The sequence below is a fragment of the Canis aureus genome, chromosome 6 (genome assembly GCF_053574225.1).
Source record: "Canis aureus isolate CA01 chromosome 6, VMU_Caureus_v.1.0, whole genome shotgun sequence".
NCBI classification, from domain to species: Eukaryota; Metazoa; Chordata; class Mammalia; order Carnivora; family Canidae; genus Canis; species Canis aureus.
In genome coordinates, this window is record NC_135616.1 from 66,423,682 (window position 1) to 66,495,770 (window position 72,089).

At 45.2% G+C, this 72,089-nt stretch overlaps 2 long non-coding RNA genes and 1 other non-coding gene across 5 annotated transcripts in view; 1 reads left to right on the forward strand and 2 right to left on the reverse strand.

Annotated features, from left to right (window-relative positions):
* Positions 1-2,052: 2,052 nt before the first annotated feature.
* LOC144315242 (uncharacterized) lies at positions 2,053-37,809 on the reverse strand. Of its 3 annotated transcripts, XR_013380989.1 has the most exons (5): positions 37,612-37,809; positions 36,671-36,765; positions 9,082-9,170; positions 4,692-4,927; positions 2,053-3,235 (listed from the first exon to the last, which is right to left on the reverse strand). It is a non-coding gene; the product is annotated as an uncharacterized LOC144315242 (long non-coding RNA). The 3 variants fall into 3 exon arrangements; XR_013380988.1 differs by lacking the exon at positions 36,671-36,765; XR_013380990.1 differs by lacking the exon at positions 9,082-9,170.
* A 29,161-nt stretch (positions 37,810-66,970) lies between these two features.
* LOC144316657 (U6 spliceosomal RNA) lies at positions 66,971-67,072 on the forward strand. Its single transcript, XR_013382581.1, has one exon. It is a non-coding gene; the product is annotated as a U6 spliceosomal RNA (small nuclear RNA).
* Positions 67,073-69,303: 2,231 nt separating this feature from the next.
* Positions 69,304-72,089, reverse strand: part of LOC144315243 (uncharacterized) — an 11,412-nt gene continuing 8,626 nt past the window's right edge. The window contains exon 2 of the long non-coding RNA XR_013380991.1: positions 69,304-69,814. This is a non-coding gene — a long non-coding RNA (uncharacterized LOC144315243). The remainder of the gene's footprint in view (positions 69,815-72,089) is intronic.

Genomic DNA, 72,089 nt, shown 5'->3' on the forward strand with positions numbered 1-72,089 from the left:
CCCTCTGCCTGTGTCTCTGCCTCCCTCTGTGTGTCTCTCATGAATAAATAAATAAAATCTTGACAAAATTAAAAAAATAAAGACCTCGAGATGGTTTGGGCAAACATTCAGGCCACGACCCACACTTCCTGAGATGTCACTCCATCCATGCCAGCAATCCAGCCCTCTGGTGTATTAAGTCCACACGTTGAAAACCCTCCACAAAGTCAGCTCTGTTCCTGTCCCATGGCTTCCCTTTTATTCCATACTTACAACCTTCAACAGAAACGAGGAATGAAAATGCCTCATGAGTCCCCAAAGTCCTTCTATTTCGTACTCAAATGTCGGAGTCTGGGGAGGCATACTCGAGGCTTTGTTTTTTACCCTGGACTGGATTATTTTTTTTTTTTTGGATTATTTTTCCTGTGTGAATCAGCAGAAGTGGGCAGTCATGAGAGACTTGAACAGCATACTAAACCCTGTCACATTCCAAATTAAAAGAGATGATGGAAATGTGAGTGATTTGTAAGTAGTAGAGTACTAGTAAGATACGAGATGGTAACAGTTATTTGAGATGAGCCACCCAGGAGGATAGTGGCCTATCTCCCTTTTATTCCTGTCTGATCAGATACAGCTCACTTTATACTTTAAGGGGAGGACTCATCAATCCTCATAACCGTACCCCCATGGAGCCCACCAGGATACCTCTTACCTTCCAGATAGTGCCAGCAGACGTTGTTCTGTTGTGAGAGCATCCATTCAGCCAGGTAGACTAAACTCTTATTGGATATACCTTGGTTTTCTCTAATTTGCCATTCTTAGGCCCTCAGGCTCCTGTTATATCACTGCCCCTCCCACCACTAGTTAAATGGCCAAGTCCTTGCCACACAAGGGCTTCTTGCCCAGTGACTGTTCCACAGGTTCCAAAATAACAAATGCAGTTAATATTTATTAAACATTGTACACATCTGATTTAATTTGATTCTTACACCTATGGTGTGATACCATTAACACATTATACTTTGGAAAATTGAGGCTGAGAGAGGTTAACTGCCTTTAATAAAGCCCCCAGCTAATAAGAGAGTTGAGATTTGAACCAATGACTGTATCAAGCAAAAGCTTATTTTCTTAATCAGTTTGTTAGCCCCCTCATAACTTCAAAGTAAGAACACAAGTGGCTTACAACTAACTAATAACTGAGCCCCCAACCTTTATTCTAGGAAGACCAGGCAAGGAGCCAAGCTGCCTTGTTCAAGCTACAAACCCCACTTAGGTTGCTCAGACAATATCGAAAGTGCTCAGACAAGCACTTTCAAGACCTGGAGATCTGGTCCAGATGCAAGGTTCTGATTCTAGGTACAGTGAGCCTGAGAGTTACTTTCTTTTAAATATGTTATTCATTTATTTGAGAGAGAGAGAGCACAAGCAGGGAGGATAAGGAGAAGAAGGCTCCTTAGTGAGCAGGAAGCCCAATGTGGGGCTTGATCCTAGAACCCTGAGATCATGACCTGAGCTGAAGGCAAATGCTTAGCCAACTGAGCCACCCAGATGCCCCCAAGTGTTACGAGCAGCTCCCAGGTGCTGCTGTGCTACCAGTCTAAGTACCACACTCTGAGTATGAGGTCTTACAAGTCTGGTGTTCTGATTCAACTAACCGTGAGATCAGAATATCTGCCAAAGCCAGCTGGGGAGGGGCTTTCTGGGCTGGAGGTACAGCAGGAGCAAAGACCTAGAATTTTCAGCATGGGTGGTATGTGAAGTCAAAGGATGTGAGGCAATCAGCAGGGCTGGGACCCTAGGCATATGGGAGAATGCAGTAGAACACAGGTCTTAGAAAACAAGTCTGGGAGGAAATTTTGCATTGAAAAGAGCCTCAACTATGATGCTAAGACATTAAAGAGTCAAATTTACACATCTTTTTAATCACACCTCTTTTATGCTGAAATTATCCATTTCTAGCTTCTTTTATATATTTTTATTGGAGTTCGATTTGCCAACATATAGTATAACATGCAGTGCTCATCCCGTCAAGTGCCCATCACCCAGTCACCCCAACCCCCCGCCCACCTCACCTTCCACTACTTGTTCATTTCCCTGAGTTAGGAGTCTCTCATGTTTTGTCACCCTCTCTAATTTTTCCCACTCATTTTCTCTCCTTTCACCTATAATCCCTTTCAGCATTTTTTATATTCCCCATGTGAGTGAAACCATATGATGATTGTCCTTCTCCAACTGACTTCCTTCATTCAGCATAATACCCCTCCAGTTCCATCCATGTCAAAGCAAATGGTGGGTATTCGTTGTTTCTAATGGCTGAGTAATATTCCATTGTATATATATCCATCCTCCTTATTAGAAATCAGATGTCAAGTCTTGGAATCATCTTTTTATCACCTAAATTACCTTTCACCTGGTCATGTTCAATAATGAGAATGAGAAATACTGGAGTTCTCTGAAACAGGAGCGGGAGGACGCTGTCTCGCGTATATCTTCCTTCCTAGAGATAGGAAGATGTGTTAGGAGGTTGTCCCAATAGTTCACGGGTGGAATAACAAGGCTGGAACAAAGATGATGACTGTGGGAAGGGATGGAAAGAGAGGCATTCTGGAAGCAATCAATCAGACTGTGTCCTCATTGCCACCTCTTTGCCTCATCCTGGCTCTTTTGCCTTGTGCTGTTCTTCAGAAGATGGACCCCTGTGGACTGCATTTTCCAGGCAACCTTTCTGTCTGCTTCCAGTTGAGCCCAGCCAATGAGAGGCACCCCAGTAGGAGACTGGAGAGGGACTATATGGAGGAGAGAAGTCAGAGTATTTCCTTCTATGCCCCCTGACCCTTTACTTCCTCCTTACTTTGCCAAGGTTTCTGCATGGCTGCATTCATCTATGACCACAGCTTCAGTAGGGCAGTGCCTTTTCCATGACACTTGCTGGGGTCCTGCCCCCTGTATGGTTGGGATGCTATCCTATAGGATGAAATGGCCAATGTACAGTGTTATGTCCCCAGAGTCAGATAACCCAGGTCCCGGAGCCAGGAGGCAAAGGTGACAATGACTCCTCTTACTACCTAATAACACACTGTAGGGATTTTTTTTTTTTACTTCCTTTTGGGTCCACACGCTGATCATGGCAATGCTTCCCTTGGCCCACCTGTATTCCCCCACAGGTGTAGCAGGCAGGTCCCAGCATGCTGTTAAGCTTCTTCTCTGTCAAAGGCTTTTCTTCAGCATTGAGGGAGCTTGTTCCGCCCCAGACAATCTAGAAGTCAAAGAAAAGTTACTCTCTAGATGAAAACTGTCTGCCAGTGAGGGACAGGAGTAAAGTCCCAACCTCCCTGTTGCCTGTTAGGATGATACTTAAGTGTATTCCACACAATTTCTCAGAGGGTCGCCAGCAGGACCAAATCCAGTTGCCCACAGTAATCTGCTCATTAATTCACCCTTTATTGGCTTTTCTCCCTTCCTTGTCTCCCTTCCCCATGCCCTCACTCCTATTTTCTGGGATCACTGGGCAAATAAACTACTTGCACCCAGGATTCTGTCCCAAGGTTGGTTTGGGAAGAACCCAAACTAAGAGAGTGCACTTGGATCAAGGCTTCCCTCAGGGAACACAGTCTTCAATTGGAAGCTGAGCTCACCCCCAGCCACCTGGGGCTAAACGGACAGTCAGAGGGCAGAGGTGCTGAATGCCCAGGAAGTACGTTCCCCTCCCAGACAACTGAGAGTGTCCATCAGCCAGTCTTGCTCCATGCCTGAGCCCCAGGGATGGCAGTAGTTAGTGATTAATCATTCGATGCAACTTATTTAGAGACATTAGTGGCTGTGCAAGGCATGTACCTATTCTTAGATCCACTCCCTGCCCCTTCTCTGCTTTGTTCCTTATTAGAGAAGACTCATTTCCCAGGCTCCTTTGCCCTCTACTGGGCTCAGCCCATGGGGGCACTCATGCAAGACTCGAGGGTATGAGGAAGGGAGAAAGCCCGGTATTTCTCCTTTTCTCTCTCTGCTATGAGTGGCATCTCCAGCTGTTCTTTGTCTCCCCCATTACTCTAGCTCCCCCTTGACTTGCCCTCCTTCCATGGTCCCAACTCCCTGGGGACACCCTCCTCCTTGTGTCCCGGGGGCAGCAGCTTCCTGCTGTGTAAGTCCCCAAGCTCCCCACACACACACCCTTTGTCTCTTTAGCTCTTCCATTGTCTGGATCATTAAATATGATCTGTTGAAAGACTAAACATGGTTTCTGTTTTCCTAACTGGGTCCTGATTGATAAAGTGACTTGTCCAAGATTACACAACTGGTAAGCGGTAGAGTAGAATCAAACCAGTTCTGCTGACCCTAAAGCCCTTCCCTCTGTCCCGACTGTGCCATTCTGCCACCCTAATTGCCTCAGAGGATTCCAAGCCTAGACATCTTACCGATGCTTCTGCTATTCACTGGAGCTGTGTACCTGTTCCTGGGAGGCAAGGTGTTCATACTTGGATTCAAGGGTTGTTGTGTTAGTGACCTGAGTAGCCTGGCTCAGAGCTCATTTAGGATCTAAAACACAGCAATTACCAGGCCTGGAAGGAAGGTCTCACTTTGTTTTTGTTCATTTTCTTATTTTGTTTATGTGCAAGAAAATCTCAAGTCAATTTAGAGGTGCTCCTGCCGCATCCGACCATATACAAATAAATACCCCTCGAACATCCTCTGGGTTTGAAAGAGAACTTACTTACCCAAGAGTTGGAGTAAGGAAAAGATACTGTCTCAGCCAGTGTATCTGCTGGAACGTGAGGCCTACTCCATGCCACTGTCTCCGGAAGATTACATAACAGCACCCAAGGACCCCATCATAATTGGCTTGGGTGAGTCCTTTCCCCAGCTCTCTTGCTGAGTGGAAATGATGAGAAATAGCATGTTCCCAGCTCCTCTCATGTAGCTCCGTGTGAACCTGGGCCTGATGTGCAACACACTGTGGAATAATGAGATTTCCTCCAACATGAAGAGGTTACATAACTGGAAATAGGCCCATTAACCATAACAAAACAATCAGGGAGGGTCAGAAAGACAGCTCTGTTCTGAGCTATCCATCCTGGTTCTGAGGAGTGTGGGGGTGGAAATTAATAGCCCACTAAAGTTGCACTTCTCAATTATGCAACTTGACTATCCCCTTAGCAGAGCCAGGAGGCTGGGGCACTCTGGAGGGTGAGGGGTGGGGGTTTTTCTTCCTCCATTTCTCAGGAGCTCACCTGCTCTCCTCAAACCAGGCTCAGGCCTCGTCTTTCTACTACCCTCTCTGACCTCCCAGAACAGTTATTATCAGCACTGCTGGCCCATTAAATACTTCTACCTGCCTCAGAAAGGGATGTAGGAAATGGTCAGAAAGGGTGATCATTCCTACATTTCAGAAAGAGAGAGAGAAAATGAGAGAACAAGAAAGCTCTATACGTCCTAACAACAGCACAGAAATAAATAATGAGCTTTAGTCACCAACCTGACAATGGAATGAGCTTTGGTACCAAAGCCCATATCCAAACCAGTCGTTACCAAAACTCTGTCAGAGCAGGTGGATGACAAAGGATTGCCTCACACACATATGCACACTCACTCTCCACAGACAAAAGTGAAATTAGACACAAGCAGAAAAGACAAATCAATACTATCAGTAAGATAGCTTGTTAGATATTAAAATCTCCCAAGGACATTTCGGGCACCCACAGGGCTGTCAATTAATCCTCCAACTCTTGGTTTCAGTTCAGGTCATGATCTCATGGATTGTGAGATTGAGCCCCCCAACGAGGGTTCCCTGCTTAGCAGGGAGTCTGGGATTCTCTCCCTCTGTCCCTCCCCTCACTTGCACTCATGGGCTCTCTCTCAAATAAATAAATATTTTAAAAAAATAAAAATAAAAAAACAAAATCCCCCAAGGACATTTTAAAAGCTCATTCCCAGTTCCTGTCCCCAGAAACTGGGCTTTAGTGGTCTGGGGTGGAGTTTGGAGATGACAGCTGGCCCACCAGGCAGCCCGGCTCTGGGCCTAGCTGAGGTAACCACTAATATCCTCTCAGGAAGGCTTGCCTGGGAACACTTTCTCCTTCGTTCATACAAAAGGTGGAAGCCCTTCAACTCCATTCACTCCCAGTGCAAGGCAGTTCCAAGAATGAGAAAGAATTTCCCAAGATGAGGAGACATCATTTGAGATTTCAAGGTTCACACGTTTTATGTATCAAGCACTTCTGTAACATACCTATATTCCAGGTGCTGTTCTAAACACTTTACAAATGTTAATTCATATCATTAATGCAACCCTTATCCCAATTCTCTGAGGCAGGCACTATTATTATAACCCATTTACAAAAGGGGGCAAGGCACAAAAGGGTCAATGATTTGCATAACATCATGCAATTAAGTGCTAGAGTCGGGATCTCAACCCAGACAGCCCGACTTCAGAAGCCACATACACACACACACACACACACACATGCACACACACACACACGTGTTTGTTTGCTGCACACAGGCCATTTGGAAACTTGTGTTCAACAAAACTGAACTCCTTGAGGCAAGAATGCAATGTTAGTCACCTGGCCCTCAGAGCAAGCCCTCAGTAAACATCACTGGATTGAGGGCCTGCTCTGTGCCAGGCTCTAGGCTAGATATTTTCACATCGAGTTCCACATTAGCCCTCACCAATCTTGTTTCAAACATGCTTCCTCATTCTCTTTCTTTCTCCCTTATGGAAAAGTGACAAGTCTCAGACTAGAAGATTTTCACAGGCACATCCCTGCCATGCTTTTCAGACTGCTTCTGCCTCCCATCTTGTGGGATCCTATGCCACATTTTCCTTGACAAGAGGAAAGAAAGGGTAATGGGAGGTCCTAACATAAGAGGGGAATGGAGATTCTGGCCTGAGTCAGATTGAAGATTTCTGAGGGATCTCAGGTGTGGGACCTGCCACACCTGACTGCAGTATCCTCAGCAAACCCAGGCACCCTGACTCACCTCTACTTCACCTCTTGCCTGTTGGTGACCGGTGTGCTTTTACCACAGGCAGATCCTTTTACAGGATTAGGCAAAGGAGCGTCTGAGCAATGACCCATGGGTGAATCTAAAGTTACTCTTCTGCCCTGTTCAGAATGCTACCAGAGCACCTTCTACCACCAAGATATAGTGTAGATTCCCCTGCCAGGCTTCCAGACATTCCCTGCCCATACAACAGCCTCAACACACTCTCAGCCCTCTGCATTCCAGTACCTGATTATGGCCTGCTGACCAGTCACCTTGTTTCTATTTATGCTCGCCCCAGTCTATTCTCAATGCAGCACCAGTGCAATATTGCTTAAATGTAAGTCAGACCATGCCTTTCTTCTGCTCAAGCCTTCTGGGGGAGGCAGAATTCTAAGACGGTCCCCAAGATTCCTCCCCCTGGTGTGGGTGGGCCTGGTTTAGTCAGGTGAGCAACCTTTAAAAGAAGGTCTAGAAGTCAGAGACAGAGGAGTCAAACAGCAGAGATGCCCTCAAAAGTAGCTATACTGTAATGAGGGCAACGTGGTAGGAAAGTGGTTGCAAGTGGCCTCTGGGAGCTAAGAATGGCTCAAAGCTAATAGGTGTCAAGAAAGTGGGGATCCAGGATGCCTGGGTGGCTCAGTGATTAAGCATCTGCCTTCAGCCCAGGGTGTGATCCCATGGTCCTGGGATCAAGTCCCACGTTGGGCTCCCTGCATGGAGCCTGCTTCTCCCTCTGTCTCTGCCTCTCTGTCTCTCATGAATAAATAAATAAATTTTTTATAAAAAAAGAAAGTGGGGATCTCAGTCCTACTACAACAAGGAACTGAATTCTGCCAACAGTCAGTGACCTTGGAAAGGAATCCCAAAGCTCAGATGAGACTGCAACTCCCACTGGTAACTTGACTCAACCTACTGAGACCCTGGGTGAAGGACTTGCTGAAAACATGCCAGAATCATGACCCTTGGAAATGATGAGATAATAAATGGATGCTGTTTTAACCCACTAAGTTTGTGGTGATTTGTTACACAGCAGAGAAAACTAATATACCCTCCATGCTCCCCCTCTCACTCAGACTAAAAGTTTGAACCCACTCTGAGCCAGCCACATAGACCAGGCATACACTCAGAGCTCTTGAACCTGCTGTTCCTTCTGCCTGCATGCTCTTCACCAAAGATCTGCATGGTTCCCTATCTCAGTTCCTGGAAGTTGGTCCTTGCACCCACTCCACCCTGCTGACCCTCTGCAGCATTCTTCTTTGCTTTACTCTTCCCCAAAGCTCCCTGCACTTGCTAATGTACCACAAGTTCACTCATTTATTGTCTCTTGCCACAAGAATGGAAGCTCCCCAAGGACAGTGATTGTTTTTATTTCTTCTGTTCACTGCAACATCCCAAGCACCAAGTAAATACCCGGTACTTCTTTGTTGAATGAATGAATGAGTCTCCTTGAGTCCCAAATGTTCTGTTGTGTGGAAATTATGTACTTTTCAAGGCCTAGAAGAAGTCCCATTTTCTTTATGAAGTCTTTCCTTCTCCAGCCTCATATACCTCCAACCTCATAAAATAGCAATTGTCTGTGTCACAGTGCTCATTTTGCAGCTAATTATACCCAGAAGTTTTTATGGGGCTTAATCATTGCTTCCCAGATTTAAGCCTCCTGTCTTCCCCCAGCCCCACCCTGCACTAAGCAGTGGACTTCTTGAAGGCCATTTATTTATTTAAAAATAAATGCCCTTCATTTATTTAATAAATAATGTATACAGCACCTAGAAAGTACCAGCCCTTGATCTCATGACCAGGGGTGCTAGGCACAGTCCATGATCCTGTGGAAGTTGCAATCTAGTGGTGAGGGTCAGGGTGGAAGTACACTGTTGTAGTATGTTCCTTAAAGCAAGGTACAGAACTGAGCAAAGTTGTTCATGAAATACCTATTGACTGGTTGATTGTTTGAAACTGGTTGAGCTCTTTGTATGTCTGAGTGGAAGGGGTAGGAGTTGAAATTGAAATGGGGGATGGATAATGTATTAGTCAGCATTCTCCAGAGAAGCAGAACCAATAGGAGAGAGAGAGAGAGAGAGAGAGAGCAAGAAATATTTATTATAAGGAATTGGCTCACACCATTGTGGAGGTGAGAAATCCCACGATCTGCTGTCTGGAGGCTGGAAGCCCAGGAAAGCCACAGGGCAGTTCACATCCAAACCTAAAGGCTGAGACAGAGGAGACAATGATGTAAGTTCCATTCTGAGTCCAAAGGCCCAAGAACCGGAAGCACTGCTGCCTGAGGGCAAGAGAAGATGGATGCTGGAGCAGAGAGCAAATTTACCCTTCCTCCACCTTTTTGTTCTACTCAGGTCCTCAAAAGATTCGAGGATACCCACCCACATGGGTGAGAGCAATCTGCTTTACTTGGTCTATGGATTCAAGAACTAATCTCTTCCAGAAACACCCTCCAGACATACCCAGCTCTCTGGGCCTCCCTTAGCCTAGTCAAGGTGACACATAAAACTGACCATCACGGATAGCATTAACAAGAAGTACATGCCCTCTACATGTTACATGAAATTCTAAGAAGTAGCTGTATCTAAGATAATGAAATGATAAAGCTCTCTCTGTTTTAACTCATTTTGAGATCCCCACACATGTCACCAGAATGCAGGGAGCACTTCAGGGAAGTACATTGTTGGAAAGTGCTGCTATATTTGCCACAGTTCTCATGGGCTTCTCTTCCTGAGGGAGACTTACAAAAGGAAGGCTAATGAGCCAAATTACACTTCAGAAGGAAAATTAATGGAACAAATTACAGCTCCACTGCTGCAGCTGCTTTCAGGACCTCAACCTCTATGCATTGTCTCCTTCCACCACTGTCTGTTGTGGATGTTGAGATGTTCCTTCATCTTCAGTTAGCACCTTTGCTGGTTTCATGCTACTGGCATAACTTGGACCCTCGGATCTGAGGATCTGGCCTTATAACCTTACTCTTAGGGTTGCTGTACTTGTCCATTTACCATCACAGTTAAGGAAGGGAATACTAAAGATGCCCAAGGCATCGCTGCTCCCTGTCTCCATTGTGTAATAGCAGCTCTACCTCCCCAAATGATCAGGGTCAATAATCCTTGTCAAGATGGTGACTTATTACCTGCTGATCCCTGGACATGAAAAGCCTGAAGTGCCAAGTGGCAGCTGAAGTTGTGATTCAAGGCATTTCTTGCTGAGTCCCCTGGTGGAAGTGCTCCCACTTGGAGAAGGAGACCTATAGCCTTGCAAAACCCAGAATTGTATGCACAGAAGGCACACATTTTTATGTGGACCATTGTGAGTGAGCATAAGCAGGGCCATTCCTGCATCCTTCTTGGTCCCTGGACCCGTGAATTCTTCTAATTTGAGATATAGCACCATAAAGGTCTTTGATTCTAGGTGTATGTTGTATCCTAGAGTACGATACCTCATATTCAAAAATATCACCTCTGAGGGACACCTGGGTGGCTCAGTGGTTGAACATCTGCTTTTGGCTCAGGGCGTGATCCTGGGACCCAGGATCGAGTCCCGCATCAGGTTCCTCTCAGGAAGCCTGCTTCTCCCTCTGCCTATGTCTCTGCCACTCTCTGGGTCTTTCTCATGAATATATAAAATCTTTAAAACAAAAACAAAAATACCACCTCTAAGCTGGAGCTTCAGCTGTTTCTTCAGTAGGCCACCCCAAAGCTCTACCATCCCATTGGCTTCTAGCTTGTTCAGGATGTGATATGACCAATATATTCCATGATGATGGATATACTCCTGTATCTCCCTTTCTGTAAAGTGAATATCCTGATCTGATGTAACTTTATGTGAGATTTGGGTACATCCTCAGATAGTGGCATTGGCAGGAAAAGCAAACGTATGCTTGGAATGAGTATCTATTCACGTCAGAACAAATTGCTGGTCTTTCCAGGGTAAAAGAGACTCAATGTAGTCAACTTGCTACTTGGAAGAATGGTACCAAGTTAAGAACAATCACTGGTTTCTCTTGCTGTAAAGTTGGACATTTGGTAGCAGTAGCAGTTAGATTAACCTTGGCAAATGGAAGCCCAGCTCAGTATCTGCCACCACAGCCACTTCTTCTTACTCTCATCATACCAGCAGTGTAGTGGCTCATGACAAGAGCTGAACTAATATCAACTGTCTGGGTCATTTTATCTACTTGTTTGGTGTCTCTCCCAATAGATGCACTCTAATGGGTGTTAACATATGACACAAAGATATTTATAGTTTTTACGTGTTCCCACATACCCATCAATATGCCTCTACCCCAGATATCCTTATTCCCAGGATTCCAGTCTTTATCCTTTTAGGTCACTGATCAGTTGGTCAGATTATTCATCACTACCTGTAAATCCATATATATCCTGGAGCTACCTCTCTTTCCACACAGAATGGATGGTCAAATGTAATACTTGGAGCTCCATCCGTTGGGAGGTTTTCCCTCACTTCTGTCTTTCCAGGCTATCCCTGAGGGAGGCTGTAGTACAGCTACTGCACATATTTGGCTTAAGTTCACACTAAACTCACACATCTATAATCAAACATTGAGCTTTTCCTTCTCTGTCAGCTAGTCATAAAGGATTCTCCCATAGGGCTATAAGTGTGAGCCAAGAGAGGGATCCTGTTGAAATTATGGTAGATAATGTGAGATCTGAACTACCTGTTTATGCAGCTTGCATGTGTCATCTAGTTCTAGTCATATTCTATCTGATGTATCATTTCCACCTTACAATGAACTATATCCATCGCAATTAGACATTTTGGGACTGGAAAAATGACCACAGGTTGGTCCATAAGACTCAGCAGAAGCACTGAGATCTGGACCTTGGCCAGAACTTGATTTACTAGGTGGTCTTTTTATGCCTACCTTAACCAGGGGACCTTGGTGATATTTCAGGTATCTGAGTATCAGTGTCAACTCAAACTCTATGTTTAACTATCCATAAAATATTTGGGTATTTTCCTTTCCTCAGGGTATACCTATGAGAGTAAATCATTATAGATCTTTTTGGAGAAAAGGAGTAGTAAAATCATTACTACAAATACTTGTGGAGGTGTTACAGGATCCTTCCTCCTGGGAACATGGCCTCTCCTTCAATCAATGGGTCCTGTGTCTGAAAACTAGCTCAGATCTAAGAACCAAGTAAGGAACTCTTATTTTTTGTGGGATAACTTTCCAGATCATTTATCCTTAGTTTCTTTGGCTGACACAGGTTGAGTAGTATCCTTGTTTGCTGCTCATATATTTTGCTCCTACAGATACAGTGCTCCATTAACCACCTCCACAACTCTTTGAGGGTCAGGTCTCCTTGGCTATCACTCTGAACTTGCTGCTCACTATAATAATTGTATCCACAATAATGACATTACAATTATTGCATCCATAAATAGCTTCTGAAGGTTACGGACTGCTTTTGACCTCTGCTGTGCTGGAGTCCTATTTCCTCTGCCATCAATGAGCCTAGTTCTGTAATGGTGTCTCCTACCACTAGCTCTGGCCCATAGAAGTGAATCATAGAATCAAACAGTGATGTTGTTTCCTCTCTGTCTCTGCATTCTTTAAATGGTATATCTTTATCTAATTGGTTTTCCAGCCTCGCTTGGTATATACATTCAGCATGTCTGCATACCTGAGTCTTTAAATTCCTTCTCTACCATTTATGATGACAATGCTGGCATTTTGACCTCATGAAGGTAGGCCATCAGTTTTGTATGCTTCTAAAAGCCATTACAGCAGAAGTTTATACCATCTGATTAAATTATATGTCCTATGAGCATTTCCAAATCAGTGTTTTTCCCTATTCAATCTTACATTCTGGCATTCATAATTAAGCACTCTCAGAATCTAGTCTAGTGTACTCCTCTGACTCCTTCCAGTACATGCTGGCTTGATTTGGGAGATAGTCCCTTTCCTCTCCCTTTTAAGTTAGCATGTCCCTGACTGGGTTGTTTTGTGACTTAACTCTAGTTATAGGCCCAATGGCTAGGAGGAAGCAGGGACAGATCCTGAGGGAGAAGGAACACATTCTGTCCTGCAGGGAAGAGGCCTTTGTATCGTCTTCAAGCAAGGATGGGAGTGCTAGCTTTTAACAGGGATGGTGGCCATATTCCACAGGCTCAGAGAGTTCAAAGAAATCTACGAAGTTGAGTTGGGGGATATTGACCCAGATATCCATATTTCAGGGTCCTATCCTTTCCAAGCCAGGGTCCTGACCTTGGCAAAGTGGATCTGCTACGTTTGGGAATTTAGCCTTCTTTGGAGATCAGACACTCTGACCATTAAGTACTGGGCCTTAGCCTCCACTTTCTCTGTGCTTCCTCTGTAGGATGAAAGCTTCTTTATATGAAACAAGGAGGCTTTCACATGGTTTGAATTGGATGTTAACTGTTCTTGGTCTCTTGTTTTCTTTTTCTAACACTTCACAGAGCTTACCAATAGCCATCTGTGGAAGCACAACAATGTCCACCCCCCTCGAAGATTTCTATGTCCTAATCCTCAGAACTCGCGAATATGTGACCTTACATGGCAAAAAGGACTTTACAAATGTGAATAAGATTAAGGACCTTGAGATGGCTCCCCTAAAGCCATCTAGGGTTATCCTGGATTACCTAGGTGAACCTAATCTGAGTCCTTAAAAGCAGAGAATCTTTTCAAGCTGCAGAAAACTAGAGATGGCAGAATGAGAAGGACTCCATGTACCATTACTGACTCTAGAGGTACACTGAAGAAACTATGAGGCAAGGAATATAGTCAATTACTAAGAGCTATAAAAAGCAAGGAAGCAAAACAAAACAAACAAACAAAGCAAGGAAGCAGATATTTCCCTAGAGCCTTCAGAAGGAAATGCAGTCCTACCAACTTATACATAGGTCAGTTGAGACCTGTGTCTCACTTCTGACCCATAGAATTATAAGATAATAAATTTGAATTGTATAAGCCACCAAGATTGGGATAATTTGTAACAGCAGCAGTAAAAAACTAACACACAATCCAATTGTGTTTATAACATTATTTCCCTCATATTTTTCAAACACCTGATGTATAGCACCAGCTAGTACATTTTCTTCTACTGGTACACCATCCAATTCACCGCTGATGAAAGTTAACCACTGGAATTGCACTAGGGACCCTCTGTGCCTACCTAAAACCAATGATGGGATCCTCATTGTCAAATAGGAGGTGAATGATACAGCTCCAAAATTCCCTCTTAGTACATGCTTTTATGGAATGCTCCTAAAGAAGCTATTGCAAGTTGGGTCATCAAGAAAGCAGACTGTGTAAGAAAGAGTTTACTGTTTAGGAACATTATTAGGGATTACTACTCCTACCAATGGAAGGGAAAGGGATGGGGCAGAGGGAAAAATAGCTTGACAGTCTCAGTCAACTCCACAGGGAGCTCTAAGGCTGAAAAGGTCCAACAAAGTTATCCCACAGTGGAGGAAAAAAAAGCCAAGCCCCAGCATTTTTAAATAATTGATCAATTTAATCAATGTAATAACTGATCAATTATTAGATATGGTCCACTCCTGAAAAGACAATCTGGAAAGGCTCTCTGCAGTTGGGACTATTCATGAAGGAAATGACAGCTGAAGAATACCTACTAACCACACTCCCAGAAGCTGATCCAACAAGGCCTTCTTTGAAGATGGAGGTCCATGTCCACCACAGGCCCCTCTCCCTTCTAAGCAGCCAGTCTTATGGATTTACAAGGCAAGAGATAATATGTTTTCTTTATCAGGAAACTGAGTCATGGTAAAGTCCTAGAGATACTGATATCTGGGGGTCTGTAAGGAAATTGGCAATAGGGAGGCCTACTAATCAACAAATCTCTGAGAAGTTCCAAAAAGATTTAGTACCTCTCTCCTATATATGAAAAGTTAGCCAAAAATTGCAAGACATTTGAATAAATCCTTAAACATGGCAGAGAAAATCCAAAACAAACAAGAATTTAAAAAGGTATTCAGAGTTAAAAGAGACGCTGAAAGAAGCAGAAGAAAACATTTTTTTAAAAGCTATAATTGTGTCCTCAGGGAGATAAAGATATTGCATTCATGAAACAAGATTATAACAGTGGGGGGGAGTAAGATTGACTTATTGATCTAGGAAAAAGAAAGAATTTTTGGAAATTAAAATACAATCAAGGAGTAAAAATTTCAGCAGAAATGCTAGAAGTTAATGTTGAGAAAATCTTCCAGAAAAAATCAGATCATTCCAAAAGGGCAAAAATCTGAATAATAGGAACTTCCAGAAAGAGAGAACAGGGAAAAAATTATCAAAACAAAACTTTCCCTGAACTGAAAGGCTTAAATTTCTAACTTAAAATAGCCCACTGCATGCTTATCTGAGGGTATGAAAAATAACCCAAATCAAGGCATATCATTTAAACATAAGAACATTGGAGACAAAGACAGTATTCTGAAATCTTTCAGAGGGAAAATTAGATCACATACTAAAAAAAGAAGTAAGAGTGGTACTGAACTTGTATGCAACAACTTGAGAATATAATAGAGCAATGCCTTAAAAATCTGGAAAGTAAAACTATCCAACTTAGAATGCTATACTCAACCAAACTATAAATCAAGAAGAAACACTAGATATAAAACAAGAATACAAATCAGGCATTCAAAACTTCTGCAATTTTATCCCTCATGCATTCTTTCTTATGAAGCTACTAGAAGATATGTCACACCAAAAAGAAAGAATAAATAAGAAAAAAAAAAAGACATGGGATCCAGAAAATAGGCTCCAACACAAGAAGGAAGCAAAGGGAATTCCCTAAAATGATGATAAATGTTAATAGCTACACAGTAGAACTAGCAAGAAAGCTGATTAGAGAAGATATTCAGCAATCTCTAGAAAACTTTCCAAAAGAAATAATTAGATGGAATGATAGATTTCACAATATGATTCACTGTACTGCAATAAGATTTAGAGGTTTGTAGGGTGAGAATTGATTAATGATAGGTAGTATATTAGGGTAAGCTGATCTATAAAAATAAACATGTCTCCAAAAACTCAGTGATTTAAAGAAAAGCTTATTTATTTTTGGTGTAACAGTCCTGGTCAGGCATTGAAGTTGGTTGAATAGTTCTTGCCATGCATTCATCAGTGGCCTGGTTAATGGATGCTCTGCCATCTTCAAGACATGCCTCCGAAGGACACCCTCATTGTCACCTTCCCAGTTAGCCAGAATAAGGGGTGAAAGGAGCATGGAGGAGACTGGAGGATGTTTTTATGAGCCAGGCCTGGAGACAGCCTGGCTCCATATCACTGCCACTCCTAGGACACTACTTAATAGGAAGATAGACTGGGAAAGGTAGCCAAACTGAGACCCAAAGAAGGGGGAGAATGGATTTTGGTGGAGAGCTAGCAGTTCCTACTTTCAGTACAGAGAGAGATAGGATCCACTTTGGGGGGTAGGGGACTGAAGCTTATATAATTGGAGGTAAGGAGACTTCTTTAATGAAAAGAATAGAAAACCACAAATACAAAATGTCTGGAGTCTCTATCAGGGCATTTGAAAGAGACCCATGCAAATAAGAAACCTTGAAGCTTGAACTCCACTAGCTTCATGGAAAATCTGCCCCTAGACATTATAGCAGCTACTAACACAGGCCCCAAAGAGACCCAGTGGGGCAGAAACTCAAATAAGATGACAGCCTATTTCTTTCTTATGGTAATGTAATCATCTTCAATCTCCAATTGTCCTTCATTCCTTGACATGTGACCTCTACCCAAGAGTCTTAATTGGCTGATCTTGCTCCTGCCATCACATCTGAATTTCTGCAAGTGAATGGAGGAAAGAGAAAGAGGAAGGTATACTCCTACCTTTAAGGGCATGACCCAGGTGTTGCCATATCTGCTCACTTCCTATTGGCAAAACTTAGCCACAGTGAATATACCCAGCTACAAGGGAGGCTAGGAACTGTAGTTGGATGGCTCAATGTACACCTACAAACTCTCTTACTCCAGAACAAGGGGAGAAAGGATGCTAGGGCACACGCTGGCTGTTTCTACCACAGGTACCTAGAAAACTAAAACTAAGCAGTTTATTATTCCAAGAGACATCTAAGTTATGTAATGAAGCAAATACAGTCATAATCACCATATGGCTTGGCTAGAAATAATTTTGCCTAGAAATCAGCACACTGATTTTTACTTAACCAAACATTGTAAGATAGCAATTGCGAGAAGATGGAGGGAGAGAATTGGATCTGTTGAAAGGGTCAGGGAAATGGATGGAAAAGCTAATCATTAATCTTAGTGGAAAGTCAATAGATATTGCCTCAAATTGAAAAATAAAGAAGGAGCAGTCTGCACATGTCATTTGGAAATATGGAGGCTAAACACCAGAATAAATAGCCATAAGAGTTGAAAGAAGTTGCCTCCAGGAATCTGAGACAGGAAGAGGTAGAATGGGGACTGATGATTTGCATTTTAATCCTTGCAGTGTCTTTAACTCTTAGATTCATATATATACATTACTTTGATAGAAATAAGAATTTCAGATATGGCATAGCTATAAAAGAGATGCTGCATAGTTAAATAATGTTTAAAGTTTTGCTAATTCAGATATTAGTAAGCCTAACTCTAACCAATTTTTTCAACTTTCTATCTCTATCTATGACTTGAACTCAGTGTTTCTAAAAATGTAATCAGCAAATCATCTAAATGAAAATAACTCAGGGAGTTTGTATTAAGTAGAGATTCCTAGACAATGCCCCTCAATAATTCAGCAATTCAGCACACTAAGGTTTGAGAACAACCTTCATGCTTCAAGCCTTGGCTCTAGCCAAGATTGTCTGTGTACTTGTTTCCACAAAATCCTTGGCATAGTCCTATCTTCAAACTATTCTATCCTTTCCAGGAATTCTACCCTCTTTACCCTAGCCCCCTCTCCTTTCCCAGATAAGCTCTTCCTGGTCTCTATCAAGTTCCTCTGATTATCATGTGACTGGTAGGTAGAAAACCACAAGGGATGCCAGCGCTGTCTGCTGACTCAACTCCAGTCCCATCTGTGCTCTATGCTGCTGCCCATCCTGCTTTATAATTGTCATTTTATTTAGTATGGGGCTGGTCCCCTCCTTAATAGTAGTTGGCCAGTTGGTTGATCAATTGAGTTATATATTCATGTGAGTTATATATTGAACTAGGGGATGTTATCCATAAAGCATAATGCTGACTTGACAGCTTAAAAGGAAAGCTTGCCTTTCCAGGTAGGCAATGTATTAGTTTCCTGTGGCTGCTGTATCAAAGCACCATTAACCTAAAACAACACACATTTATTCTCTCACCACTATAGAGGCCAGAAGTCAGAAATCAGCTTCATGGGGCCAAAATCAAGGCATTGGCAGGGCTGTGTCCCCTGTGGAGGCTCTAGAGAAAATCTGTTCCTGCTTCTTCTGGTTTCTGGTGGCTGCCAGCATCCCTTGGCTTGTGGTCATCAAGGCTATCATCTTCAAGTCTCTCTGCTCCATCTTCCCATCACTTTCTCCTCTGTGTCTGCATAATCTCCCTCTGCCCCCTTTATAAGGATATTTGTGATTTACGTAGGGCTCACTCAAAATATCCAGGATAATCTCCCCATTTTAAGATTCTTAACTTCATCATACCTGCAAAGAGACTTTTTTTAAATAAGATAATATTTGTAAGTTTCAGGAATTAGAATCTGATATCTTTGGGTGCCACGATCCAGCCTACTGCAGGCACTGTCTTAACCCACAGAACTGCCTCACCAACATATGCTTCCAAACAGCATTTGGTCAAAGTACCTACAGGTGGTTCTTATAGATCCATCTGGAAGCAGTGGATCCAACTCTGGCTACATATGAGAATCACCTGAGGACTTTTATAAACATGCCTTGCTCAGATTACATCAAATTAAAAGGATTCTGCACAGCAAGTTAACCATCAACAAAATAAAAAGACATCCTACTGAATGGGAGAAGATATTTACAAATCACATATCTAACAAGGGGTTAGTATCCAAAATATATAAAGAAGTCATACAACTCAGTAACAACAACAACAACAATGGCAAAAGCCAATTAAAAATGAGCCGAGAATCTGAACTGACATTTCTCCAAAGAAGACATACAGATGGCCAACAGGCATATGAAAAGATGCTTAACATCACTCTTCACCAGAAAAATGCAAATCAAAATCACAATGCAATAACACCTCTCATCTGTCTGAATGGCTAAAATTCAAAACACAAGAAATAACAAGTAGTAGCAAGGGTGTGAAGAAAAAGGAACCCTTGTGCACTGTTGGTGGGAATGAAAATTAGTACAGCCACTCTAGTAAACAGTATAGAGGCTCCTCAAAAAAATAAAAATAAAACTATCATATGATCCCACAATTCTACTACTGGGTATCTGTGTGAAGAAAATGAACACACTAATCAAAAAGGTATCTGTGGGGTGCCTGCGTTGCTTAGTCCATTAAGCATCTGACTCTTGATCCCAGCTCAGGTCTTAATCTCAGGGTCGTGAGTTCAAGTCCTGTATTGGGTACCATGCTGACTGTGGAGCCTACGTTAAAAAAAAAGATATATGCACCCCTATGTATATTGCAACATTATTTACCATAGCCAAGATATGGAATCAACCTAAGGTCCATCCATGGAGGAATGGATAAAGAAGATGTGATATATATACATATGGAATATTAGCCAAAAAAGGAATGAGATCTTGCCATTTAAAATAACATGGATGAAACTTGAGGGTATAATGCCAAGTGAAATAAGTCAGATAGAGAAAAACAAAAAGCACATGATTTCACTTATATGTGGAATCTACAAAACAAAATACACAAAACAAAATAAAATCCAGACTCGTGGATACAGAGAAGAAATTGGAGGTTGCCAGAGAGAAGGAGGTTTGGGAGAGTGCAAAATGGGTGGAGGGGATCAAGAAGCACAAACTTGCAGTTATGAAATAAATAAACCATGGGGATGTAATGTCCAGCATAGGGAATATAGTCAATAATATTCCATTAACTTTGTAAGGTGAAAGGTGATAACTAGACTTACTATGGTGACCATTTTGCAATGTATACAAATGACAAATCACTATGTTGTGCACCTGAAACTAATATAATATTGTATGTCAATCATGCTTCAATTAAAAAGAGGGAGGGACAGAAGAGATCCGCAAAGAAGAAAAGAGTACATATGAAAGTCCTGCAGAAGGAAGGAGCTTGGTGGCAAAAGCAGCTAACAAGAGGGGCTATGTGGCACAAGTGTAACTCAAGCCCAATAGCAAATCCCATGGCAGCCCTCCCCGGACTTTGCTTATAGGCCGTGGTGATGAGTAAGCATTTTATCCTAAGAGCAGTGGGAAGAGAACACAGGGATTTAAACAGCGGGTTCTCCTTACATTTGAAAAAGCTTACTATGAATTTCCATAGAACGTGGCTGGATGAAAAAAAAGACTGGAATCAGGATGACTACGTCAGAGGCTTCTGTAGTAGCTCCAGGGAGGGATGCTAGTAGTTTGGGCCAGAGAGGTGTTGCAGAAGATGGAGAGAAGTGGATGGATTCAAGATATATTTGGAGGTAGAATAGAGTCACACTTGGTGATAGATTCAATGGGGCAGTGGGCAACAGTGTCACTGATGGAGAAAAATGACAAGGATGACCAAAGGTTTCTGGTTCGGGATCTGAATAGTGACACAAGGACCAATGAAGAAAAGCACTGTTAGGGGGAAAGATACAGAATTTGGTTTTGGATATGTTAAGTTTGAGATATCTGTGAGTCATAGAAATGGAGAAGTAGGAGGTTATCTACACAAGCCTGGGACTGAGAAAGAGCTCCTGGTTGGAAATAGAAATTTGGGGCTCACTGAAATGGCATGCTAGAGCTGGCTTATACAAGCTTGGGAGAGCTGATTGTTCATTTTTCATGAATTATGTGAGCCTGTTGTTAAATACAGCCATTATTTAAAAATGAAATTGTATAAACATGATTTAAATAAATCATATTAAAGAATTACCTTCCTTAAGCCCTCACCCCCAAAGACTCTGATCCTATTGCCTGAGGTGGAGTCTGGGCATGGGTCCTTGAAAACTCCCAAGTGATTCTAATGTGCAACCAGGTTGGAGAACCACAACACAAAGTGTCTTGGGGCTCAGGAGGTGGCTCCAGGTCTCCTGTCAGCAGCCTGACCTCAGAGTCTCTGTCCTAATTAGTCAACAGACCCGGGAATCCCACTGGCCCTCTGAAGCCTGGATGTAGATTTAAGCTGACAGGAGAGAACCAAGCAGACAGGCTCAGTAGGGTTTGTTCTTTTCCAGTTTGGCTGCCTAGATCCCCCACCCCCCACTCCAGCCTGCTCCTTCTCCCAGAACTAGGCTGGTACCTTGATCCTCCCAGCCTAGTTCATGCTCTTCCAGTAAGAAGGGAATGAAAAGAAGACAAGGCCAGTGGAAGACCCCAGAGCAGAGGAATTATTGAAAAGCATGATTGTTAAACCCATCATGTTCTATCCAGGAAAAGAGAGTTTCATAGATCTCTGAGTATATACACCCTGGAACTGTCCCACTTCAGTCTCATTCCCCACATTCACTCACACACACACACACACACACACACACACACACACAAATGCACATGCAAACTCACACCGAGCTGCCTGTCAGTGGTTGGCACCCTGGCCTACCTCTGGGAGAACAGATGTACAAGAGGTGAAGTTAGCAACACAGGAAGACACCAGCCAATTGTTCTATACCATGCCCAGAATTCAAAGGAGTATTTCTCGGACTCCAATGATAGGGCAATGCCAAAGCCTAGAGTGTAGTCCAACTGCCTGAACGGTCCCAAGGCCATGTCACAGTTTTCTGGTAACAGGATCCATTTGGCCTGGCTACCATTTAAAGCTAGGAGACCATTACTGAAAGGTAGAGTGGTCACTCTGGGATTGGCGTCCTGTCTTAAGGCCATTTACTTAGTCTCAGACCCCCAAGGCCAAGAGTCTTCAGGGTTCAGAGTTTAAGAGCATGATTGTAGAGCATATCCTACCTTTGACTTTAGCCCACATGCTGGGATGCCATCAGCCCAGTGTGCCCATCTGAACTATACAAGGAGAAAGGCCTATATTGGGAAACCGGACTTTTACTCTCAACACACACATGTGTGGCCTGGAAGAAGTCCTCATTTCACATCTCTGAGACTCCAATTCTTTTCCTGCAAGATGAAGAATGGAATTCAGGATCCCTAGGTCCCTTCCTGAGCTAAGCTTTGGTCAATCAACTTTCTTACTTTTTTCTTTTTCTACGTAATATGCTGAGTTAGTTTGTCAGAGTTCTGGTACTTTACCAACTCTTGAAGTGTCCCTGCATCTGTTAGCTACCATCAGTGGATTGCTACTTACCAGCCACAAAGTCCTGGTGGCATAGAAAATTAAACAATGATATGGCTGTGTGGAGTGGCTAGGATAGGAGGCCTCCTCAGGCATCTGTAGATCTGCTGGCGGCTCTCCAGGCTGCTTGGCCAGGGCCCCTTAGCCGGGGCAGCTCTGCCCCAAAGGTCTCTCATCTGCCTCCTCTCATCAGCCAGAAGGCCAGCCCAGTCATGTTCTTGCCAGTGAGAGAGCAAGAGGGCGAGCAGGAATAAGGTCTCTTGAAGTCCAGGCTGGAAACTACAGTCACTTCTACTTTATTCTATTGGTGAGTATAGGTCACATGAATAGTCCCAGATTCAAGAAAGAAGGAAATAAAATCCACAGTCACATGGAAAAGGGCATGGATAAAGAGAGTGGGAAGACTGGGGGCCATTAATGTGATCTATCACAGCCTCTCTGGGACAAAAAAAAAAAAAAAAAAAAAAACCACCCAAGTCAGTCTAATAAACTTGAAGGAGGTTTTGTTAGAATCAGCTGCTTTCTACAAACATAGGGCTCCACATCTCCTTGATGGTATAGTCTGGGAGACAACACTTGACTACAGAGTTACCATCTTTCTCTGCTCCAAATCCCAGGGTCTAGCTTCCTGGGGAATGAGTCCAGGGTGAGAAGCAACTGGTCTTCATGGACCGATGGAGGAAGGGAGCAAAATCTGCAGGGCCTTGGGCCCTTTGAAGTGTCTCAGTACCTGATTTGATTAGAACTGAGGATGATGAATTTGATTTGGGGGTGGAGGAAGATCCAGAAAGGGGAGGTGGGCATCATCTCCAGGGGTGCTGCAAAGCTCACAGAACACCACCGTGGCTTGACCTCAGCGTCAGAAGACCCAGCTTCAAGCCTGGTTCAGCCAGGGCCTCAGGGAACTCATCTAAGCTCTCCAACCTCTGTTTCCACATCTAGGATGTGGAGCTGATAGTACGATCTTCAGAGACTCGGAATTAGGCCATTTCTATGAAACAGGCATGAAACAGGTATCTGCCAGTTTGTGACCCCCACCACTCTGTGGGCCCCAGCGCCTCTGCCCATATCTCTCTGGGGTGGGAGTGACATCTCCATCACCTCCCCAGACACTGCTGGTCCTGCTTCCCATACAGCATTCAGGCCTGGTGTGCTTTCTGTGTCAAGCCTCCACAGAAGCCCTCTGCACCATTTTAAACATTTGAGTGCTATTTTCCATCTCTCAGTTCTCAGGCTGTCCTTCCTGCAAGGCTGTGCCCCTGGCTGCTCCACTCTTGGTGGGTTTAAATTTGCCATCAACATCTCTTGGCTTGATTCTTCTGGTCTGTCCCAGCAGGTTGGCCACACACGCCCACACTAAAGGTCAGCTCTTGGATGGTATTATGGCTGAGCAGCTGGAAAAAGCCTCAGAAGCTGATTTCCCTTTCTCTAGCTACTAAATCATTCTTTTATCCACTGACTCCCAAGTGAGACCCTGGGCCCTAAAACGGGCTGTTCCTTGTCACTTCAGACAACAGCATCTTTTAAAATCTCATCTGGACTCATCTCCCTGAATAATCCCCACCTCCCTTGAGATGACAAACCAGCAAATCCATTCTGTTGGCCTTGCTGAGTGTCAAATGCTCACACTTGGAGGCCACAGGAAAAGAGAGGACTATGACCGGCAGTAGGGGGTCTCCCATATGGTATTTTTGCAGCCATACAAGCAGCCCCTGGTGCTCATAACTCCATACTGGCCTTCTCAGACCTTCCAGAAGGACCAGGGAGGGATGAATGCCTACAGTGAGTGTCTAGACTGGGGCCAGAGCAGTGAGAGAGGAGCCAACTGGCCTGACAGCCAGACCAGCTAACTGACCTGATCCAAAGATGGCTACCTGTCATCAGGGGTCTCTCAGACTCAGGCAAGCCTGTTATAACCAAACAAGGGGAAGGAGGGTGCCCTGAACCTTCTTTTACCCCAAGATCAACAAATTGAATACTTCTGTCCTCCATTTGATAAATATATATCTATTGAATCCCTGCCATGTGACAAGCAGAAATGGAACTGGGGAAAATGCAGCAGTGAATAAAATGGACACAGTCCCTACCCACATAGAACTCATTTGTGAAGAATACAAAACATAAACAGCTAAAGCAAGTAATAACTAAAATTGTTTCAGACTGTGAAAAATTCTGTCCAGGAAATAAGTACAGTGTGGTGATCAAGTCTGGCAGAGCAGAGACCTCTTTGTGATGGGTGATCAAAAAGGCCCTGTGGAGGAAGTGATAGATAAGCGGAGACATAAAGGATAAGGAGCAAGAGGAATAGCAGGCAGAGGGGCTGCATGTGTCAAGGCCCTGAGGCAGGAAGCACTTGGTACATCCTAGAAAGTATAAGAAGAGCCATGTAACTAAAGCAGAGCAGAAGAAGAGGAGGGCAGGAAAAGTTAGCAAAGCAGGCAGGCCCCGCTCACTCATGGTGGGAAGTCACAGAAGATGCCAGGTTTCTTTTAACCCATTGTAGGACCTCAAGCAATGTGGGTTGACATAGTTAATTTTTTTTGTATTTATTTAAACTCAATTAGCCATCATATAGTACATCATTAGCCTCAGATGTAGAGTTGAATGTTTTGACTAGATCACTCCAGTCATGTGAGGAAAATGCAAGTAAACTTTAAATCAGAGCAGAGGAGGTTTTGGGTAGGCAGACAAGAAGGCTTTCTGATAAACAGGACCAGCTGAAAAGGGGCTTGCTAGAAATCTCTATTTTTTTGCAAGAAATTTAAAATAAGATGGAACCATCTATCTAAAGTGGTTTATAATTGTCTTACCTTGGAACAATAGTCTAATTCTGGGTCCTGCATGAACTGTACCTCAGCTGAGTTTTTCAATTATATAAAGCAGAGAAAATATCTACCTGTTCTGCCTTTTTTAATTAAATAAAAGAGTAAATTTTTTAAACTTTGGAAATATTTTAGTTATTATTATCCAACTATATGCTGAGGGGTTTAGTGTGAAACATGCTCTGTAGGAATACAACGCTCTTTTTTCTGAAAGTAGCCCTCGCTTCAAGGAGCCTACACTCTAATTTGGGGAGATAGGACAAAATGACGTTAAATGTTAACAGTCTGGTACTCGAATTTCAATTCAAGACCAACAACAGGAGAAAACACCATAAGGTGACATATGGAAACTCACAAACTGGATTTTATTTTATTTTTTAAGATTTTATTTATTTATTCATGAGAGTCAGAGACAGAGAGGGAGAAACAGTATCCATGCAGGGAGCCCAATATGGGACTCGATCCCAGGTCCTGGGAATACGCCAAGCCAAAGGCAGATGCTCAACCACTGAGCCACCCAGGTGTCCCATGAGCTGGATTTTAAAGAAATATCCAGCACTGTTGGAAGTGGGGAGAAATCATGCCTGGCTGCACCTGGACAGAAGAGCTTCAGGAGCAGCTGGTTCAGGTGGGGGCCTTGGAGCCCCCCGCAGGACTGGAAAGACACTTCTGAGTGGGATTGGGCTAGACCCAAGCACCAACTGCAGAAAGTACAAGGGTGTTTGGAGGAATCCTGGACACACTCCTATCTAGTCACTGATTGTAACAAACATATCCCCAACACATGTGTATTAGCATACGTAGTGCCAGATCTGAGTTTTGTGACACCTGAAGCAATTTTTGTGCCCTTTGCAAGAAAAAGAACACAAAAATATCTAAGATAAAATCAGGTATTAAGGAGCACATTTACTTTGAATAATAAATAATAACAAGTTATTTGAGAACTTTTCTACCAATATCTCCTTAAGCAATTTACTAGAATGCTTATATAGAAATTACTCTCTCCGTTTAGAACATTCTTCAACTCCCAGGGCCTGGAGCCTCAGCCTTATAAATTCCATATAAATCTGCCCCTGAGCACAAGCAAACTAGTGATTGAGTTGGATTTAAGTTCCAGAGAACAGAAGAAGCTGGTAAGTTTGTGGTACAGCTCCTGGGGATGATCACCATGCCCTGCTGGCTAGTGAAACACAGAGAACTGTTACTGATACTACCAGGCATAGGAACCCTTCCAAAGCATCTGTGCATTTATATTGTGGGTGGACCCTTCACATGAGCCTTAGCCTAGCCCACAGTGCAACAAGGGGGCTCATGTGTACAAGCTGTGCTTTTGAGTAACAGCTTTGGTGACAAAGCTGGGGTGCTCAGCAAGCCCAAGAGGCCTAGCATATGAATTCACTGATTACTTTTAGTTATTGGTAAATCTGTGCTGGTTCAGACATGATGGGATCCAGGTTCTCTAACCAAGCATCTCGCTCTACCATGCCCAATGTATCATTTATGCTGTGTAAACTGGGATCCAAATTTGTAAGAGGATCCTTTTTGACTCCCCAACCATGGCTGAAACTCTATAATTTCCATAGGTGTGCCTCCTGACTCAGAGCAGAGCTGGGGCAGATGTGAAAGGATATTCCCCAGTTTGAGAGACTTATCAACCATAAGTTATCATTAAAACTACAGTATCATAGACTGCTCCAGAAAGAACCTCAGAGGTCATTCAGTAGAGTGGGTTGCAAATGTTTGGTTGCCTTTTCTCCAAAAGAACTCTTACCTTGAAGGACAAATGTGCAGAGTGAGAACTCCCTCTATATCACTCCCATTCCATGTTCTTCCAAGTTACATTAAATCTGGCACTACGTCTTTGCTTATCATAATAGCTAAGGAGTGGGACACCTGGGTGGCTCAGTGGTTGAGCGTCTGCCTTTGGGCTAGACCAGGATCCCAGGATCCTGGGATCAAGTCCCACATCAGGCTCCCCACACAGAGCCTGCTTCTCCCTCTGCCTATGTTTCTGCTTCTCTCTCTGTGTGTCTCATGAATAAATAAATAAAACATTTTTTAAAATAATAATAATAGTAATAATAGCCAAGGACTCCAGCATCAATAATAGCCAGTCATTGGAGCACCCTCTCCTCCAACCCAACCCTTGGGTCACTGGGAAGAAGTCTCTTCCCTCGTCCCCTTTTCTACCATTGCTCCTTGCAAAAAGACCATGCTCCCCAACGCTCTTCTATTCCTAGACCCTGCTGTTCAGAGTGACTGATTCACCAAGACATTCCTGACCATAGAGACCCACCCAAGGTTATTCTCAAGGCTATATAGAATTGGTATCTGAAAACACAGCAGCCAACCACCCACCACTACCATTATGTCAGCATGCAAGACACAGGCCTCTACGCCTCACTTGCCCTTGCCAGCCCCTCTCCCAAGAAGGACCACTCTGAGCCCCAGACTCTCTCCTCTGTCCTCCAGTACTACCCACCTTCAAACAAAACTTAGGTTGGGCACAGTGGTCCTTCCTGTGCATGACTTTTTTTTTTTTTTGTCCTGAATCTCAAACACTGTTAACCGACCCCTAGGGCAAGGAAGCCAGAATTCAAGAATATGGGAGAAAATAAAACTCAATATCCTTATTTGGAATCTCTCATGACAGCCAGAACAGAGCACTAATTAAAAGATTAGCTAATACATCAACTGATTATCCCATCACCCAAATGGAATAAATAAAAGCAGAGCTGTTCTGGCAAAGAGGTCCATTGTGCTAGGCCCCCATTACCCATCATCCTTCTGATCCCTGAGGGTCAGTGGTTTGATAACTGGGTGCTACATAGCCCACCCCTGCTCACACACTGTCTTACAGATGAGGACATTTGAGTGTTTTGCTCAGAGTCCACCAGTTAGTGAGACCCTGCCCCAAGCAAGAGGAAATCTTCAGTGCTGAGAGGCTCTGTCAGTTGACACCAGCTCCCATACAGCAGCAGAAGCCCCTTCCTCCTCAGCAGGTCCCTGACTCCTCCCCAGTGACTCTCAAAGGAGCAAGGAGAATGAAGCAGCAGGACTCAGAAGTTGTTCCTCAGAAGCTACCACAGAAAACAGGCTCTTTTACCCTATAAATGACTTTTTTGGAGTTTTGGGGGTTTTTTGTGTACTCAGGATCTGAGCCTTTCAATTCTGAGCCTGCTGAATAATTGGAGATCTGAGAGGGACATAATCTGTGCCCCAGCTCACCTGGGAGAGAACAGGTTGAAACGTGTGCAAGCCACTCCAGGAATCTGCCAAGCAGAACCTCTCTTCCAGGAGCTGTCAGAAATGCCACCAGGAACTGGAAGACATTTACTTCATATGAAACATTGTTCCCAGGGGAAGGGAAGGAAACCATGTCAAGAGACCAGTACAACCAAATGTTGGCAGGAGCTGTGTTGTCTGAAAACCACTGTTGGATGCTTGGAATTGCTAATATAAATTCCAGAAAGTCTGAAGCCATTTGGCTAACAGGTAAGAATTTAAAGTAAATAAATATTTAGCTTTTGAGAAAAAGCATGAGAAAGCGTCAGTGTGGCAAGAAGATTATCAGTTGGGACAGTCTATGAAATGTCACAGTTACAGATAAATCAAAATGAAATTCTAAGAAGAATCTTAATCCTAAAGGTTTGATGGAACAAAGACTTATTTCTCATTTACAAAAAAGCTGCCACACATTAGGAGGCTCTTCTCCATCTTGCAACTATGTCCTATGGATACATGCTTTCAACAGAAGGGAAGAGAGGCAGAAATGGCTCCCATTACTTCCACTTTCCATCCATTGGAAAGAACCAGGCACATGACCCCAGTATAATTACAAGGAGGCCAGCATATTTCAGGAGTTCATGAGTATTTGATGACCATTAGTTATCTCAGCCATGTTAAACACCCACTTCTCTGCCCAATTGTCTGATCTTTCTCATAGAGGATTGGAAACCCCCCTCCCCAAATATTCCATTCATTTTCCTTTTGGCCAGAGCTGTTGTCAAATGTGAACTGAAACACGTGTCCTGGCAGGTTTACGTCAGCCCGGGTTTCACTAAAGCCCAGGTCAAAGAGCTGTAACATGACTTCTGCTTTCTTAAATTTCCTCATGGTGACAGTATATTCAAAAAAGTCTAGGAAATTGTGACTCATGATAGTTTGTCCACCCAACGAATGGTTATGGGACACTCACTGTGTGCCAGGCATTGTGCTCCATGCTAAAGATATAACAATGACTCAAATAGTCATGGTTCCTGCCCTCAGAGAGCTTAGAGTCTAGTGGGGTACCATCGAATTACTTCACAAATAGTTAATTACAAGCAAAACTGAGTGCCATGCAAGAATAGAATAGGGAGCCACATAGAATATAAAAGGACCCAATCTCACCCATGTGGGGTCAATGAAGATTTCTCTGAAGAAGTGATATGTAAGCTGAGTTCAGAAGAAGGAATAGGGGAAAGTAGGCTAAGGGGTATGAGATGAAGGGGAAAGTGTTCCAAGGGGAAGGCACAGAACATCCAAAGGCCCTGGAGTGGGAAGGAACATGGAGTGTTTGAGAAGTTTCAAGGTGGCCAGTGAGGCTAAAGCTCAGAAGGCAGGAATGCTGCCACTGGGTGCCACAAACCAAGGGATGTAATTCATGTGGAAAATCATGTGTTTTATTTTTAAGTGAGACTTTTGTTAAATTTACTTGTGTACAAAATGGTAGAGTTTGGGATTGGCTCTTTATTCACAAGTGGGGGGAAATGTCTATGGGTCCTTCTTAGTATTGGTACTAGATGGTTCACGTTCTGCCTGCCACCCACCCCACCAAGTCCCACATGGCCTTTCCACCAAAGTTTAGATCCCAGACAAGCTCTCAGCAAGGCTTCCAAAGAAAAATGTGCAGAGAAAAGACACAAAGTACCGGGGAAAAAAAGACTAAGAAAGTTAAGAAAGGCCTCCTTCATACTGCCAACTGCCTCTGATGGTTCAAATCCCATAAACATCTTTTCAGGGGAAAAAATGGTAAAAAGAAAGAAATTAGGGGTAGGCAGTTCATCAGAGGAAGCCAAGCAGAAGAGCCATTCCAATGCTCAGGAGACAGTGAGGAGCTAAGTGTAAAACAAGAGGGGACTGGGCTAGCTGGAGAGGACCCCAAATTTGGGAGCAACACACCTCAGCCTAGGGTCTGCCACACTGGCTCACTCTCTGAGGGTCTCTCCAGCCCCTTCCAGACTTCAAGGCCTGCCAGGCTCTGGCAAACTGTCCCCTGCCTAGATTTCCAGCTTCCTCCCACCCTGCGGCCCCCTACTTTCCCAGCCCTGAACACCTCAGACCTCCCCCAGTTCCTCACAGCATCTCCAAGCCTCTTCCCTGGCCCAAAGCAGCCCACCTTCCCCTTTTCCTCCTCTTTCCTCTCAGCTTAGCCTTCTCCTCTCAGGAGACCTTCCCTGACTCCAGACAGAGGCAAGTCCCCCACTCTAGCACCCTAGCGTTCTGCTCTTCAGCTAGGACCCTTTACTGCTTCACTTCTTCCCTCTCAGACCACAAGCACTACACCCCCCCTCCAAAGCAGGGGACTTAGACCTGGTTCACCACATCTTCCCCAGTGCCCAGTACAGGGCCTGACACATAGTAAGGGTTCAATCACGATTTCCTCAATCCTAATACAAAGCTAGGATTTAGGTATTTCAAAGCCGGGAGTTCTTGTCTGATTTATTCAAGTGCTATTTCCCTAGGCCTAGAACAGATATTTGCTGAATGAATGAATAAATGAATGAATGAATGACCTTCTGAGCCAGAAAGGACAACTTAGACACCTTCATTTTACAGGTGGAGAAACAGAGGCCCAGGGAAACCAAAGATCTGCCCACAGTCTTACAGCTCAAACAGTGGGCTGGGTTCCCAGTGCCAATGAGCGAAGTCATCTATAAAAAACACTCCGCCTGTCCCCTTTTTATAGAGGAAAACACATGCAGGTATTGATCCTTTCCAGAAGCAGCTGTCCAAGGTATTTATGTACAGATGAATGTATTTATTTGTTTATTCCCTATGCTGCTCTAAAAAGAATCGGAGGCAGTTTGCCCACTGCAGCTCCTGACAATGCTTTATTTTCCAAACTCAAGAACAAAACATGAAGGAAAAACAACCTGTTCAGAAGGAGGGGCAATAACACCTCACCCAGAACCAGTTTCCTTGGACAGAGCAGAAAAGCTCCAGCAGAGAGGGCTGTCTCTGTAATCAAATTACCAAAATTAGTGACTAAGAGGAACAGAGCAGATGTGGAAGATTTCAATTTTGCTGAAGGGTTTGGCACAATGTCTCAAGGAACTGAATTTGCAAAATTCTTGCGTAAGAACAGTGTCACGTGAAATGAAAATCTGGCAGGACCACAGTGGTGACAGCCAGACCCACCAAGTGATGTTGTGGTCATTGACACAAATCTTCTCCTCCTACTGATCTGTAAGGGGCGGCAGATGGGGCCTTAGGGAAGCTGCAGCCACCATGACAATGAGACACAGTGTATTTATATATAGAAGTTAATTTTCTAGGGCCCTTTCAGCCACACCATCTTATCTGATCCTCACCATCAGACCATCAGTAGAGGCTCAGAGGTTGCCTGGGTGGCTGGGCCTGGGTTAGGCAACTGCCTTCAGCTCAGATCTTAGTTTTGGGGTCCTGAGATCAAGCTCAGTGGGGAGTCTCCTTCTCCATTTCCCTCTGCCCCTCCCCCCAAATCATGCTCTCTCTCTCTTTCAAATAAACAAACAAAATCTTAAAAAAAAAAAAAAAAGAAAGAAAGAAAGAGAAAGAAAAGAAGGAAAGAAGGAAAGGAAAGGAAAGGAAAGGAAAGGAAAGGAAAGGAAAGGAAAGGAAAGGAAAGGAAAGGAAAGGAAAGGAAAGGAGGGGTGCCTGGGGGGCTCAGTCAGTTGAGCATCTGCCCTTGACTCAGATCATGATCCCAGAGTCCTGGCATCAAGCCCCCCCCACCTTTGGGGTCAGGCTCCCTACTCAGCAGGGAGTCTGCTTCTCCCTCTTCCCCTCCCTCCTGCTTGTGATCTCTCTCTCTCTCTCTCTCTCTCTCTCTCTGCCAAATAAATAAAGAAAATCTTAAAAAAATAAAAAGGAGGTAATGACATCCCAAGTTCATGGAGCATATGAGCGCCTAAAGCCCAGCATTGAGGTAAAGGTAAAAAACTCGTGGTTGTATAAAAGTCAAGGGAGTGGCTCATCCTGGGAAGGACATTTAACCTTCAGGACACAGGGCCACCATTTTTTAATGCCCACATGGCACTGTCACCCTGCTAGGTCAATTAGTCTCCCTACTGAGCATGTTTTCAGTGACCATTTCTTACAAAGGTCAGAGTAGACTCAATTAATGGGGAAAGAGAGTACAGGGGCTCATCTGAATCTAACCACAGAGGTTTCCCTAAAAAGCCCGAGGATTTTCATGAGCAATGTCATCCCGGTCAGTGCTAAGGACCAGGTGAATAGGTGCAGTCAGATCTCAAATGGAACTCCTAATGTTCTCCCAAAGCTGGGCTCCCAGCCATTGTTCTTCACCACAACAGATGCCACCTCCCAATTTTATAAGCAGAAACTTTGATCATCCTTGATACTTCCCTTTCCCTCCCTGCCAGATCCAGTCTATTACCAGATCCATCTGACCCCCTCCCAGTACTATCCAGGCCACCTTCTTTACCTCATCCCACTCCTTCTAACACAGTCCATGAAATCAAGCTTTGCTTGAGAAGACTCCAATAGTTCCTTACTGCTCTTCTCCTTCTCCCTCTTGCTCCTCCCAGTCTATCCCCCACACTGCCACCAGAGTGCGTACTTGAAAATGAAAATTTGGACATGTCCCTCACCTGCTTATGATACTTCCATAGCTCTCATTGCACACAAGGCCCAGTGTGGTCTGGCCCCTATCTGCCTTCCTGGCCTCTTCATTTGCTACCTCACCCCTCCACTCTCCAACCTACAGATGGAGTGGCCTTCTCTCTGCTCCTGGTTGGGGCTACATTCCCCCACCTCAGGGTCTCCATGTGTCTGCTCCTGCCATTCCCTGTCCCCACCTACCGCCACCAACCAGACTCCTAGTTATCTTCAAAGCACAGCTCAGATCCCATGTTCCAAGGAAGCCATCCTTCCTTAGCTTTCATGGCTGATCAGGTCCTCCTGACAGACACTGTCATAGGACCACATGTTTCACTTCTACAGCACCTGTCACTGTTTAAATCAAATAATACTCCATGACGATGGCCCATATTTGTTCATTCACTACTTTATCGCTAACAACAGGAACATTACCTGGCACGTGATCAGAACTCAATAGATGTTTTTTGTGGAAAAAAAAGTAATGAATGCAGCATGAACACAGCAGATGGGGAAACTGAGTCTCACTGGGATGAAGGACCTTGACAAAGGACATGAAATCTTCCAGGATTAGGTGGACCATGACATCACCCCACCTCTGGAGATAGATCTAGAGGACACACCTTCCTGAAATTAACTAAAATGTTTCTATATAACAGGATTAAAGGTTGGGGGAAGGAAACTTCAAATACACACAACACCAGACTTAGCTGTGGGAAGAACTAGCAGGGAAAAGCCCAGGTCCCCACCTCTTCTCAATTATCCACCCATCAAGGCTAAGTAGACCACGGAGGGATCAGACTGGGGCACTCAGGAAAGTAAAACAGCAGCTTTGGCCTACCATGGCAAAGAGGGGGCAAGTTGGTGGCGAGGGTGGCACCCTGGTTATGGAGTTGGTGAGCTCCCTAAAGCATCCTCTGCTCAGCAAATATGTGCTAAGGGCCTACCGTCCTTCTGGCTGAATGTCTTCCGTAAAAAGCAGTCTTTGACCTCATGGAGCTCAGAGTCTAAAGCAGAAACAGGCCTGTTAACACTTCATTGCAATCTAGTTTTAAGTGCTAGAATAAAGTACAAGTCAGGGAAGGGGCTGTTTAGAGAAAGTACCACTGGGAGCTATATCTGAGCAGGCAAAAAAAAAGTGCATCCCGTTCTCAGCATGCTCCTGCCACAGCCTAGGGCAGCTTCTGTTGGCCTACAATGTCACACACATACAAAACACCTAGAAGAGTAATAAGAGTCCCCAAGGCAGCCCCTCTAGCAGCCCAACAAAGACCAGAAGATTGTGGTGCCTCCTCTTCATATACATAGAGGTGAAGGAGAGTGAAAAGGCTACCCAGAGGAAGAAAACTAAGGACAAAAGTCAGGAGGACAGCAAGTCAGAGGACATGAAGCCAGCTGGACCAAAGGTCGGTCCACAAGGCTATCCTGGGTGGGGCCATGTCCCCCAAAATTCACGTCTACCAACAACCTCAGAATGTGACCTTATTTGGAAATAGGATCTTGGCAGATGGCATGAAGTTCAGACGTGGTCATATGGTATTCAAGTGGGCCAGAATCCTGTGCCCTTATAAATAAATACATGGAGACACAGGTAGAAGGCCACATGACAATGGAGGAAGAGATTGGAGCAATGCATCTGTACGTCTAGGAGCGCCAAGGACAGCCAGCAATCACCCGAAGCAAGGAAGAGATGAGGAAGATTCTCTTAGAGCCTTCTGAGGGACCACTGCCCTGTTAGCACTTTGATTTTTAGACTTCCAGCCTCCGGAACTATAAAAGAATAAATTTCTATAGTTCTAAACTACTGAGTTTGTGGTCATTTGTTATAGCAGTTCCAAGAAGTTAATCGATGTGCTTAGAAGACCAAATACGTAAAGCAATGGAGTGAACAGGGCTGTTGTCAGAAGTGAGCCCCAAAGTGGACCCAGCTGCAGAGCATAGCCCACAGAAAAAAGGGCAGCAGTTACTCAGCTGCATTCAGTTGCTGCCAAGAGGAAATGATGTTGCCAAATATGCCAATTTTTCCAGATTTGGGGAAAATCCATACTTTTGTATGAAAACTCTGATTTTCAAATGTTAAGCCAAATGCCTTTTTAAATTTTGTTTTGTTCTTATTTCTTGCTTTTTTGAGTCAGTGTGGGCCAGATAAGGCGAGACCAATCTCCCCATTTTGCAGATGAGAAACTGAGACCCAAGAGACAACGTGATTTATGTCAACAACTCAAGCAAGAGCTAAGGCTGAAACCAACGCTGCCATCTACTACGCTGCACTCCTGCCCTCCACCATGCCACAGAGCCTTCTCCCCCTGGAGCAGCAGTGACGGCTCGCTCCACTCAGGATTCACAGCTCTCATAAGAGAGGCGACTCCTGGGCTGGAGGGCATAGCCACAGGCCAAAAGCTGCCTTCATCGTCCCAGCTGCCATGGGAGCCAACAGTCCCTGCCAGCCTTGGTTCCTAAGAAGGAGCTGCACGGGCTTACAGCGGGGAAGTCTCAGTCACAGAGAGAGAAGGAGAGGAGTCAGGGCCTGCAGAGGCATGGGATGTGGGGACAAGAGGGGCATGCTCAAGTGTCACATCTCAGGAGGTGATAGGAAGAGCCTTCCTTGGCAGCCTCAGTGATTCTTCAGCAACGGGCGTTTCCCACCAGGTGATGGAGCAGGCCAACCAGATGGGGAGAGTCTGCAGTGAGCATGAAGACATCCAAGCAAAACAGTCATTGCTGGAGAAAAAGAGTGGCAGCAAAACAATGCCAATAAGATGCCAGGGCAGGCAGGCCTAGAAGCACATCAGAAGCGTGGTGGCACCGACTCTCCCCAGAATGCCATGCCTGTTTGGACAGATTTTTGCTTTCTGATACGTGTTCCAAAAGCTCTTGGAAATGAGGAGAGAGGCCTATCCGGTCCTGTTTGGACAGTGCTGGGTATGGTACCAAATGTCGACAGCCCCTGCAAGCTGTTCCCTTGTGCCAACGAAGATGACAGGGCCAATGCCAGAGCTACACGCTCAGAGATCTCACACCATCATGCTCTGAGCAGCATCTTCTCTTGTGTGAAAGGGAAAGTTTCTTGGGAGAACAGGAGAGAAATAAAGACAGCGCTTTTTTTCATGGTGTTTTTGGTTTGGGTTTTTTTACCCCTTGACAAGGTGCAAAGGGACCTTTGGAAAAAGTTTTTCATTAAGACCAACAGTGAAGTTCACAGCGCTGCTTGGATCTAGCAAGCCCATTATGCCATGCAGTTCACCGGCCCCTGGCCTCCCACCCTCCCTGGTCGTCACCAGTGGTCTTTTGCCAGGCTTGAGGCAGATGTGGGCAGCGGGGAGGTCTGTGATTCCCACCAGGACCGCTGACTGGTGGAGACGCCCTCATGCCAGGGTGGCTTGGTGAGAGCCCCTAACACGCACACGTACGCACAGATGCACACACAAACACCCTGCCCACACAGCAGCAATTAAACACAAGAAACAAGGATAGGTCCGAAAGGACAGCAGCTCCCGTGTTAAAACATGAGCAATATGCAGAGGCACGCCTCTCTGCCAAGCCCTAATCCCCCTGGCATCTGTGCCCTGCTATTTGCATAAGTAAATGGCAGCTCATTAAGAACACATTAGTAGCTCTGTAACCATGTAAGGAAACCAACCTAGTGAACTCAAAGCCACTGGAGATTTCTCTAATTCAGTTTTGCAGCCTTGGATGCATGAAACAGAGTCTGTCATTCACCGTCTGTCTGTCCAGCTAGAAAACAAAGAATAGACCCTCATGGAAACACAGAAAAGACTTAATAAATATTTGTTGAAGAATGAATAATGGTAGGCCAGGTTTGCAAAGGGCAAATCTTACTAAAAATAGAGAAATGTTTGGACTGCCCTGGTTTGAGGAGACATTTCTCCAGTGTCTGGCTATCCACTGAAGGCTCCAGAACAATGGTTGCAAATCAAAGTCCTGCATCAGATCACCCCTTAGCTTATCATCAGAATCATATTGCCTGTGATGGCTGATTCAGGAAGTCACAGACCAGGCCCAGGAATTTAGACTTTTAAAATGCCTCCCAAGTGGGGACACCTCTTGATTTTGACTCAGGTCATGATCTCAGGGTCATGAGATCAAGCCCCACCTCAGGTTCCTCACTGGGCCTGGAGCCTGCTTAAGATTCTCTCTTTCCCTCTTCTCTGCCCTCCCCTGCTTGTAGTTCTCTCTCTCTCTCTCTCTCTCTCTCTCTCTCTCTCTAATAGATAGATAATAAAATGCCTCCCAGGGATTCTTATTTGCTCCCCTGTTTGAGAGCCATTGCCATGGAGCCCTCCTTATGGTTGGCCCAGTGCAAAACGGGCACCACCCAGGAGCCTACGAGAAACACAGTCTCAGGCCCCAGGAAGACCTGCTGAGTCAGAACCCGCATTTTAACAAGCACGCTGGTGATTGCCGCATAAAGTTTGAGGAGCATCATTCTAGAGGGTGCTAGGGTGGACTCTGTGTGAGCCAGGCCGCGGCCCTCTTGCAGACGTGCAGTCTCCTGTCTGAGCCTGGCCTGTCACCAGGTGTGTGATCCTTTCTTTGCTCACGGCCTCAAGTCTCACCCACCTGCAGGGTGTGGAGGTTGTACTGGATGGCCAGCCTCAGAGGTCCTCCATTCCCAGGGGTTCCAGGACGTCCAGATCCAGGAACCTGCTGGAGCCCGGTGCAGACGTCAGCCCTCCACGTCTCCCACCGCACGGAGACCCAGGGGGAGGGCTGCTTTCAGAAGCACAGGCAAAAGCCTGGGAACCAGAGGCCTGAGCTCATTTCTCCGCTTCAGTGCGCAGGGCCCCGGTGCCAGGAAAGCCGAGTCAGCAGATCCCAGGCCCGCAGTGACCTGGCCGGGCCTCTGAAGCCGCCCAGGGCGGGCTGGTTCAAGAGCATTTGGCACCTGTCTCCAGTGCCCCCCGGAGCTGCCGGTGCTTTTACTAGTCTAGGTGGGCAGCCCAGGAGGGCGCAACCTGCTGACCTGTGGTGCAGACAGGCCAGGCCCTGCGTCTGCCAGGAAAACAGCTACCCGCGGCCCTAACGCAGGCCTCCACACTGTCGCCAGTAAGGCCATTGCGGATTTTCTCAAGGGCTGGCCCTCTGAGCCCCAGGTGGTGCCACACCCCGGCTCAGGAGGACCCCCACACCGCTGGGGAGCGAGACACAAGGCAGAGGCCCCAGAAGCTGAGCAAGTGCCAATTGTGTGGGTATTTGTAGCCCGATCCCTCTGGAAAGGCAGCTCATGAGGTCCTATGCAGCGCTCTCTTTCACTCCTGTCCCGGGAAGAGCGGGTGTTGCCCGGGTAACCCGCGGGGTGGCCCTGCTGCTCTGGGGTCACCTGTATTACCCCCACAGGTACCTGGCACAGGGACCTGGGCACCCTCAACTTCCGGCCCTGGCCTCCTTTCTCTGAGCTGAGTCTCCCCAGAATGGGGCCCGGAAGGCTCAGGGATGCAGGAAGCGTGGGCAGTCCTGGCAGCTGCCTCCACGGGAGACCCTGAGACTTCAGGCTTTCGAAGATGTCTATGCACACACTTAACGCATTAAACGTGTGAAAACAACACGCAGTTAAATACGCACTGAAACAACACATAGTGCCTACTTCAGCTCGGGCTTTACATTTGCACGGAATCCCCACTTGCAGAAAACTGGTTTTTCAGCTTGTTGAGACCTTAATTATTCATGGGAGGTGATTCTGCAGGGGTAGGTGGTTGTTCTCCTCCTGCTCCTCCCACTTCTCCTCTTCCTCCTCCTCTCCTTCCTTTTCCACCCTCCTCCTCCCCTTCCTCCTCCTCCTCCTCCCTCCACTTTTCCAAGACCTTCTCCTTGAAAGGGGACCAGGGCAAGGGGCCAAGTGTTGCTCTGAGTCCCACAATTACTAGGCAAGTGGCACTTGCTCCTCTTTATATTGCTCCTTCACTTTCAATCAGGTGCCTGGTACAGTTGGGCCCTGAAGCTCCAGGTCATTCCCCTTGCACACCTACCTCACACCTCTGCAATAATGAACCTGAAGTGATGCCAATGGGCTGTTAGTGAGCCTGCAGCACAGACACGGAAGGCCAGGCAGCTGAGCCTGCCCCAAACCCCAAGCTGGGGAAATGGATCCCCTTGGGCCAAGCAGCCCCAGGGTAAAAGGTGGATCTAGCTGTTGGACCAGCTGAAGAAGAAATCCGCATCATCCCCACTCCATCAGCTGCATAACACTCTTGAGGCTAGTCCCTTGAGAGCCTGAGAACACAGAATATAGTAACAGAACACACCACAAAATCTTCAGTATAATCACACTGATTTTCTTTTATTCTTTCATGATGAAAAGAGCTCTGTGGGATTTTTTTCATGGTTATATTAACAATACCTGCTTATTGTTTGAAAGTAAATTTAAACATTTTGGGTGGGGGATGGATGGGGAGGAGTCAGGATCCCCTCCACCCAGATAGAACCCCTGCCTGCCTTCCATGGCCAGCTTTCACGCACTCCACACTTCTTGCATTCAGACCCGTGAAATTTCACATAAATGGGATTATATGACAGTATTGGAGGTTCCTTTTCCTCTCTGTGTTAAAGAGTATTTGGGAGTTGACTTCACTGTCTTTTCATCCAACCTCCCTCCCCAGGTACCCAGCATCAACATCCTGTCGTATGAGACAGGTTTGGATGTGAGCAAGTCCCCATGCTCATCCATGCTCGTATCTGCCTTGAAGGTGTCCTCCCCTGCTCCTGGGGACCACCTCACCACACTCCCAGAGCTAAGGCCCAAATTATTTCAGTCTCTGTTCAACAAGCCAGGGAAAGTGATCTTATAAAACCCTCAGTCATGTCTGTACTAGAAATGGTCCAACGGCTTTCCATCTCTCATCTAGATAATAACAGAAGCCTTGAAATAACCCACTCCTGCATGAGCCACTCTCTCTCTGTGTCATCTCCTACCAGCCTTCTTTCGTACCCTCTCTGCACTACTGGCTTCGCCTGCCCCTGAGTCTTTGCACCTGCCATGTCCCACTCAGCCTGACCCACTCTTTCTCTAGGTATTCATAAGTCTCCTTTTCTCACTTCCTTCTGATCTTCATTTTAATACCAACGTCTCAATGACACCTTTATTTGCCACTCCATTTAAACCTATACAATCTTCCCCCAACACTCCTTTTGCCTCCTTTGTTTTTCTCCAGACATCTTTCTCCAGCCAACATGCCATATATTTTACTTGTGATCCATGTCACCCCACCAGGAGGCAAACTCGGTTACAACAGAGTTAATGATTCCGTTTGTGCGTGGCTGTATCTTCAGCACCCAGACAGCACCTGCCAAAGGTAAGTGCTCAGTAAGTATTTGTTGAATGTGTGACTCAAGGGATCTTCAGGGTTAGACAGGGGCCTAGATAATCAACAAGCACTTGTTCAGTGATTATAAGTTCCTCCTCCAGCTACACGTTTAAGGGTAATTGGTTCCATGAGCCTTGCTGTTCACAAGAACAGGCAAATGACTTTTTATTTCTAGGGTACGCCCTCAGCTTCTCAGACTCCAGAAGCTACAGGTCACTCCTCTCTGGCTGAGTTAATAGTCCAGATGCTCCAATATGGGCTCAGAGTACCCCTGCCTCTGAGTCCTTGAAAGGGTTTCCAATGGGCTTCCCCATCAGTGTTCTTCCATCAAGCACCCCACCCCCATACCCTTGCATAACTGTGGCTTCTGTATCTTTCCGTAAAACCAGTCAGTCTTTCAGCTCAACCTTGGCTTGCTGCTGTTAGTGGTCCGATATCATGGGTATCCTGGAGCAGCTCACTATACCCTGTCCCTGACTACAGAGAGTAATCCAGAAATGTCAGCCTCCTTCCTAGGGCACAGAGGAAGTGACTACAGCAGACAATTTGAACCTGTTGGTGGTTGGTTTGTCTTATGTTTTGGTTTGTGTCTATTTGACTATTAATTATTATTATGTAATATGGACTATCCTGTAAAAGCTTATTACTTGGGTAACAGAGGCAACAAATGTATGAAAGTTCAACCTCTTTTGAATTGTAATCTGTTCTACAATTAACTTGTGGAGAGTGGTGGGACTGGGGGTATGGATGGGGAGATAGTTGATCAAGGACTCCTTTGCCCTTGTTTTGAGACCTTCTGACATCTGGCGAAAAAGTCTGTCTATGGAAAGAACACACATACAAAGAGACACACAGGGAGACACACATACACACACACAGCATTCACAACCCAGATGGCAGGAGCCTGAGTGCCAAGCTGTCTCTGGCAAAAGGCTGCCTGCCTCCACTCACCCACTATATCCAGGAGCAGAAGCACAGGAGACTACAAATTTCTAAGTGCTACCCTTGACCTTGCTTTTGGAACACCCTCTAGAAGTAGACATGTATTCTGACTGCCACCATGGCCCATCCAATTTATCCTCCCTGACTCTCTCCACTGCCTCCTTGGAGAAGGAAGACCAGCCTCCTCCCAAAGCCTTCTACCTTCTTCTTCCAGGGAAAAGCTGCTCAGACTTGTCAACAGGGGATCAGGAAGGGAAGAAGACTAAGCCACCCTACAGTGTGCAAATCCCTGCCAGCCGACAGGCAGATGGCTCCCTCCATCACAGGAAGGGGTGGGTGGCCAAGGTGGATGTGGGCCCTTTAGTCAGTTCAACATTTGGAGGATTATCTTCTCCCGAGGTGCAGCAGGATTAAATTTTTAAAACTAAAATATAACTGATTTAGAATAAATGTGAAGGTGGGAGCACTGGTGAAATCTGTAGTTCTACCAGTTGTAAAATTTTTTCAATGTAATTATGTCTCTTTCAACTACACAGAGTAATATGAACTCTGGGCTAGACTTTATACATAAAACAGCTCATTTAAAACAAGCAGTCTGCAAGGTAAATATTACGATGCTATTTTATATTGATGAGGTAAGTGATGTTCATAGAGGTTAGAAGCTAACAGTGGATAAGTGGTATCCCTGTAACTACTTACATTGCATTAATCTCGGATGGATGGACGGACGGACGGATGGATGGATGGATGGGCAGATGAATGAACAGATTAGGAACAAAGGAAAAAACAACTCAACCACATAACTTCCCATTTCACGAAACTAATGAAATGGTGGGCTATTTAAAGGAATGAATTAGAATGATTACTAATTAGCATTTCAGCCATTGAGCGAAGAGGGAAGCAGGAAAGGGGGGAACTGCTATTCTTAGAATCTGTGCTCTGGAGCCAGACTGCCCAGGTTCAAACCTCAGACCCACCATTTACTAGCTGGATAACCTTGAGCTAATTAGTTAACCTCTCTGTACCTCAGTTTCCTTATCTTTAAAATGGGGATATTATGACTTTTAGTGTTATGGTGAGAATTAAATGAGTTACACAAAATAGTATGTAAAACATTTAGAACTTTGCCTAGCACCTAGTAAGTGCTCCATGAATGTTGCTATTGTTACCCACATTTTGTAGGAAGAAACTGAAGCCCAGGGAGGGAGGTGATTCTTATTCTGCAATTATTCCAATAACACCACTTTCCACATTGATTGTTGGCAACCCTTTTATCCGATCATGGTGCTACAAGACCATCTGAGCCAGCTCTAGCCAAATAATCTTCAGTTGTGGTGAGGATCTAGATTTTAAGGAAGGTCTAGATTTTTCAGATATAGCTATCCACGTAACTTAGACAGGTACACATTCATAACATTTACTCTGTCTTAGGAGTTGAGAGAAACTCCATAGTCACTAAAAAATAAAAAGAAAAAAGGAAAAAAAAAGATGGACCTGCATTATTTTTTTTATTTTTATTTTTTTTAATTTTTATTTATTTATGATAGTCACAGAGAGAGAGAGAGAGGCGCAGAGACACAGGCAGAGGGAGAAGCAGGCTCCATGCACCGGGAGCCCAATGTGGGATTCGATCCTGGGTCTCCAGGATCGCGCCCTGGGCCAAAGGCAGGCGCCAAACCGCTGCGCCACCCAGGGATCCCCTGCATTATTTTTAAACTGCTATAAATATGTGTTGGGTTAATGAATGTTATCTATTATATCATTTAAGACTCCTCATTCAAAGGCCATGATAAATTCTTCCCAGAATTCAAGGAGTTTATTTCTTCTGAAGAACTTCCTAAAATACATCTGAAATCCTATACCAGAAAACTTTGGAGCCAGATGCTTTTCAGAATTTAGAATCTTAGGAATTTTGAGAGCTTCTAGAGTGCAGATACTTTATACTGTGTAATCCCCCCTGAAGGTCCAGTCTATCCAGGCTAGCACATCACAATTAAACATCCTCATAGTTCTACAGAGAACCTTATATGTGAATTGAACATTTACACTGAATGGGACATATAAAGACTATAAGCAGGTCAGCGTCAGCTCGGGTCACATTTCTTACAAATAAATAGAAAAGCTTTGGGCTTTCAGAGATTTTTGGACATCAGAACGGCAGACAGGGGATGCTAAATCCGTGTAGTGAGTTATGAGCTGGGTTTCCCCCTCGTCCGGGCTGCTACGAAGAGTTTGGTTTCTGTCTCACCAATGTTTGCTGAGCACTCACCACATGGGCACTGTTCTAAGCTGGTTTATGTGAATTGTGTTATTTGGTTCTCAGAACAACTGTAAAGGATAAGTAACCAGCCCAAGGTCAAGCACCATCTGAGACTGGCTAATGAAGTTTCCCAGCCAGCGAGGCATTTCCAATACAGCTGACCCCTGAACAACACAGAACGTTGAAGCACTGACCCCCTATACATATGAAATCTGCATATAACTTTTGACTCCCCCAAAACTACACTACTAATAACCTACTATTGATTGGAAGCCTCACCAATTACATAAACAATCAATTAACACAACACATATTTTGTATCTTATATGTGTTATATATTGTGTTCTTACAATAAAGTAAGGTAGAGAAAAGAAAATGTTATTAAGAAAATTATAAGGAACAAAATACACTTACAGTACTGCTCTGTATTTATTGGGGGAAAAAATCCATGTATGGATGGACCCACAGAGCTCCGACCTTGTTGTTCAAGGATCAACCTTTTTTTTTCTTTCTTCCCTTTTTATTTTTTGATTCCTCTTCTTTAATAGTAGCTTTTGCTATTATTTTCCCTGTGTTTTCCATTGAAATTGGTAGGTAGATGAGATGCCACAAAATGTTTTTAAATTATGGGCCTTCATCTCATCCTTTTCATGACACTGACTTTAAGTCCTTTGTGAGGCTTTCGGGATGTAGAAAAGTCAGCTTCCCACAACAACCACAAATCCTCACGCAGCAGGATCCACCAAGACAATTTCTAGTGAATAGAATTCTACTGAGATTAAAGCATGGACAAAGAAAATATTTATTCCAGAACCTCAGATGGTTGGAGGTTAAATTCAGAGTCTCTGCTCAGTTTTGCAAATAAAGGGTCTTTTTGGTTTTCTCCATCCATTCATCTCATTTGCCTCCATACTTGTCTAGGGAGCACCAACCATGTGAGACGCACAGTGCAGAAAGCCTGAGCTTGTTACTCTGGAGCTGAGGGCCATGATGTAGATGGAGAGGGAAAGGAGGGCATTCCACACCAAAGAAATCGCATAGTGTGTTTGGAGAAAGCAGAGTGGTCTGGCAAGAGCAGAGCTGTGCTCATAGGCAGGAGATGAAAATCAAGAGGCTGGAAAAATAGTCTGGGGCTGATCCTGAAGTGCTTCACATGCCCAACTGAAGGATGTGCACCTCACTTCATGGCTGAAAACCTACTGGAGTCCATGGGACAGAGGCGTTCAAGGATGCTCAAGACCTGTCTGTCTTGCTCACGACCATATCCCCAGTACCTGGAATAGTATTGGCACACACCTGGGACCTGATGTACTTTTACTGAAGGAAGGAATGAAAGAAAAAAATCTGTGAGTAGATTCACATTGGAGAACATACCTAAACGTAGAGAATGTAGAAGGAGGACATGGGGTCCTGTTAGGAATTCCTAGCAAGAGTCCAGGGGTGGCCTAATAAGGGAAATCTGTGGGTTGCTTGGGAGAAGACACCTTTTGGGCTTGGAGATGCAAGATACTCCAGGCCACCCAGCAGCTGTGTGGGGAGCCACTAGAGCTAGTCCATGGGGGCTAAAGTGAGAACATAGTTATGGCAGCCTCCTGCAGAGATCAATCTCCCTGTAGCTCTTTCCCCTCCTCCCCATGCTGTCCAGCTCTCACCTCAGGGACATACCTTGGAGTTGGAGAGGCAGCCACAAAGCAGGAAGAGAAGCAGGGATGGGAGGAGCTGCAGGCTCCCGGGTGGTAGTGGGTAGTACAAAGCTGAGGACTGCTGGCAGCAGTGAGGTGTCAGGGAACACAGGAGATTCAGGGAGCGCCCAACTCACATCAGTGCAAGTTCACAGGGAGACTTTCCAGTCGCATCAGAGCCAGGGCAGGCAGGACTGATGATAGATTCAATTCTTCCTGGGGAGAGGGCCAGAGTGGCTCCTCTTTTCATGTATAAGCATCATTTTTAGGCAACATCATTACCTTGGCATTCCATCCACCCTATTCCAGAAACTTTGAAAGGGCTGGGAGCAGCCAGGAGAGGCTCCTTGAAGCAGTTGCTCAAGGCTCTGATCTGACCCCCACCCCCTGCCAGCTTCCAAATCTAGGGGCCTGGGCAAGGGCCTCCAGGTGGCCCAGGGAAGACCCTCGGGGTGATCCTTCTGATAGCCCTCAGGTGGTCCACAGACTCTGGAAAGCTGAAATCTGACCCAACAATGCTGGCTACTCCAGAAAGATCCATGCAGGGGTAAGCAAGTCAACACTCCCCCACGCTCACAGGGAAAGCACAAGCTAAGGAGCAGATGGCTCATCCAGAGTCACAGAACGAGCCAAGAAGCCAAAGGTGGACCCCGGGGAAGGGCCCCCTCTAGGAGTGGTTGTTATTCATAGATCATCAGCACCCCCACTGCCTATGATCTGCTCTCACAGGGTTCTACCTGAGGGCTAGAAAGGGACACATTTATTGGTTTGCTGCACTAGGCCCTATACTGGACACTGCAGATACAAAGATGAATATGACATGGTCCTTGCTTTTCAGGAGTTCAGAGTTCATTGGAAAAATGGACATAAAACCAAACAATTAGAATGAGAAAGGCTATTCTAAGGATTCAATGAGCTAGGTAAAGACAACAGGCCATTGTTAGCCCATTTTCCAGAGGGGAGGCTGAAATTATCATGGTCTAATCACTTGCCTCGGTTCACACAACTAGTAAGAGACCCTGCACTGGCGTGCTGGAGCATCGCACCCAGGCTGCAAGAGCGGATTTTGTGCATTACCTTTCCAGCTCCTCATCCAGTGACATCACACTGGTAACCTAAATCCTCCATCAGATGGACCACAGAAATCCATAAACACTACGGATCAGATGATTGATTGGTTCAAACCCAAGTCTGAAACCCCAGACTTTTTCCAGTCTCCCCGAGAATCTTTCCTAGATTGAAGCATCCCCTTCTAAAAAGCCTGCCTCCCCAGGGTAATCACACCAGCCTGTCCTGGACAAGGCCAAATTAGACGGTGGACGTGATCTGCCTTCTAAGTCACAGAGGGCTGTACAACTAGCTTAATTCCCCAACTATCCTCTGGTCTGTGAGCTTGCTTGCATGGTAGCAGAGATACAGGGGTTCAGACATGCTAAGTGGGCCTGGGATGGGGGGGACACGGGGGGGGGGGGTCAGGAGGAAGGGGGAGCTGAGGAAGGAGAGGAGGATTCCATTCTCCAGAACACTAATCTCAGGTAATGTCACTAATGGGACTGATTCATCTCTGTCTCCCTCAGCGGCTTCATAAAAACCAGGACTGTGGCTGGTTTTGCGGACCATGCCGTGAGAAAAGAGAAACATTACATGGTCTCATTCATTTGGGGAATATAAAAAATAGTGAAAGGGAATAAAGGGGAAAGGAGAAAAAATGAGTGGGAAATATCAGGGAGGGAGACAGACCATGAGAGACTCCTAACTCTGGGAAACGAACTAGGGGGGGGTGGAAGGGGAGGAGGGCAGGGGGTGGGGGTGACTGGGTGACGGGCACAAAGCACTTGATGGGATGAGCACTGGGTGTTATTCTAGATGTTGGCAAATTGAACACCAATAAAAAAATAAATTTATGAAAGAAAGAAAGAAAGAAAGAAAGAAAGAAAGAAAGAAAGAAAGAAAGAAGAAAGAAAGAGAAAGAAAGAAAGAAAGAAAGAAAGAAAGAAAGAAAGAAAGAAAGAAAGAAAGAAAGAAAGAAAGAAAGAAAAAGAAAAGAGAAACCCTGGAGGGAAAGAGGCTTGGGCTTTCCCTTGCCTCCCCCCCTCCCCACCTTACCCTGCCCCACCTGCCAATATCCCAACGCATCCACTTCCGTCTCCTTATGTGGCTTGGGCCCCACAGCCTGAGCCCCCCTCCCTTCGGCCCGTGTCCCCAGCGCCCCCGGGAGCCCCACTCGGGGCGGGGGTCTGGGCAGGGCCTGGAGCCCGAGCTGCCGCCCCAGCCCGCACGCCGCGGCCGGCTGCGCCACCCAGTGGCCACTTGCGGAATCGGCGGTGGAACCCGCGCGCAGGGCCTGGAGGTCCAGGGCGGCCCTGCGGCTCCCCCTCTGCAGGGACAAGGGGAGAGAACGCCAAAGCAAGGGAAAGTGGGCGGGTAGAGAGAAAATCACCAAGAGGGCTGGTAGGCTCTAGGGCACAGGGACTAATTAATTCAGTCGGGAAAGCAGGGATGCCTTGGGAGGCCTGTCCTTTCTCCCTGTCCTCTCATCCTGTCCTCTCATCCCACTCCTGCCTTCTGCTCCCAGGGGGCTGGGGGCTGAGGCTCCTGTCCCCTGATAGCTCTGCCCGCCCCCCACCCCGTGCCCTGGGCTGATGAGGAGACAAAGACAGAGGACCTTCACGGCCCTGAGGCCAGGTGCAGTACCAGTGGTGTCTGGAGGGAGTCTGGATCCCCATTCCCCCTCCACCCTGACTCTACTCCCTCAGCCTCTGCCTGCATTTCCACACCTGAAAAAGGATGATAAAAATAAACACTTCGCAACTTCCCTCACACAAGGCTTGTGAGACTCGAAGGCCAGAATGCTGAGGAAAGCATTTAGAAGAACAAAACCACCACTATTCTAAGTTTGTGACCCATATGACTTTAGAAACCACGTGAGGACAGGCAGATACAAACATACTTGCTTAAGGAGTCAGACCCTCAAGTCCTGACTATTAAAAACTCCTCAGATGAGAGATTTTTTTTTTTATTTGGAGGAGGGAAAAGAAAACGGAACACGGAGTTGAAATCCAAAATTGCAAGGTTCCATATGGGAAATTTAAATGATCAAGGATGTCTTAAGGATATTACTATATAGAATGTAGAAGGCAGCTTGCTCTTTAGGAAACCAGTGGAATAGACTATGATCCCCCCGAAACACTCGGATGATGAAGGAGAAGCCAAAAAAGGTGTCCAGGATCCTACTTGGAACCACTTCAAAGGTAGAACCACAGAATCATGGGACCTGACCTTGGCCTGTGACATCCCTGGCAGCTGCAGCACCTGTTCTGATCCTGGGCACGCCTCCCCAAGTCTACCTGCAGAGGCACATTCCCTGCACAAGAACAAACCCAACTGCTGGTCTCGTTCTGATCATGGAGGTGGAGCCCAGGCCTCCTGACCATTGGCTTCATGTCATAAGAGCAAAGCTGCCCCCACCCTCCTTCAGAGTCCACCACTTGGAACCTCTAGGTAGGTTAAGAGTTGACATCAGAGTCAGGGAGATAAATCAAAAGCAGCCCTGGCCCCAAACCGCACCCCCAAAACAGAGCAGTGAGCCAACCACATTTACTCTGTCTCTATACTGTGGGCAGAGCTAGAAGACCTGCTTTAGGAGAGAGGATTGGAGCAGGCTGGCCTCTGCACAGACACAAGGTTGGCATTTTAGTTCCTCTGGCTAAGACACCTCTTAAAAGTTCCCTTTGCTATAGGGTCCCTATGTAAGTCCTAATGGTTCCCTTCTTCCCCGCTTACCTTCTTGGCCTCTCTCCCTAACCAGAGAGGATCACATTCACTGCTCTCACAGCCTGTGTATTTCTGCTTCCAGGAACTTTGTCCTGATTCATTCTGCTTTTCAAGCTTTTCTTCCCCTTAGCTCCCATGCCACCATGCAACATCTCTTTCTTCTTTGATGGTCTTCCAGGGAATCTTCCAGACTCTTTGGGTGCGAACCTTGATAGACATCACCTCTGAATCTTCCAAGCCCAGGTGGGTGATCAGCATTTACTGAATACAGCTATGTGTGTACTTGCATGCAGGCAGGGAGAGGGGTCCCTCTGATGTCAGTTCCCATCCTGTCCAGGTGACCCTGAAGTGGTGGCAGACCCAGACCATCACCCAGCTCATGCTGCCAGTGCTGATTTCTCATTAATTCAGCAAGTCCCCATTGCTTGCACCCTGTCTTCAGTGCTGGGCTGGGTATTGGGAGATTTCCTGGGTAAGATGAGATGCTCTCAGGACTCCCTCCCTGCATACTTCCCTGTCATTCTGTCTCCAGGGGAGAGAATGCTCATCTGACTGGTCAGACAGAAAGACAGTGATTGGGTATGGTTGCTCTTCCTAAAATGTGGGCTGGGGCCTGGCCAGCCTGGCCCTCTCCTCCATTCACACAGAAGATGTGGTTCAGTGGCCCAGGCTGGCTCTCCCTTGTCCTTCCATGTGGCTGGCCAAAGCACAGGAAGAGCAGAAATTTGGAGAAAAGAAAGCCCCCAGTCTCAGCCCAGTTCCCTATGTGGGGTATGGGGCCCAAGGCCAGCCACCATCAAACGTGACTCTTCTTCCTTCACTGTGCTTCCTCTAGGTCACCTTCTGAGACTCTGTGGGTAGTGCTTGCTGGGTTTCTAGGTCTGCCTGGGTCCTCTGGCCATAACACATGCATTAGCCCCTTCCTACTGCTAATACCTTTGATAACAATCCCCCATGTTCTGGGAGAAGCCGTTCAGCACAAAGTGCTGCCATACAAGGTAAGAGCCAGAATATCAGAGAGTTGGGAAAGTTTTCACAGAGAGAGCAGAGTCTAAGATTGGCCTTGAAAGATACATAGGATCCCATAGACATTTGAGGATATGGGGATAGGTATTTCAGGCAGAAGGAACTCAATGGTGTTTGGAAAAGAGTAAAGAGTCCAGTTTGGGGCTGGCTGGAAGAAGATTCTGGAAAGTTAGGCAGATCCTACAGCTTGGAATCCTGAAATGCTGAGTCAAGACACTTTCACCTAATTTAGTAAGGCAGCTGGGAGCCACTGGAAGCTACTGAGCTGAGAGGGCTGTGGTCTGAACTGAGCTCTGGAAAGAAGAATCCAACAGAAGTGTGCGGGATAGATCTGAGCCAGACAAGACAAGGGCAGGAGGACCAGTCAGGTGGCCCGTACAGTGACCCAGGCAAGCAGAACGTAAGGACGGGGCAGTGGAACCAGAACAGAAGCTCCAGGTAGCAGGGCGAGCACAGAGGACTGGAATATCAAGGAAGATAGGCAGACAGTGGAGGTTTGCCAGAAAGGTCTCCAGGAGAACAGAGGTGCCCTCCCCAAAAATGGGAGGTCAGGGAAGGTGGGGCTGCTTTGCCACCTGCCCTGGGTCCTCTCTACCTCACCTCCTACCACTGCCCCCAGGACCTGCCATCAGTCCGCGCTCCACACTGCTTCCATCAGGCCCAGGCTGTCCTCCTCCCAGTCCCCTCCCCTTGCTCACCAGGCTGCCTCTTGCCTCAGCTTCACAGCTCAAGCACTGCCTTCTCCTGGAAGCAGCCCCTGAGCCCCACCCCAGGGCTCTAGTCAAATGTCCTCCTCTTACTTACCCCCTCCCAAACACCGGTGCTGGGTGTACTACCATCACTGGCTCACTGCTCTGTGTCCCCCCCACCCCCTGCCCCCGAAGCCTTTTGAGAACAGGTGTTCAGTGTGTTCAACATGGAGGCAGCAATGCTCTCATTGAGCACCGATGTGTTCTAATGCCCAGGTTCTGAGAACACGCCGGGGGGCGAGTGCAGCCCCTGCTCTCACGGCATGCTTGGTCTAGTGGAGGAGGGAGGTGACCAGTTACACAGAGTCTGTCCACATGATGCGGGGCATCTCTTCTTTGACTCTCTCCCGCCCCTAGCCAGCCATGGCACAGAGAACATTCCATAAATGATGTTTGAGTGAAGGAAGGATATGCTGATTTTGAAGTGTAGCAGGACATCCCAAAAGCAGCCAGGAACAGAGGGCTGGAGCTCAGGAGAGATGACCTCACATGATGATGATACTTTTGGAACTTGGCCCACTTACCTATGAGTCAGATGGGTTGTGCTAGACCCGACATGCCAAGTATGTGGCGGTCCCAGAGTTTATAGGGAACATGAAAAAAGGGAGGGAGACTCTGCACTCCTGACCCGGCTTCAATTAACAGGCCCGAGGAAGCTGCTCCCTTTCTGAACACATCCCATTTAAGGACGTGGGACGTGGAGTCGCCTGTACCTGAGAGCCAGACATCAGTCAAAGAGAAAATGCTTGCACTGTGGAGTGTCCCTGTTCAAGGACGCACCAGACTCAGGCGGTGAGGGGGAGGCTGCCTCCGTGCAGTGCCCCAGACAGCAAATCCTATCTCCAGGCTCCAGACCAACCAATGATTACATTTTTCCTACTTTGATGCCAGATTTCAGCTCCATCTGAATGCCTGTGGCATTGAGCAAATCAAATGTAGTTCCCAAAGTGACATCAAGTATGGAAAGAGCCCATTCTTGGCATAGTTTCTGCTGGTCCTAAAAAATAATTATCCAAATTCCCCATCAAGAGCTCCCCTCCTGGCTCCCTGAGGGCTCCTTCCCCCTCCCTCACCCCCCTCTGACATGCACCTGATTCTTGTTTGCAGACAGTTTACTGCTATAGTTTCTGTCTGAAAACACTTGCAAGTAAACAAACCCTCCCCACTCAGATGGCATGGCTGGCCTTTGGAGGATCCTGGGCTCCTTGCCCCTCTGAGCCTTTTCCCCCACCCACCCCCCACCCCATCTCACCTCTGTAGCACCTATGACCTCCAGCTCATCCTCCAGTGACACATTCAGCATCTAGAATCCAGACCGAAAGCTCCATGAAGGCAGGGGCCATGTCGCTTTGCTCACTGTTACACCCCCAGCACCGAGTACATCTCCTGGCACACAGTAGGCCTTTTACAAATATTCATGACATAGATTCAACAAACTTTGAGCACCTCTCTTATATGAGATATAAAGATGTGTGGGCTGTGCTTCCTGCTTTCAGATCTGTCCTTCTTCTTCTTAGGACACAGTACAGAAAGGGCAGCCAGGGATCCTCCCACCAAGACCCTGTTCTGCAGACAAGCTGGTGCCTCCAGGGAAGAACTGGGCTCACGGGAGCACGTGTCCAGCCCCACTGACTCCCTCTGCCTGAGCACGGGTCCATCCAACACCCTCTCTAAACCTACGATGAATACAGGCTGGCCTCTCCTCCTCCCAGGTGTCCTCCCTGCCACCCCAGCACTCCGTGCCCTCCGGGATGTCCAGGACTACTCGGCACCATCTCAGACAAGATAAATGGCATGGCTTCCTTACAAACCGGGGATACTAAGCCACATAAATTACTTCTGCATTTGTTTTAGACAACGAAGTAGGAAAACAGAATTCCTCACCCTCTCTAAGAAGGGTGGAGCACATTCCAGAGAGATAGACATAGTGGCTAAGAGGCGGGCTCCATCCCAGCATACCGTCCCTCCAGTCCTGACTTGGCCACTTACCTCCTCATGACACTGGGGAAAGTTCTATTTCTCTGTTGGCCTCAGTTTTCTCATCTATAAAATGGGGATAACATTAACAGTTCCTACCTCATTGGAACGTATGAAGATTAAACAAGATAATCCATGTAAAGCACTTGGAAAAGTGAATATAGGACAAATATTAACTTTTATTATGATTATTTTATTTAGTTGCTATTATTAACTATTATTATAATTATCTTTAATTAGTTCAGAAAGGGCCCCACCAGAGGGTACTTATTCCAATTTATACACACACACGCACACACACGCACACACACATGCATGCTCACACACACTGGCTCCATCCTCAGTCTAGGGTGACCAATTAAACTTTACCCCTCTGTCAGCAGAAGGCTCCTCCCCACCTGATCATGAAACACTTCTGCCAGATATGACTCTCACCCCTCCTCCAACAAAAATGATATTTTTAAGGTTTGATTTTTTTTAATTTATTTTTTATTGGTGTTCAATTTACCAACATACAGAATAACACCCAGTGCCCGTCACCCATTCACTCCCACCCCCCGCCCTCCTCCCCTTCTACCACCCCTAGTTCGTTTCCCAGAGTTAGCAGTCTTTACGTTCTGTCTCCCTTTCTGATATTTCCCACACATTTCTTCTCCCTTCCCTTATATTCCCTTTCACTATTATTTATATTCCCCAAATGAATGAGAACATATAATGTTTGTCCTTCTCCGATTGACTTACTTCACTCAGCTAAGTTTTGATTTTTAAGTAACGTCTGCATCCAGTGTGAGGCCCGAACTAACAACCCCAAGATTAAGACTCATGATCTACTGAGACAGCCAGGTGCCCCCAACAAAAATTATCTTATCACATACCCTCATATACGCTCTGTACTAATCACCATAGCCTGGCTGCTGTAACAGCCTCCAAAGCCAAGGGCTCAACGCAACACAGGTTTGATTTTTCACTCATAATCTGACATGTCAAGGGGAGGGAATACTCTGCTTTCATGAAATCATTCCAAAAACCAGGCTCCCCCTAGTGGCTCCACTGTATTCCTGGCATTAGGGTCCCGCCTGCGTCCTCTGCATCCAGCCAGAAGGTGGGAAGAAAGCACGTAGAGGAGCTCACACAGGTTTCAGGACCACACTGGGCAGGGGTGTCTGTCCCCTTAGCCCCTCCCATTGGACCAAAACTCAGCCCCATGACACCACCTACTGTAGTGGAAGCTCAGGGATCATCCTTCCACATGTCCAAGAGGAAAATAAAATCAGTTCCATGAACACAGCATTTTTTCCACTACCTAGTCCCTCTGAAGCAGAGGCTTCCCTAGGAAGGAACTTCACTTTCCTTTTTAAAAAAATAGTTTTTAATTTTATTTATTTTTTTAATTCAGTTTCTAAAAGAATGCATCATTGACTTTCTTTTTTTAAAAGATTTTATTTATTCATTCATGAGACACACACAGAGAGAGGGAGAGAGAGAGGCAGAGACCTAGGCAGAGGGAGAAGCAGGCTCCCTGTGGGGAGCTCGATTCAGAACTCGATCCCAGGACTCTGGGATCATGACCTGAGCAGAAGGCAGAGGCTCAGCCACTGAGCCACCCAGGCATCCCTGAATCTTTTTATCTTAAGGGCCTCCTCTTAGAAAAGAGACCCAAAGCAGTGCTCCCTTCCAAGCCTATGGCAGGTGATATCCATCCCACCTGGGCAGAGGAGGAGGGAGAAAGAAAGTGGTTCGGGAATGGGACAGGGCTGGGCCCAGCTCTCAGCTTGGTCACTTACCCCGACTGCTCAGCCCTTCTGCAGCTGCTTCCGCTTTGGCAAAATTCAAGTGGTAACAGAGGGTGGTTACCAGCTGGAGGCAGCGCCCGTCAAGGGCGGTCACAGCCCTCCTCTTGCTCTCCATACCCCAACCTCCCTGTACCATAGAGGACTGAGGTCAGGATAGTCTGCGAAGGTAATTAAGTACATGCAAAATCTGGAAACCCGAATCCCTTCAGGGCCCAACCAACGTCAGCCAGATCCTTTTCATTCCTCGACCCCACCCCCAATCCCACACTTCTTGCTCTGCTGCAGATGGCCTGTGGAGGCTGAGAGCCAAACAGTAGGAGAATTGGCTGTTTCCTAAGCTCCTACAGACTCTGTCCCTAATTGCAAACCCATTTGGGACACATTCTGAAACAAGAGGCTTTTGCACTCACCACTAGTTCCTAAATAAACAAACAGAAATCAAGGCTTCCTTCCTCACTCTCCCACTCGCCCGCCTGCCAGGCTCCTTGCCCACCTTGCTTTAAAACAATTACTTGGGGAAACAAAAGGCAACGCCCACCTTGTTCACCCCTCCCCAATACCACAACAGTCACCTCCACGTGTGCCAGAAGCAGCCGGCTTTGTTCTCCTAGCAACACGAACTGCCCCAGCTGCACACATTTGGTGCTTGGGTTACCCCAGCCTGCCGCCAAGGGCGTGCAGGTTGCTAGGAGAATCTGAACTTGAGTTTCAATTTGCAACCTTTCCTCGCTGCCACTGCCCTTCCCTGGCTACAAACAGACACCCACCCCACAGCAAGACCTACAGTCCCGGGCCCCACACCCACCCCACAGCAAGACCTACAGCCCGGGCCCCACAAGGCAATCCCCAGCTCAGATAAGACTGGTGTGCCTCTTTTTTTCCCCTCTCTTTTCTTTCTTTCTCTCTTGATTTTCAAACTGACCCAACAACCACACAAATAAATAAGAATTACGAAGAACTATCCATCAGACCGTACCAACTGACCTACTATTGCCAGGCATCATTCTGGGGGATGCAGCCAAGAAGAAAATAAGGCAAGTCCTTGCACTGGCCTGCATCCTGAGGGAGGGGGATGATAGAGAGATACCACATCTCTCCAGACAAACACAACCAGTAGGATTTATGTGTGTGGATATGGATATGGATATAAAGAGATTTTTTTTTTTTAAACTTTTTTTTTAATTTTTATTTATTTATGATAGTCACACAGAGAGAGAGAGAGAGAGAGAGGCAGAGACACAGGCAGAGGGAGAAGCAGGCTCCATGCACCGGGAGCCCGACGTGGGATTCGATCCCGGGTCTCCAGGATCGTGCCCTGGGCCAAAGGCAGGCGCTAAACCGCTGCGCCACCCAGGGATCCCTAAAGAGATTTATTTCAAGGAACTGTTTCGTGTGATTGTGGGGACTGGCAAGTCTGAAATCTGGTGGGCAGGCTGGCAGGCTGGAAACTCAGGCCGGTGCTGGGGCTGCAGTCTCAAGGCAGAACTTCTCCTTCCATTGGGAAATTTCAGTTCTACTGTTGAGGCCTTTCAACTGATCCGATGAGTCCCACCCAAGCTATCACGTGTAATCTCCCTCCTTAAAGTTAACTGATTGTATGTTCCCACAGCTACAAAATATCTTCACAGCAGCACTAGGTGAGTGTTTGAACAGCCAGGTTCTACAGCCAAGCCACACTGACACACAAATTAATTATGACAGCTGTATGGGGCAGTGATAAGTGCATGGGGAAAGAGGAAAGCTGGGTGAGGGGGACAGCAGGAGATCTGCCTTGTGAAATACGGTATGTTGCTCAATAGGAACCTGAATGAAAAAGAAACATCCCTAGGCGATGTGCACAAAAAGCACAGATGCCTCACGGGGTTATGCATCTGCTTAATCATGACAGTGTTGCTTGGTGACCAAGACAGGAGATGCCACGTGTAGAACCCTGATCAGATTGCTTGATGGCCAAAGCAAGCCTTACAGTCTCCAGGTCCCATTCTGCAGACAGGACCCCTGTTGCAACAGCCTCCTGGGATCCGCCCTTCCTCCCTGCCTTTCCCTGTCCTGCCCCTCAGGTTCCCAAGGTGCCCTGACCCACAAGCCCTCCCGGCCACTGGCCTTCTGCCTCTTCTCCCCTGAGCTCATGGTCTGTGTGACCCTCTTCCTGCAGCTCTGCTCTCGACACTCCTGGCCTGAACCTGCCTCAGGGCCTTTACCTTTTTGGCTTCTGTAGCCTGAAGGGTCTCCTCTGGGCCATAGCTCCGCTCTCCCACTGGCATTCTGTTCAAGAAAGCCAACCACATGATAAAATAGCACCTCCCTGTCCCTGCCTGTACCTTAGCCTTTGTTTGCTTTGTCTTCACAGCACTTACCTTAAATGCATATTTTTTTGGTTAATCATCGGTCTCCTCTCGCTTGGATGCAGGGAGCAGGAACTCTGGGTTTCATGTGTATGTATGGTAAGATAACATGAAATTTACCCTTTAAAGTGTACAATTCAGTGACATTTAGAACTTTTACAAGATTGTGCAACCATCACCACCACCCAGTTTCAGAACATTGTATCATGTCAAAAGGAAACCCCAGACCCGCTAACCAGTCGCCGCCTGTTCCTCCCACCTCCAGCCCCTGGCAATCACTAATAGGATCTGCCTATTCTGGACATTTCATATAAATGGGATCATAAAGGGAAACAAAAGCAAAAATGAACTAGTGGGACTTCATCAAGATAAAAAGCTTCTGCACAGCAAAGGAAACAATTGACAAAACTAAAAGGCAACCTATGGAATGGGAGAAGATATTTGCAAATGACATATCTTATAAAGGGTTAGTATCCAAAATCTATAAAGAACTAATCAAACTCAACATGCAAAAAAACCAAATAATCCAGTCAAGAAATGGGCAGAAGACATGAATAGACACTTTTTCAAAGAAGATACACAGATGGGCAACAGACATATAAAAAGATGCTCAACATCACTCATCACCAGGGAAATACAAATCAAAACCAGGATGAGATACTGTCTCACACACGTCAGAATGGCTAAAATTAACAACCAAGGAAACAACAGATGTTGGTGAGGATGTGGAGAAAGGGGAACCTTCTCACACTGTTGGTGGGAATGCAAACTGGTGCGGCCATTCTGGAGTTTAATCAAAAAGTTAGAGAACTACCCTACAACCCAGTAATTGCACTACTAGGTATTGACCCAAAAGACAAAAAAAAAAAAAAAATACAGATTCAAAGAGGTACATGCACCCCAATGTTTTTTTTTTTAAGATTTTATTTATTTATTCATGAGAGACACACAGAGAGAGAGGTAGAGACACAGGCAGAGGGAGAAACAGGCTCCATGCAGGGAGCCCGATGTGGGACTCGATGCCGGGACTCAAGGATCTTGCACTGGGCCGAAGGCAGGCACTAAACTGCTGAGCCACCCCAATATTTATAGCAGCTTTATCAACAAATAGCTAAACTATGGAAAGAGCCCAAATGTCCATCGACTGATGAATAAAGAAGATATGGGGTGTGTGGGATGTGGACACACACACTCAAATGCCCATCAACTGATGAGTGGATAAAGAAAAGGTGGCATATATTTGCAATGAAATATTACTCAGCCATCAAAAAGAATGAAATCTTGCCATTTGCAATGACATGGATGGAGCAAGAGTGTATTATGCTAAGCACAATAAGTCAGAGAAAGACAAATACCATATGATTTCACTTATAATGTGGAATTTAGGAAAAAAAACAGATAAATAAATGGGAAAGGAAAAAAGGGAAGAAAACCATAAGACTCTTAACTATAGAGAACAAATTGAGGGTCAGTGGAGTGGGGGGATGGGCTAGCTGGGCGATAGGTATTAAAGAGTGCACTTGTTAGGATGAGCACTGGGTGTTGTATGTAGGTGATGAATCACCAAATTCTACTCTTGAAACCAATATTACACTATATATTACCTAAAACATTTTTAAAATAAAAAATAAAATCTTTTAAATTAACAGAAAAGGTAACTGTTGCATACATTTTGCTAGATTTAAGATTCATGTATCTTCTGCCTATTGCTGATACATAAACAAAATTTTCTTTAAATCCTGGGTGGGTTACTGACCCATAAAAGGTAAATATCTATATAGGTATATATGTGTATACATTGCACACAAATAAAAACTAGTTTTTCCTTTTTATATCTTTTTTTACCAGTCAGGATTTTTTTTTTTTAATGTACTTGAATTTATTATTCTTTCATTTTATGGCTTTGGGGCTTGTGATAGAATGCTCTCCCTCACTCTAATATTTTAAATAGCCACCACATTTTCTTCTTATAGCTAAATGAGATCTTTTAAATGTGGCATAATATAATCATGAAGACTTTTTTTGAAAGATTTTATTTTTATTCATGAGAGGCAGAGACATAGGCAGAGGGAGAAGCAGGCTTCCTGCAAGGAGCCTGATGTGGGATTTGATTCTAGGACCCCAGGATCATGACCTGAGCCAAAGGCAGATGCTCAACTACTGAGCCACGCAGGTGCCCTCCAATCATGAAGACATTTAAATAAAAATCATTATTATGTACATAAATAGCCTCATCCATTGCCAGAAACAAACAAAAAAATCTATAGCTTCGGGGATTCAAAATACATTCTAAAAGATTAGCATTTAAAAAAAATAAAAGATTAGCATTTTATGAGAAAATATATAATAAATTGACATATTCTATATTTTAAAATCACTAGAACAATTAGATAATATCTTTACATATATATATACCTATATATATCCATGTGTGTGTCTATATATATATATATATATATATATATACCTATGCATGTATATTCAAGAATATATGTATTCTTTTTTTAAACATAATTCCTGACACATTTTTTAGTTAATTTATAGGTTATCACTATGGAAAAAAGAATACGCTGGTGCATTTCACTGGCCTGGCCAGACACAAATCATCTTTAAATTTGAATTGCATAACAATTCCTCTCTAACAGATCAATGTCTTGTGATAGTGAGTTGGCATAAAACTTATTGTTCTTTAAGAAAAATGTAAAAAACAAATAAATGGGGATGCCTGGGTGGCTCAGCCGTTGAGCCCCTGCCTTTGGCCCAGGGCGTGATCCTGGAGTCCTGGGATCAAGTTCCACATCGGGCTTCCTGCATGGAGGCTGCTTCTCCCTCTGCCTGTGTCTCTGCCTCTCTCTCTCTCTCTCTGTATCTCTTGTGAATAAATAAATAAAATCTTTAAAAAAAAATAAATGGAATCATACAATATATGACTTTTTGTGTCTGATTTCTCTCACTTGGCATCGTTTTTGAGGTTCATGCATCTTGTAGCAGATAGCAGTACTGCATCCCTCTTATGGCTGAATAAAATTCCATCGTATGGATATGCCCCATTTTGTTTAGCCATTGATCAGTTGATGAATATTTGGGTTGTTTGGATCTTTTGCTATTTTAAGTAATGCTGCAATGAACATTCACATACAAGTGTTTGTTGGAAGGGGACTCCGTTTTGCTCACTTCATGTCCCTGGCCTGTGAGCAGCCCTGACCAGGGCAGGGCTCAATAATCCATAGCTAGAGACGTTTTTATCTTCAGACAAATAAAAGGCAACGTTTGGGCATCTGAGCTACAGGGCTGCCTCATCTGCCCTTTCTGCCCTAGTCCAGAACCAAGACCCTTGCATCTTCCTCCTCCCAAGCCCACACTCAGCCTCTGGGCCAACCCCCAACCAGAAGCAAGGCAGGAGTCCAGCTGGGCTCTTCCCCAGCTTCCCCGCTCCCCAGAAGTACACATATTCAGGCGGTGGAGAGAAATGGGCCCTTCTGAATTCTCATGCAGCCGCCAAGGATGTCCCCAACAGCAGATCATCATTATCTCCAGGTAAAGTCTGGTTAGTAGGACAATAACGTTTCTTTAGATAGGATACAAATCTTCAATTTCACAATTAGAAGAAAGACTTAAAAAGATAGCATCTCTGGCATCTGTTTCCTTAGACTGCTTGTAACAAAGCACCACAACCTGGGGGGCTTAAAGCAACAGAAATTCATTCTCTCACAGTTCTAGAAGCTAGAGGTCTGAAATCAAGATGTTGGCAGGGCCATGCTCCCACTTAGGGCTCTAAGGCATGATTTTCCCTTGCTCTTCTTAGCTATGGATGGTGGAGAATGGTGGGAGGTTCCAGCAATCCTTGGTGTTCCTTGGCTCACAGCTGTGTCACTCCAGTGTCTGCCTCTGTCATCACATGGCATTTGTCCCCGGTATCTCCACACCATCTTCTTAGAAGGACACCAGTCGTATTGAATTAAGAGCCCTCCTGGCACTGGGTGTTATGTGCAACTGATGAATTACTGAACTCTACACCTGAAACTAATGATGTACTATCTGTTGGTTAATTGAATTTAAATATTTTTTAAAAGAGCCCTTCCAGTGTGACCACTCCAGTCCACTCCAGTGTGACCTTATGTGAACTAAATTACATCTGCAATAACTTTATTTCCAAATACAGTCACATTCCAAGGTATTGGAAATCAGGCCTTCAACATATCTTCTGGGTGCCACAATTCAACTCAGAGCCCTCAAGAAAGTAATAGGATACACATCCTTGATTTCACCAAAGTGTAAATGATTGATAAAGTATGGGGCAGGCAGGGGACTGCCATACAAAAAAAGAGGGGAAAGGACCATGCATACACCACACATAGACAGGTGGTACCACTAATGAGAAGTGGGGTAAGAGGGTCAAGGATGAAGCCACGAAGACTGGTTTGCCTTTCTCCTGATTTAGCTGACAGCCACCACTTCAGAGGGTGCAGCTGCAGAACAGATGAAGGCGGTAGCTCCGGTCTCCTAGAGGGATCCTTTTAACACTCAGATCCATTCATTCCTCTGCTTGAAACCCCTCAAGGGCTCCCTTGGCAGGTGGCCTAACGTCCATGAGGCCCCACACCATCCACCCTCTACCTCCACACACACTTCCCTCCTATCACTGTCACCACCACTCACTCCATGCCAACCACATTGGGCTCCTTGCTGTCCTGGAAAGTGTCCAACAAGTGTCCTGCCCTCAAGCTTTTGTCCTGCTATTCAGTCTGCCTTGAATGTTCTACTTCCTTCAGAGATCAATGCGGCTCAAACTGCATATTATCAGGCCTTTCCAGACCACACTAGCCCCACCCCAGCCAGCACTTCCTTTGCCCTCACCTTGCTCATTTTCTTCCATGGCACTTAACAACCTCTGATACACAGGTACTTGCCTTCTGTCGTTCTTTCTCCAATAGACTCTGAACACCATGAGGGCTGGACTTTGGGTGGTGTTTTTCTTTTTTTAAAAGATTTTATTTATTTATTCATGAGAGACACACACAGAGAGAGAGAGAGAGAGAGAGAGAGAGGCAGAGGCACAGGCAGAGGGAGAAGCAGGCTCCAGGCAGGGAGCCTGACGTGGGACTCGATCCCGGAACCCCAGGATCACGCCCTTGGACCAAAGGCAGGCGCTAAACCGCTGAGCCACCCAGGCGTCCCTTGTGTGGTGTTTTCACTGCTATATCCCAGGCCCCCAGATCAGCCTCTGGCGATGTATTAGGTGTTCAATAAATTTTTGTCAGATGAAGGAAACTTCTTCTGCCCCCACTGTGTGCTTGGAGAGCCTTGTCGCTACCTAGGGGAACTTTGTGATCATAGGGGCCCACCTGGATAATCTAGGCTGATCTCCCTATCTCAAGATTCTTAATCACATCTGCAAAAAGTCTTCCTTTGCCATGTGTGGTAACATTCATAGGTTCTGAGGATTAAGATGTGGACATATTTAGGGACCATTATTCAGCCTACCACATGCAGGAAGGGCAGGCCTGAACCTCATCCCTTGTCATGACATCCGTCGGCTGCCGTATCTGCAGTGGAGGCTGCCTGCCACCCTCCCGAGGTGGGGCCCTGGCTCCCCAAGCCCTTCCATCAGCCTCTCATCAACCCCAGCTTCAGGGACTCCTGACCAGATGGCATCCCCTCCCCATAGGTTTTCTCACAGCCCTGGAGCAGCTGCAAGACCTGGCTCATACTTGCTGCTTCCTACTAAGGCTGAACCAGGCTGGGGAGCCTTGGAGCCACCATCCCTGTTGCCAGGACGGCAGCACCTTCTTCAGCTTGTCTTGGGGTGGAGGTGGAGGCAAGAAGGGGATGTAGGGGTAGAGGTGGAAGTCCCTACGTCTCTTTTGGGCTTTTCCTTCTATTCTCTCACTTCCTGCTTCTTCTGTCACCCAGGACACACTCTGACTTTTCTTCCTCTTATTCTCTATCCTCCCCCACCTCAGCTAGTGACACCCAGTGGCATTGAGCACTTTCCACACTCAGCACATTGAGGACGGAGGGTTCACTGGGCCTTTGCTATTTCTCTCCCTCACGCACATACACACGTGCCCACACAGAGGAATCACACGCTGAGTCATATTCTGAACAACATCTACCGGCAAAAGAGGCCAAGGGAATGGACCCTGCCCCAGCCCTATGTGATGACAAGAACTATAGAGCCAGAAGGACCAACCTTAAGCCATCATCATCCCTGACTGGCTGGGAGACCTGACCCATTAACATTCAACGTTCTCATCTAGAAAGTAGAGACAATTTTAAAAAAAAAGAAAAAAGTAGAAACAATATCCCTACTGGAATGGCTAACCCTAATTGTGGTCCCTAAAATCTGGGCATAACTTTACAAAATATCCCTCACACAGAAGAATCATTGTCACAACCAAACAAGAAAGTTACAGAGATCATGGGCACAAGAATCCCTTAACTTTTAACACAGGTGACAATTTTGTGGCTATCCAAGAGTCATGATTGGTTTAGACTGAGGGATGCCATTAGCAAAGACTAGTGAACTTAAAAGGATTTCTAGTTTGGTCAATTGGTTGAATCATTTAGTCATCAAGGATGACTTGTGCAAGGGAAGAGACATTTAAATGTAAACCAGGATATTAATGTAAATGTAAAAACAGGGTCCCTTCCCCTGGGCTGTCTAATAAGGCAGGTAAACTTGTAAATAAGTCATTACAATGTAGTGTGACATGTACTAACAGGACTCTGCATACCAGGGGCTGGGGCAGAACACGGGGAGCAGCCAGCTATGCCGGTCAGGAGGGCTGCCCACATCCCAGGCCAAGTTTGGAAGGTGAGCAGACAATAGCAGGTGAACAAAAGGATGAAGGGAAACGAAAATAGAGGGGCAGTATACAATGCAGAGGAAGCCTACCTGAAGAAGCAAGAAAAATATCAAATAAACCACTTCATCTACACCTAACGGAGTTAGGAAAAGAAAAAAACAAACAAAACCCAAAATCAGGAGAAGGAAGAAAATAATAAAGATTAGAGCAGAAATAAATGATATGGAAACCAAGAAAACAATAGAACAGATAAATGAAATCAGGAGCTGGTTCTTTGAAAAGATCAACAAAATCAATGAACCTCTTGTAAGACTCATTAAAAAAAAAGAGAGGACCCAAATAAATTAAATTACTAATGAAAGAGGAGAGATAACAAGCATCACCACAGAAATACAAATAATTGTAACAGAATATTACGAAAACCTATATGCCAATAGATTGAACAACTTAGAAGAAATGGGTAAATTCCTAGAAACAAATAGCCCATCAAAACTAAAGCAGGAAGACAGAAAATTTGAACAGACTTATCACTAGCAATGAAATTGAATCAGCAACCAAAAAACTCCTAACAAACACAAGTCCAGGACCAGATAGCTTCACAGGCAAATTCCATCAAACATCTAAAGAAGAGTTAATGCTCATTCTTCTCAAACTATTTCAAAAAATACAATAGGAAGTAAAACTTCCAAATTCATTCTGAGGTGAGTACCACCCTGATACCAAAAACAGGTAAAGACATCACCAGAGAGAGAGAGAGAAAGAGAGAGAGAGAGAAAGAGAGAGAGAGAGAGAGAGAGAACTACAGGCCAATATCTCTCATGAGTATGAATGGGTGACGGGCACTGAGAGGGGCACTTGACGGGATGAGCACTGGGTGTTATTCTGTATGTTGGCAAATTGAACACCAATAAAAATAAATTTATTATAAAAAAAAAGAGTATAGACACAGAAATCCACAACAAAATATTAGCAAACCGGGGCAGCCCAGGTGGCTCAGCAGTTTAGCGCCTCCTTCAGCTTCCGTGATCCTGGAGACTGGGGATCGAGTCCCACATCAGTTTCCCTACATGGAGCCTGCTTCTCCCTCTGCCTGTGTCTGTTCCCCCCCTCTTTCTCTCTCTCTCTCTCCTTCTGTCTCTCATGAATAAATAAAATCTTTAAAAAAAATATTAGCAAACTGAATTAACAATATACTTTAAAAGTTATACACCACAACCAAGTGGGATTTATTCCCAGATTGCAAGAGTGTTTTAATATTCACAAAACAATTAACATGATATGTCACATTAGTAAGAGAAATGAAAAAAACATGCGATTATATCAATAGATGAAGAAGCATTTGACAAAGGACAACATCCATTCTTGATTATTTTTTTTAAGATTTTATTATTTATTTACTCATGAGAAACAGAGAAAGAGAGAGGCAGAGACCCAGGCAGAGGGAGAAGCAGGCTCCATGCAGGGAGCCTGACATGGGACTCAATCCCAGGTCTCCAGGATCATGACCTGGGCCGAAGGCGGTGCTAAATTGCTGAGCCACCCCGCTGCCCTCCATTCTTGACTTAAAAAAAAAAAAAAAAAAAAAACTGCAAAGTAAGTCAAGTGGGAACATGCCTCAATGTAATAAAGGCCATATATGAAAACCCCATAGGCAATATGATACTCAGAGGGGAAAAACAGAACTTTTCCACTAAGGTCAGGAACAAGACAAGGATGTCCACTCTCACTACTTTTATTCAACACAGTACTAGAAGTCCTAGCCATAGCAATCAAACATAAAAAAATAAAAGGCGTCCAAACTGGTAAGGAAGTAGTAAAACTCTCATTATTAGCAGATGACATGATACTTTACATAGAAAACCCTAAAGACTCCACAAAAAAACTATTAGCACTAATAAAGGAGTTCAGTAGAGTCACAGGATACAAAATGAATGTACAGAATCTGTTGCATTCCTATATACTAATAATGAAGCAGCAGAAAGTGAAATTAAGAAAACAATCCATTTATAATTGCACCAAAACCAATGAAATATCTAGGAATAATCTTACCAAAGGGATGAAAGACCTGTACTCTGAAAACTATAAAAAAATGATGAGAGAAATTGAAGATGGCACAAAGAAATGGAAAGATATTCCATGCTCATGGATCAGATCAGACCTGAAATCATAAAAATCCTTGAAGAGAGGAAAGGCAGCAATCTCTCTGACATCAGCTGTAGCAACATTTTTCTAGCTATGTCTCCTGAGTCAGGGGAAATAAAAGCAAAAATAAACTATTAGGACTACATCAAGGTAAAAAGCTTCTGCACAGCAAAGGAAACAACAAAACTAAAAGGCAGCCTACTGAATTGGAGGATATTTGCAAATGACATATCTGATAAAGGGTTAGTATCCAAAGCATACAAAGAACTGGACAAAACTCAACACCCAAAAAACAAACAATCCAATTTAAAAACAGGCAGAAGACACGAACAGTCATTCCTCCAAAGAAGATATACAGCTGGCCACCAGACACTTGAAAAGATGCTCGACATCATTCATCATCAGGAAAATGCAAATCAAAACTACAATGTGTTAACCTTTCACACCTGTCAAAATGGTTAAAATAAAAAACAAGTGTTGGTGAGGATGTGGAGAAAAAAGAACCTTCATGCACTAGTGTAGCCATTGTACAAAACAGTATGGAGGTTCCTTAAAAAATTAAAAATAGAGCTACCCTATAATCTAGGAATTGAACTACTGGATATTTACCTAAAAAAAAAAAAAAAAAGAGCAAAAACACTAATTCAAAAGGATACATGCATCCCTATGTTTATTGCAGCATTATTTACAATAGCCAAACTATGGAATCAACCCCAGGGTCCATCGATAAACAAATGGATAAGGAAGATGTGGTGTACACACACACACACACACACACACACACACACACACACACACAGTGGAATATTACTCAGCCATCAAAAAGAATGAAATCTTGCCATTTGCAACAACATGGATGGAGCTAAAGGGTATAATGCTGAGTAAAATAAGTCAGGAAAAGATGAATACCATATGATTTCACTCATATGTGGAATTTAAGAAACAAAATAAGCAAAGGAAAAAAGGAGAGAGAAAGAGAGACAAATCAAGAAACAAGACTTTTCTCTCTAGAGAACAAACTGATGATTACCAGATGGGAGGTGGGTGGGAGGATGGGGGAAACAGGGGTAGGCATTAAAGAGTCCATTTATCATGATGAAAAGAAATAAAACGAAATCAGTGCTTGGGCAGCACATATCCTGAAATTGGAACAATACAGAGAAGATTAGCATGGCCCTTGTTCAAGGGTGACATACAATTCACGAAGCGTTCCATATTTTGCTCAGTTTTCCCAGTGAACTGCTACCCTTCGTGGATTAACTCAGGGGAAACAATAGGAGTCAAAACCCAATGTGTGGCACTGAGTAATGAAATTGTGATATTTCATTAGAAAAATATTTATTGGATAAAATAAAGAATCTCATGAGATGGATGGGCTCCTGGTGTCAGAGGTCAGGGAATCCATAGCATCCTGAACAAGCCTTGACCAGAAGCAGCTCCAGCTTTAACCACAGTGTTACACCCTGGAAGAGCCCCAGACCTCTCCCCACTCTTCCCTCCTTGGATCCCCCACCACAACCGGCAGGAGCAACAGAGGGGGCCCTTAGAGCTCTCCTACCTTGTCATGCCACACGCTGCTAAGTTCAGCATTGTCCTTTGAAGAAAGAACTTCACTGAATGGTCCAGTGGGTGCATGCTGGCTCCAACCAGGTGAGGAAGTGTCTTAGGTTTCTGACCTCCTGATGCAGTTGTGCCTTCAGAAGCCACGTAAAGGGGGCGCCTTGGTGGCTCAGTCTGTTTAGTGCTGACTTTGACTCAGGTCATGATCTCAGGGTGCTGGAATCAAGCCCCATGTGGGGCTCCCCGCTCAGCAGGGAGTCTGATGGTCTCTCTGCCTCTCCCCCTACTCGTGCTCTCTCTCTCTCTCTCACTCTCTCAAATAAATTTTAAAAATCTTAAAAAAAAAAAAAAAAAAGCTACCTAAAGACAAGGGAAAGTGAGGTAAGAAAGCATCCTTTTTATCTCCACAGCTGATTGTTAGCAGAATTGCTCAGCTCCTTGTCATCAGATTAATTGGGGGAGGGGGGGTGTCCTGAAATCACAGGAATGCATACAAGGAGCCCTCAGTTAACACCAGTGCTCTCCCCACCTGCTGCCTGGGGGGTGATCTCATGGGATCCCCTGAAGTCTCTGAGCCTCAGTCCCAGGTTAAACGAGCTGCCCACTGGCCCGACCACCTCATGATACCCACACCCAGGAACGTGTGTGAGGCTCATCTTGCAATGATGACAAGATACCGTACAGATACGTTATGTAAAAGAACAATGAGGAATAAAGAAAACAAAACAAAATAATTTGTTAGGTGGTATTTTAGTTGCCTTGGCGACCATAACAAAGTACCACAAACTCAGTGACCTAAAAAAATACAGTTGAATTGTCTCACACGCTGGAGTCTGGAAGGCTAAAATCAAGGTGTTGGCAGGGTCATGGTCCCCCTGAAGTGCTGGAGAAGGAATTGTTCCAGGCCTGTATTCTGGCTTCCTGTGGCCTCAGGTGTTCTCTGGCTTATAGATCCAACAACCCAATCTTCCATGTTCACATGGCGCCTCCCTATGTCTTCACGTTGTTTTCTCTCTGTATGTGTCTGTCTCTGTTCTAACACGGGATTTTGTGTTCATTCAAGTATGAGACCAACAGATCAGGGGATGATTGCCACTGAAAGGATGGTTTGTGACTCCTACTTCCCAGGGGGAGGGGGCATGCATACCATGCCAGGCCACACAGGGTTGGTCAGGAGGCAGAAAGAGGAAGGAGAAAGTGTGGCCCAGAGTCCTCATCCTGGTTTTCACGGGAAGGTATGAGGAAGGCAAGGTAAGCCAGCTGAGTAGGTCTAAAATTAGATATGATAGAATGATGTCCGTGAGCTCTGGGCTGTGGGGATGGTCCCTAGATGTCTAGTTCTTGGGCGCCAGGTGACTAGGAATATTACCTGGCCGGGTGCAAGAGCCTGACAGTGGAGCTGGTTTGGAGTTTGGGCCCTGGAATGGTTAGTTTGCATACAAAAGGCACATCTCTGTGCAAGTCATTTGCTATCTCTAGGAGTTAGCTAATCCTGGGAGGATATCCTCACCCCAGGCACTGAAGCTTCAGATGCCTCAGCATCAAGAATGCAGAAAATAAGAAAATATAATTAATATACTCTGTGTCCAAAATTCCCTTTTTTATAAGGTCAACAGTCATATTGAGACAGGGCTTACCCTAATGACCTCATTTTAACTTGGTTACCTCTGTGAAGACCCTAATTCTTAAGTATGACCTCATTCTGAGGTACTGGGGATTTCAACGTATCTTTTTTGGAGGACTTAATTCAACCCACCCAGACAAGAAATGGTAAGCTTTTCCAGTAAAGGGCCCGATAGTGGATGTTTGAGACTAGAGGGCTATAATCCTCTGTCACAACTACTCAGCTGCAGGAAAGCAGTCATAGGCAATATGTAAATAAATGAGCATGGTTGTGTTCCAATAAAATTTTATTTACAAAAGCAGGCAGTAGGCCAGACATGACTCACGGGCCATAGTTTGCCAGCCCCTAGGTTAAGAGACAAATTTTCAAAACAAGAAAAAAAAAAAGAGTTTATGCACCCTTCCTGAGAGGGATTCAGCCAGAGAAATAGAGGTCAGGAGCAAGATTTGAGTACCCCAAAGTGCTAGGGTGAAGTCAAGGGAGGCCTAGGCCGGACTCCAGCTCAGAATTCTAGTCCAGAATCAGAGACGTGGATTCAAAATGAGAGAAGACGGAGCACACTGGATCCCTCACAGGCGCTAGGCACTGGTCTTACATAAAGGTGGAGTGACTTGCCAAGATTCACGGGTAGTAGAGGCAGGGAAGCAAACCCAGGTGATCTCATTGAGGCTGAGCTTGGAACCACTAGCTCCACACCTCCCAGGTCAGGGATCTGACTCCAGAGGACAAGACTGGCCGTGGGGAGGGGTGCACGCTGGGCATCTGAAGGGCCAGAGAGCCTGGGAAGAGATGAGGAGACCAGAAACAGGTGGCTCATTACAGTCCATGAACATCAGACTCACCACTGAAACCTTATTAATACACGGCTTTATTAATGCCCTTCCCACACAAGCAGCTGAGATGGGACACCTTTACTCTGAGTTAACAAAAGCTCTATGAATTGCATTAAACAGAAATTAATAAACACTCAGGGTTGAAAAGAAATATAAGCAGAAAGGTCAAGATACTAATGGCAAATGGCTAATTGTGCTTGTTTAGCTGCATCATAAAACTTCACCCTTATTGGCCTGTCATCTTCACACCTCATTGAAAATCCATTAAAACAATAGCTGGGCCATTAACCCTGACTTGTAGGTGGAAGCTTCCCTTGGGCACAGTTTTTGACTAGGGTCCTTTCATTAATACTTAGTGTAATTGCTTGCTTGCGAGCCCGGGTAATTGTGATTACATACCACTATTTAAATAGAAGAGGGGAACACCAAAGGCCCCATCTTTTCTGTGCATCTTTTTAATAATGCAAGTGCAATCACTTCCCTCAGGCAAGATAATAAACTAAAATTTGAATTTTTAAAACAGATAAAAGGCTGATGGCTCAATTTTCAAAAGAATTTGCCATAGGATTTCTTAAATAGTGAGCTCCCAGAGCAATCAAAAGTGTTTGATTTACAAAATTTCAATTTGCTGGCATCTTTCTCCCCATTTCGCAACCGGAGCATAAAGGTTATATGTGAAAAAGAAACAGAACCGCTAATGAGCACCCTAGTGACAGCTGAGTTAGCGAGCTAAAGGCTTGCATGTATAAGCAGGGTGGCCAGAGGCATATTTTAAGGACACCTTGAAGATCAGCCTCAAAGCCTGGGATAGGGCTGTGTGACCTGTCAGGACATGCAGGGCAGACAGGTTAAGCCAAAAGGAGACATCAATCAGAGAAGAGGGGATAAAGAGACCGGACCTCAGGCCGGAGCTACTACAAGTAGACACTCCTGTGTGTACAGAGCGGAAAGCCCTGGTTGCTTCCATTCCCTGGCCATCCACAGTGAGACAAACCTACCCAGCACGGCTTCAGACACAGACTGCTACAGAGCTTGTTAGGACATTAAAGACCTTGTCCATAAAACAGTCCCTTCTCTTTAATACTTTATCAGCTTCCATGGGTCTGCATTAAAAACCAGTCACGTGGAATTGCAATGCTTTCTTCCAGGTATGTGGCAACAAAGTCTGCAGGATCAGTTGAGTAGTCATTTGTTACTAATTATTGCTAAGAATTGGCTCTTGCTAATGACTTACTCTGTTGGTTGTGGTTTTTCAGAGTAAATTCAAGGTCACCTCTGTGTTCATATCATGCTCACTCCCTTGCATTTCCTTCTGTTTTTCTGAGGCAGAGAGAAAGGTGTAGAGATGACATGCCGAGCAGTGCCCAGTCGCCTCCCCACACAGGCATGTGTCCATTTGTGACCACCGATCGTGCAAGCCAGAGGAAAAAGCCACCCCTAACTCTGGCTCCCAGGATTTAATGCATCACACATCATCAGTAAAATGGGCAAAAAAGTGTAGGGCCCCAGAGAGGATTGCAAATGTTTTATTTGTGAAATGAGAACAATAATCAGTCATCTGATATGATCATTATTCCATAGAAGAATAAACATACTAACACTGAAAAAGTCAGAGGGATGACCTCCAAACGTTCCTTCAAGCAAGATAAAAACCTTACATTCACTTTATATATTAAAAAGCACGGCTCATATTTTTCTCATTTTGCTCAGATTGCTTAAAATGTTTCTTGGGAACCTACCAACCCTGCAATAACAGGGACAGAGTTTGGAAACCACTTCCTAGACCTTTGCTGTCCAATTCAGTGGCCACTAGTCACATGTGGCTGTGGAGCACTTGCAGTGTGGCTGGTCTGAACCGAGATGTGCTATGATTGCAAAATTCATACCAGATTTGAAAAACATAGTACAAAAAACGTATAATATCTCTTAGCAATGTTTATATTAATTACTTATTGAAATTATAATATTTTGACTATATTAATGTATCATTAAAATGAATTTAACATGGTTTTTACTTTATTAAAACATAGATTACTAAGGATGCCTGGGTGGCTCAGTTAGTTAAGCATCTGCCTTCAGCTCAGGTCATGATCCTAGAGTCCCCAGACAGAGCCCCAAGCCCAGCTCTCTTCTCAATGGGAAGCCTGCTTCTCCCTCTCCCTCTGCTCCTCCCTGCTTATGTTCTCTCTCTTGCTCATTCACTCTCTCTCTCAAATAAATA